Source organism: Schistocerca cancellata, chromosome 4, assembly GCF_023864275.1.
Source record: "Schistocerca cancellata isolate TAMUIC-IGC-003103 chromosome 4, iqSchCanc2.1, whole genome shotgun sequence".
Lineage (NCBI taxonomy): Eukaryota > Metazoa > Arthropoda > Insecta > Orthoptera > Acrididae > Schistocerca > Schistocerca cancellata.
In genome coordinates this window covers 770,185,174-770,257,262 of record NC_064629.1, presented here as the reverse complement: position 1 = coordinate 770,257,262, position 72,089 = coordinate 770,185,174, and the positions used below count along the sequence as shown (strand labels likewise).

General features: G+C 39.4%; 1 protein-coding gene across 1 annotated transcript; it reads right to left on the bottom strand.

Moving 5' to 3' along the window:
• Window positions 1–16,959: 16,959 nt before the first annotated feature.
• LOC126184574 (uncharacterized) lies at window positions 16,960–71,350 on the bottom strand. The gene is made up of 4 exons (XM_049927004.1): window positions 71,241–71,350; window positions 41,151–41,343; window positions 19,079–19,221; window positions 16,960–18,885 (listed from the first exon to the last, which is right to left on the bottom strand). Exons 1-4 carry the CDS (start codon window positions 71,305–71,307, stop codon window positions 18,779–18,781), a joined length of 510 nt encoding a protein of 169 aa, XP_049782961.1. The 5' UTR covers window positions 71,308–71,350; the 3' UTR covers window positions 16,960–18,778.
• Between the last annotated feature and the right edge of the window lie 739 nt (window positions 71,351–72,089).

Here is a 72,089-nt window from a genome sequence, read left to right as displayed (position 1 = left end):
TTCTCTTCATTGGCAGTTACATTAAATTCCCCAAGTGTGATTGCATTGAAAATTTAACTACACAGAATTCACATTTTGGCACACAGTGTAGTGATAACTGCACTCAAGGTAAGGTCAGGTCAGGTCAGTTTCACGGGTTGGAGAAGTGCAGCTGGCTTTCCAAGGTAGCATTACTGGAAGGTAGGGCAGAGTCTATGCAGTGCCTCACACCACTGTAAACTGTCTCGTGCTGTAACAGTGCTTTATTGCCAACAGTATGTTGTCGGTTAAGGTTTGTCATTCCATATCCTCTGAAAGTCAGTTGATGTATTTTTGTTGTGTTTGGCACCAACACAATTGTCAGATTTATAGTAAAAATTAATCTGACTATGAGAGGATACTGGCAATGTTATAAGCAGAACATCACAAAGTCATCCACAAAGAACTTTTAACTGGGCTTCTGACTGCAAAGGAGACACCGTTGATAGTGACCGCAGTAAGGCCTGAGTACTGTGCCTTGGGGGACCATATTCTCCTGAACAAATTAGTAAGACAAGCAATCAACAACACAATAACAAAAGTGTCTGTCATCAAAGGAGCACTGAATAAGAAACAGCAGACCCCCATGTAGCCCCATTCATGAAGTTGGTGAGGGATTTTCAGTGTCCACATCTACATACATACTCTGCAAGCCACCATATGATGTGTGGTGGACCACTGCTAGTCAATTTCTTTCCTGTTCCACTCTCAAATAGAGTAAGGGAAAAACAACTGTCTATGTGCCTTTGTATGAGCTCAAATTTTTTTAAATTTGTCTTTGTGGTCCTTATGGAAAGTATGCATTGGCAACAATAGAATCGTTCTGCAATCCACATCAAATACTAGTTCTCAAAATTTCCTCAACAGTGTTCCTTGGAAAGAACATTGCTTTCCTTCCAGGGATTGCTATTTGAGTTCCTGAAGCATCTTTATAATACTTGTGTGTTGTTCGAACCTACCAGTAACAGATCTAGCAACCAGGTTCTGAATTGCTTTGACATTTTCCTTTAATCTGACCTGGTGTGGATCCCAAACACTTGAGCAGTATTCAAGAATGAGTTGCACTAGTGTCCTCTATGTAGTCTCCTTTATAGATAACCACACTTTCTTCCAATAACACAAAGTTGACTATTCACCTTCCCTACTACAATCCTTACATGGTTGTTACATTTCATATCATGTTACAACATTACACCTAGATACAGACCTAAAGGAACAAATTTTTCTGTAGGTGGATGGTGTTTGAATTGCAGCACAACTGCACAACTAGATCTGCTAATCAAGAAACATTCTTCATTCCACCAAGGGACAGGCCATTGTCTGAGATGGTTGCTAGACTGGGAACCATAATCGGTGGCAGCTTGTTGCATCACACAGGTGACTTGGTCCATGATCTTGTGGGCACATTCCTGTTGTTTGAAGAGGCCTGCTGACTGTATCACAACAATTTTGCCCTTTAAAACATCTATCTACGCCATCTCCTGTTGAACACCGTCTGATCCACACTAGAAAGGGGCCATTGGAATACAAATATGTGGTCATTTCCTGCCGAACTGAATCTGCAATAGCAGGGGAGTAAGAACAAAGGTCAATTTTTGAAGATGGCCATGTAGCTGCAGAAAAGTGTGCCATCTGACCAGAGTTCAAAAGGCATATACGAGGGTTGTTTCATAATTCTGGTAAAAAAGCGAGAAGATATGTTTGTTTCATAAACAATTCACTTTACTTCTTGAACAGTCTCCTTTGAGGGATATATACTTGGTCCAGCAATCCTTCAGCTGTTTCATCTCACTGGAAAAAATAGGTTCTGTATAACCACAAAATACTAATTCATTGCAACTGCCATTTCCTCATTTGATGAAGTACAGTGGATGAGGAATCAGCTCAAAGCTCAGTCCATGTACTTTCACCATTGTTATTGCTGATGTGAGGGATTGTGCATCATCCTGGTGAAAGAGCACGTTTTTGCATGCCAACCTTGGTCTTTTTTCATCCAATTCAAGTGTCAAATGATCCACCATTGAAGCATAATAGGGTCCAGTTATGGTTCAGCCTTTTTCCAAATAGTAAATGAGGATTATTCAGTGAGAATCCCCAAAACCAGTAGCTGTCATCTTACTAGCTGACAAAATTGTCTTTGGCTTCTTCATTGTACTTTCACCAGCCTTTGTCCATTGCTTGACTCTGGCATGTAATGATGGATCCAGAATTCATCAAGTCATAAATCAGCACAAAATGTCTTGTGGATTGCAATTAAACATCAGCCGAGATTGTGTTGAAATGTTGTGTCGCATGCGCTTTTCGTCAACTGTGAACAACTGCAGCACCCACCTCACACAAAGCTTCTTCATAGCCAATTCCCCGTGCAGGATATTATGCACACTCTCAGTTGAGATGCCTACAGTCTCAGCAATCTCACAAATTTTTATTTGTTGGTTGTGCATTACCATATCATGGATTTTGTCAATGGTTTCCTTTGTGATAACCAAATATTGGGTGGTCAGAGCGTGCTTAGTCTTTAGTGCTTGTCCGGCCACATTTAAATTCATTAATCCCTATCCTCAATGATGGTGTAGAGTCCACATGAACTTCATCCAGTTCTGTTTTGATTTGTGTGGCAGTCCAACCCTTTAAATGAAAATGTTTGATTACAGCACAAAGCTCAGTTTTATCCATATGCAATTGCAACTGACACACTGGCCAATTCAGACAGCTGTCAACAATGATCTGTATGCTATACATTGTTGAAATTCTTTATATACTCCTTGTAATAATCAAGCTTACTAACCATGAAGGCAGAACACAAATGTTCCCTCCTTTCATAAACATTTATCAGACTTATCAAACCACCCTAATATTCTCTAACTGAACAAGGTGTCCCATAATTCAACTCCTAGAGCATATGATAGCTGAGCTCCGCAGCACACAGTGTGCTTTCAAGTCACCTATAAGGAATGAGTGGTGGAGGAGTTCCCTGAAGACCTGTACATCTACACCCAGGGCATCATGAGGTGGAAGATACAGGGAACACACTGTGATCTTAACTGGAGTGACAACTTCTGCTGCAACTGCTTGTATGGGCACAGTAAGGGCCGGAGTGTCAGTGACTTTAAAAAGAGTTTATTGTACGCAGAGGCAGAACGATCTTTCCTGGGTCACAATCTGTAATTCTTCCCAATCCAATTGGTATCCGTTTAAGTTGCATGCAATACAGAAGTCCCTGTGAGAGCCACTAATTAGTGGTGGTTGTTCTTGTCCTTCTCCCTGTCCCTCGGTGGTTGTGGTTTACCCAAGAGGTCAGGGGGAACATTAGATAGTACCCAACTATCTGGTTTCTTCTTGTGGATATCTGTAGCATCGATCATAAAATTACCATCGGAGGGAGAGTGTGCTCATCAATCCAACGGTTTTGCTGCCACTTTCTTCGATTTTGAAGAGCTTATTATGTAACTTTTTCCTTACTAATAGGAGTATTTGGTAGCATGGACAGAGAGGATAGTTTAGTGGGTCTGTGATGGTGTGCATTGGTAAGTGGCAGAGGTTCCAGGTCTATTATTGGTGGTTTCTGAGTGGTTTGGGGGCAAGTGTAACTTTTCTGCTACAAGTACATTGACAAGTGCATGTACTTTTATTTGAATTTGTGGTCTGGACTTCTCTGGAGACATCACACTTGGTGGTTGGCTTCTTAAGAGCCAATGAAAAAAAAGAGGTACCAAACACCAAAGGTTGCACAGCTTGGAAAGCTTTTTTAACTTCACCATAGGGTATGCCTCTCGCATCTTTTACCTACTGAAATTTCCTTTCCTTGCTATAAATTCTGCACTCCTTGCTCCTTACTGGGTTATCTCTGGTTCAGTTTATACATTTTGGAGGGGGTGTACAAACACTATCCGATTTGTGAGCTGAACCTCTTCAATTTACACATGTAGTCCTCCTATTACATGCCATAGTGGTATGATGAAATCTTTGACATTTGAAGCATATTATTTGGCTGGGAACAAATGGTCAAACTATAAGATGGATATAGCCTGCAAGAATACGTTCATGTAATTCCGGAGTGCAGTTAGAAAAAATGTTGCAATTTTTTCCAATGTGCCATTTATTCTCCTCCAATAGTTCTGCACTTATGTGACACCCATGTTTTTTCATTCTTCATGTAGCTCCTTAGGGTCCATCTATGCTACATCTTAGCAGGACACCAAGCCTTTACAGAAACTACGGGTCTTATGCAACTCAGTACTCACATAAAGCCTAGTCTCCCAGAAGCTTAGGTACTAGGTGTGACATGGCAGTTTCAACTCGAATTCTTCCATTACAAAGCCATTTAACACTTTTTAACAAGCTAGCACAACACTCAAATGCCTGGTAAATATAAGAAAGGCAGACCTTTTCAAAGGTTCCCTCTGCTCTCTTGATCAAAGTATTATGACAACCAGTGCCCTGCTACTATAATTCTAAGACTACTATTTGGGCAAACTGACCAGACAAGCTGTCTTTGTTATGTGGGTGTAGGAACTACCGGACAGTACAGTTGTCCCATCACGAGTAGGTGTGAAGAATTGAGGTTGCTCCATAGGAAACCCACAAGCTGCTGGTGAAACAGATGTTGACCCAGCAAGAGCCCTGCATCTATGAACGAACCTTATACAACTGGGGGAAGGCAGGGCCCAGAGGTTGTATGGTGGACACTGTCGACAGCCATTCTCCCCATCAGCACGTACAGGTGTCTACCTTCCTTGTGGTCTAGATGGTAAAACAAAGCCCCCATTCTTAGAGAGACACAACTTTCCACCACTGCACCAAGCGGTGGTCTGTGAAGAATTCCCAGAAGAGATATGGAGCCACTGGCTAGTCCTAGTTGGGAAACCCAGAATTGCCATACCCATATCCAACCATTGCAGGTGAAGATCCTGGGAAAAACACAGCTCTCTTTTCCCTAGGTTGCGGGGCACTCTTTACCAGGCCTCTCTGCTGAGACCTGCCTGGTTTAGGTGACCCTGCTTAACCCTCAGCATCACTGAGGCATGTAAACCCTAACCATGTGGCACTGAAGTTACCTGTGATAATGCAGTGTCCCCTGGGATGGTTGTATTTATAATTCATCATTATGATTACCCATTTTGTGAGATGAATCAAATAGACATGCTTGCTTATTCCTGAACTTTTCAATGTAAATGTTAAGACTTTGAAAAGTTTTTTGTCCCTCCCAATAAGCATTATAGGTAATTTAGGTGGTCATCAGCTTGCCATTAGAGGGAATGGTTATGCTGCCCCCTCATTGGTGCACATCGTCCGTACAACTGACTGACTGATAAGCAAACCCAGTACCCCCTGGCAAGCCACACAGGAACATTTAATCTTTAGCTGCAGCTTGATCACTGGAGTAGCATGCATGTTTCTCTCTAGATGTGAATGGAATCACTTATGCACATGTGTTGATAAAGAGGCATGTACCTTGACGCATGCCTCTACTTGTGTGGGGGGCAAGCATAGGCATATGGTAACTAGCTGTATAGGTGTAAGGTAGGTTAAGAGGCACACTGACAATTTCAAACTATTTCCATACAAGATTAAGAAACAGGAGTGGCCCAAATCGTGAGTGCATAGCTAGAATAAATATTTTATGGAAACCTGATATTTGACAAATGGATAGTTCTTATATACAAAGACTGGAATTGTCCTTGCATCATATCCTTCCATCCAATGATCTTCCTGGCTTTAATTTTTACTAGCCACTGCCCCATATCATTTTCCACCCCTACCCATTATACTAACTTACTTCATCCAGCACTCACACCACCTCTTAATGGTCTATCTCATCTTCTGTCTCCCCTTCCCAATCAAATCTCCTGTGCCACTTTGTGCTGAGTGCAGCTAAAACTGTCTGTGACCAGAACAAGCTCTCCAGAGCCACATTCTTATCTTATGTACCTGGTGTGCGTTTTTTGATAAAAGAAATGGGAAAAATGCTTGACATATTATGCAAAAATGCAAGTACAGTAGGATGTGTGTTTCCCATCAACCCAAATAAACAATCATATAACATAGAAACTGTGCAGCATCCATAACCGACCAACGCATCTTGCTGAATTACCTGTATTGTCAATCACTATAAATTACTAGAAGGAACACGATATCCATAAATATGGCTTTTGTTAGTAAGTTGGATGCAAGTGCCAGTTTTAACATCTTATATAATAGCACTAAGCATTATTATTATTATTTCTCTTTCCTGTCTCAGACGTTATGTCTGAATCTGCTTAGTGTATTCATCTCTTGGTCTCCCACTACGATTTTTACCCTCCACACTGCCCTCAAATACTAAATTGTTGATCCCTTGATGCTTCAGGACATATTATTATTATTATTATTATTATTATTACTATTATTATTATTTTCGTATTGACCAGCTAGGATACGTAACAACTTCAATTCTTCTTCTATCTTTTTGTTGTTTCCTATTTATCTGCTACTCCCTCATTTTCTCCCAATGTTGACTTTTCCTTTCTTCTGTCCAGATTGTTTCCAATCCCGTCTGCTTTGAAAGCCATCTACATTAAGTATTTAATTCTTAAAAATGTTTCTATTTTTTTTTTTTTCGAATCTTTGATGATGTTTCTAGTTCTTTCCTTATATCTGTAAGTCATGTTACTGTCAATTTCTTCAGCCAGATATATAGGAATATTTGTTATGTTAGTCTGTTCTCATTCATTTGGTAGAGGTGTCCACAAAATATGAATCTTCTACATGCTTGTAGATATCCTCAATACTTTTCATTATCCAACCATCTATAGTTCGTATTGCACTCATTATATTTCTAATAATTCTTCGTTCAAGTACTTCAGCCCAGATTATACTTTATTGTTAGGCAGCCAAATCCATATACAGATTCTGGACATACCAATGTGTTACAGTTTTGTTTTTACACATATGCTTTTGTTATTGTAAATATACTTTCTGAAACTGTATGCTCTTCCGCTTTTCTTAGCTCTTACCTATATTGCAAATTTTTCTAGTTATGTTGTATTGTTTCTCCAAGTAACTTAGATTTACTTACTCTCTCTATTTTATCCATTTGTGTTTCCATGAACTTTGCTGCACTGTTTATGTTGTTGTTGTTGTCTTCAGTCCTGAGAATGGTTTGGTGCAGCTCTCCATGCTACTCTATCCTGTGCAAGCTGCTTCATCTCCCAGTACCTACTGCAACCTACATCCTTCTGAATCTGCTTAGTGTATTCATCTCTTGGTCTCCCTCTACGATTTTTACTCTCCACGCTGCCCACCAGTACTAAATTGGTGATTCCTTGATGCCTCAGAACATGTCCTACCAACCGATCCCTTCTTCTAGTCAAGTTGTGCCACAAACTCCTCTTCTCCCCAATCCTATTCAATACCTCCTCATTAGTTATGTGATCTACCCATCTAATCTTCAGCATTCTTCTGTAGCACCACATTTCGAAAGCTTCTATTCTCTTCTTGTCCAAACTATTTATCGTCCATGTTTCACTTCCATACATGGCTACACTCCATACAAATACTTTCAGAAATGACCTCCTGACACTTAAATCAATACTCGATGTTAACAAATTTCTCTTCTTCAGAAACGATTTCCTTGCCATTGCCAATCTACATTTTATATCCTCTCCTCTTTGACGATCATCAGTGATTTTGCTCCCCAAATAGCAAAACTCATTTACTACTTTAGGCATCTTATTTCCTAATCTAATTCCCTCAGCATTACTTGTTTTAATTCGACTACATTCCATTATCGTCATTTTGCTTTTGTTGATGTTCATCTTTCAAGACACTGTCCATTCTGTTCAACTGCTCTTCCAGGTCCTTTGCTGCTTGACAGAATTACAATGTCATCGAGGAACCTCAAAGTTTTCATTTCTTCGCCATGGATTTTAATTCCTACTCAAAATTTTTCTTTTGTTTCCTTTACTGCTTGCTCAATATACAGATTGAATAACATCGGGGATAGGCTACAACCCTGTCTCACTCCCTTCCCAACCACTGCTTCCCTTTCAAGCCGCTAAACTCTTATAACTGCCATCTGGTTTCTGTACAAATTGTAAATAGCCTTTAACTCCCTGTATTTTACCCGTGCCACCTTCAGAATTTGAAAGAGAGTATTCCAGTCAACATTGTCAAAAGCTTTCTCTACATCTACAAATGCTAGAAACGTAGGTTTGCCTTACTTAATCTATCTTCTAAGATGAGTCGTAGGGTCAGTATTGCCTCACGTGCTTCAACATTTCTATGGAATCCAAACTGATCTTAACCTGAGGTCGGCTTCTACCAGGTTTTCCATTCATCTGTAAAGAATTCTTGTTAGTATTTTGCAGCCGTGACTTATTAAACTGATAGTTCGGTAATTTTCACATCTGTCAACACCTGCTTTCTTTGGGATTGGAATTATTATATTCTTCTTGAAGCCTGAGGGTATTTCGCCTGTACATCTTGCTCGGCAGATGGTAGAGTTTTGTCAGGGCTGGCTTTCCCAAGGCTATCAGTAGTTCTAATGGATTGTTGTCTACTCCCCATGTGTCATTGTTTTTAGCTGACATTGTGAAACCAGTTCTATTTGCTATTTTTTGCAGAAGGAATAACTTCTCGTCATATTTTCTGAAAGTCTTGCAAAAACCTCTGCAAAATCCAGGCAGTTAACCTAAATTCCTGATTCTTATAATACTTTTCTGGAGCACAGTGAAATACACTCCTGGAAATTGAAATAAGAACACCGTGAATTCATTGTCCCAGGAAGGGGAAACTTTATTGACACACTCCTGGGGTCAGATACATCACATGATCACACTGACAGAACCACAGGCACATAGACACAGGCAACAGAGCATGCACAATGTCGGCACTAGTACAGTGTATATCCACCTTTCGCAGCAATGCAGGCTGCTATTCTCCCATGGAGACGATCGTAGAGATGCTGGATGTAGTCCTGTGGAACGGCTTGCCATGCCATTTCCACCTGGCGCCTCAGTTGGACCAGCGTTCGTGCTGGACGTGCAGACCGCGTGAGACGACGCTTCATCCAGTCCCAAACATGCTCAATGGGGGACAGATCCGGAGATCTTGCTGGCCAGGGTAGTTAACTTACACCTTCTAGAGCACGTTGGGTGGCACGGGATACATGTGGACGTGCATTGTCCTGTTGGAACATCAAGTTCCCTTGCCAGTCTAGGAATGGTAGAACGATGGGTTCAATGACGGTTTGGATGTACCGTGCACTATTCAGTGTCCCCTCAACGATCACCAGTGGTGTACGGCCAGTGTAGGAGATCGCTCCCCACACCATGATGCCGGGAGTTGGCCCTGTGTGCCTCGGTCGTATGCAGTCCTGATTGTGGCGCTCACCTGCACGGCGCCAAACACGCATACGACCATCATTGGCACCAAGGCAGAAGCGACTCTCATCGCTGAAGACGACACGTCTCCATTCGTCCCTCCATTCACGCCTGTCGCGACACCACTGGAGGCGGGCTGCATGATGTTGGGGCGTGAGCGGAAGACGGCCTAACGGTGTGCGGGACCGTAGCCCAGCTTCATGGAGACGGTTGCGAATGGTCCTCGCCAATACCCCAGGAGCAACAGTGTCCCTAATTTGCTGGGAAGTGGCGGTGCGGTCCCCTACGGCACTGCGTAGGATCCTACGGTCTTGGCGTGCATCCGTGCGTCGCTGCGGTCCGGTCCCAGGTCGACGGGCACGTGCACCTTCCGCCGACCACTGGCGACAACATCGATGTACTGTGGAGACCTCACGCCCCACGTGTTGAGCAATTCGGCGGTACGTCCACCCGGCCTCCCGCATGCCCACTATACGCCCTCGCTCAAAGTCCGTCAACTGCACATACGGTTCACGTCCGCTCTGTCGCGGCATGCTACCAGTGTTAAAGACTGCGATGGAGCTCCGTATGCCACGGCAAACTGGCTGACACTGACGGCGGCGGTGCACAAATGCTGTGCAGCTAGCACCATTCGACGGCCAACACCGCGGTTCCTGGTGTGTCCGCTGTGCCGTGCGTGTGATCATTGCTTGTACAGCCCTCTCGCAGTGTCCGGAGCAAGTATGGTGGGTCTGACACACCGGTGTCAATGTGTTCTTTTTTCCATTTCCAGGAGTGTAGTAACAAACAACAGAGGTACTTCAACTAAGAGTTTAATGTTAGATATCATGCTTGTTGGAGTTTTACAAATTATCTTTGCTAATTTCGCTTTAACACCAAATTTGCTAATGATTTTATCTATCTCTGTCCATTGAATCAAATACTTTCTTGAAATCCATTAATGGTACTGCTACAGGTCTGCTGGTTAACAGTCTGTGGCAAATTATTGATTTTTAAATTATACTCCATTCTGTGCAGCATTTTCCACATTCGAAAACCACACTGATATTCGACCAGCTATTTGTCTAAAGCTTCTTCAACTCTGAGCAGGATAATTTGAGATAATATTTTGTATGCCACTGGCAGAAGTGACACTCCTCTAATTGCTGCATAGTGGTTGGATTAATGTTATTTTCCACTCAAATAGAATCTTTTCAGTTTTTGAAATTTTCTCAAAAAGTAATTGCAATGGAGTCTTTGCCACTTGATTAGTTGGTTTTAGTGGCTTCATAAGTTTCTGTTGGTGGGAAATCATCCAGATTTTGTGGTATTGCTGCAAATTCCAATTTGACTTTTTGAACTGGACTTAAAGAGCCTGTCAAAAATGTTGCTAATATTTCACAATTTTCATTATTATTACTTTGCATCTTTGAAACAAGTATGTAGTGCCTGATACCGTTTAAGTACATGTTTAAAAGTTTGATAAAGTTCTAATATTTTTTGGTGAAATTTTCTTGTATGTTCTAAAGCTATGATTTTTCAAAGGTTCTTTTGATTTTCATGATTATTTTTGATGTATTTCTTTGTTGTCTCTATAATAGGTTTTTTTTAACATATCCATTTTCTCTGTTTCAAAAGTCGCTCAATCAACTATCTTACAATTCAATAGAATCTTTAGCATTATTTTACAATTAATTAAAGTGAGTTAAAAATAACATTCACTGTGAGTAATGAGAAACAAAAATTTAAGCAATTACATAAATGTATTTTAAAGTATCATTTTGTGACAGGTAAAAACAAAAACATAACTAAATTTTACTTTTCTTATTGGAGTTTAATAATTCCTTCCAATCATGTACACACACCTACAGAAATACAGATTATAAAATCACTGAGTATCATTTTTCACAGCATTCTTTAGAAACTCCATGACACATAATACAAATATAAGAAAATATATGAGAAATGGTGGAAATTTTGCAGCAGTATGGTAAAACAAAGAAACAAATATGGACGGTACAAGACTCCTTAAACATAACTCATCTCAATACCTAGCAAAGTACTATAGAAATATGAGCTACATACATTCAGTCAGTCCAAACTTCAGAAATCTTTTTGCCTTCTGCCTAAGCTGCAGTCCTATCAGTTACTTAATTTGCTACAGTACTTCACATATATTTTTTAAAAAACATATATGAATTTGGAATATCAATATGAATCAAATAAGCTGTTAACATCCTTTCTTACACAGTTTAAAAAGTGGCACTTAGAAGCATATGACAAGTAATGAGAGAGACCGCTTTCAACATCAAATATATGCAAAATATTGTGTACAAGAAACTAAGATTATTGCTATGCAAAATTTGAGTAAAGGTATAGTTAATGACAGCCCCTTGTCAGATGAATTTTTAGATTAATTCTTGTCTGATCACGAGCATGAACTTTGTGAGTATGTATGTATAATAGAGAAACCATTAACATTCAAAAAATAAAAAATATGTAACTTGATGCCCTTCAAACTCTTGGTATAGAGCATGTGATATGCTTCCAACATGGCACAGGAAACAATGAGGAGAACACACTGGGAATAATTATTGCAGCAAATATCAAAAAATTTTGGATTACAGTCATATAGTCTATTATGCAACTTGTGCCTCTGCCCCATCTTATTTCTAAGTTTTCAAATCAAATTTCAAAACTTGCATTCAAAATGCAAAGTTTACTCCATTTATTGATTTCAAGCTGATATGCAAAACCCACTGTTTATACCATTAGCAGAGATTCTATCCTAATTTTTATTATTCTCGTATGGATGAACTTCAGCATGCTGAGTTTAAAAGTCGCTCTATCAACTATCTTACAATTCAATAGAATCTTTAGCATTATTTTACAATTAATTAAAGTGAGTTAAAAATAACATTCATTTTACATGCAAAAACACTTCTGTGTTATCAGCTTCCTCAATCATACAAAGCCATAACTGGTTCACAGCCTACAAGCAAAGCATTGTTGTGCCAATTGTTGCGAACAATACTGCACAGTAATACCAGTAAGTCTTAAAGAACAAAAAAATACTTCGAAAACTCAGACTATATAAACACAGTAACTCCCATTACTATCACAAATAACTGGCAAAATTAAAAATGATAAAAAAATTAAAGTTTATAAAATTACAACTTTGGTATTACACAATATGAAGGTTTATGAAATAATACTGCTACTACCAGTTTTGGTAACATTCATATCACATTGTGCTCAACAGTATAATTGACTAGACACTACATTATATACTATATGGAAGAACTGCATTTTGTATTTAAAAACAGGAAAAACTAGTTGAATATGCATAGTTATAATCCACAAAGCCTACTAGATAACTAACAGAACACATTTCTTTAAGTTGCAAACAGGTACAATTAAAAGACAATTACACTACATCTTTCAAAAGGAAAAGAAAGAGAAAGAAAAATGCGCGCACATGCACACGCATGCAAGCGCCATCTCCGGCAGCTAAAACTAGAATGTACTGGTCCAAGCAGCTGGAGCTGGCGGTCATGTGTGCAGGAGGTGTGCTCACTTGTGTGAATGAAAATGTATGTCTTTCTCTTTCTTTTTCTGACAAACACTGTGGCCAAAAGATTGTGTGTAAGTCTTTTAACTGTGCCTGTCTGCAACTTGACGTGTCATCTAAAGATGACATTGTTTGATTTAGTATGCAGCAATCTATCTTTTCTTTACATTGTTGATATTCCAACCTGGAGTTTGCATTGTTTGGTTTTGTAAACATTTCTTTAGTATTCAAACATTCAACATTAGCAGAACCTCAAAGTTCTTAACTGCTGTGATAAACAGTGCAACAGTTACTTTCAAAGTAGAATTTGCAGAACTCATGTGAAAAACTTCGTATTTCACCTAATAAAACAGCTTGAGAAGTTACTTTTACATTTAAAAATTGAATCATAATAATTTCACAAGAACTTACACATGAAATTATACACAACACTAGAAACAACAATAAGTCTTGGTGATTCTTAACTACTTCCAAAAAGGCTTATAATCATCAAAAGTCTGTGAGAATGTGAAAAATTTTAGTTCCTAACAGACCCTAAATCTATATTATCAAAATAATTCTAATATCTGCTACATATTGCAGTTGCACTTTCACTGCAATATTTCACACTTCATCATAAAAATCCACAGTACAATTCATACAACTTGTACGGAATGGATTCATGATGAAGAAAATTATGTCTCACTGATGCCCTTTTGCAATTTAATATGCCAGATTACAGGAAACTGGCACCTAATTTTATATGGCAACTACGGATCAGCTCTATTTCTTACAGCAATTCACAAAGCACTACAGTTGCCTAAAAGCTCTCCAAGGTCATTACTTGGAATATAAAAACATACATCTTGAAGCATATAAAAATGTTTGCCTGTTGAATATATATATATATATAAAGGCAAATCATATTATTATTATTATTATTATTATTATTATTATTTCTCCACTGAATTATTTGAGCCACATGCCATGAAAAATCATTCCTTAAATAAATGAGTAAGAATATAATGTTAAGAAATAAAAATTGCACAAGTAGTGACCTCCCATACGATACAGGATATGAGCAAAATGTGTAGTTCTGAGCTAGTTGTTAGAGATAAGGTATTAGTATTCAACAGTAAAGATTGCTTCAATTACTGGCAATTAATATGTACACTGACTAAGAAATTCACTTGAGTATTACTGACATACAAAATTTGAAGCATGGATATATCACAGTATAATTTTGTTTGTTTGTTTCAATTTACTGTAGCTGACAAAAAGGAAATTCATTAACATGATATTGGAAAATCCTAGTGGAATACAAACAATGGGATGAGTAAAGACATCTACTCATTTAATAGTGTAGCATTAGATATGCACATAACTAAAATCTGTCAAGATTTGGAACCACATAGCTCAAATCATAAACTTGGATTTTTCTTCCAAGCACACACATGTACTACACAACTACACTATCCCAGCACTGTGCCAGCACCAGAAAAATGCAACTGTGTGCATATTTGTGTGACATGAAGACTGCAATTTCATCGCCTGAGCTGCTACATTCCAGATCTTGGATGTACTGGTAATTAAAGCTCAATACGTTCATTATATCATGAGTAGTTATCTTTACTCATATTTTGTTTAAAAAGGAAATTCAATTACGTAATTAATACTGCACTGGAAACACTTTTTTGAGCAATATATGTGTAACAAAAATGATACAAAATTCATTCTCTGAAAAAGGCAAAGAGCTCTGTTTCTTATACTCTGCTTAATTTAACTAGTCCTGTCAACTAACTCACATCTCTACATAGAATACTGTTTACAAATGAGGAAATCAATACAAATCTTAATACACAATACTGAATGAGGCAACATCCTAATGTTTATTCCCCCCCCCCCCACACACACACACAAAAAAGACTCAGAAACCATAGAATTAGCAATGAAAATTTTCATTATTAACATTTACCACATGTTTATAAGACATACAAGGCAGCAAAGTTTTTTACACAAAACTAGTAGAGTTCCTGAAAAAATCAAAAGAAGACTCATACAGAAACAAAAAGAGTAACATCCAACTGTCTTACAGCTTTAGGAAAATCTTACACAAAATTTATTTTACACCACTGATGTATGCAGAAAAGGAAGCATTGAGAAAAATAGGGAATGAGAAAATCTTTCATTTTGCATTGAAATGTCAGAATACACTGAAATTATCACACACACACACACACACACACACACACACACACACACACACACACACAGGGCTGTTTCTCCTACAAGCTACCAGGTGACTTCTTCCTGTTATATCAGAAGATATTTCATATTCTGTTTTCTATATAGGTACCATCAGACCAAATAAATGTTGCACATTAAGTTTAAGATGAAAGACCAAGTACTAACAAAAAATGTCAGTTCTCACAATAATGAATAAAAATAAATGTAATTTTTTGTGTCCAGCTAATAGGATGGCTTCAACTCATTTTGTGCAGCACTCAGTTGAACAAATTTATTGACAGTGACAGCAAAATATTGATACTTATTTATTTTTATTCATTATTGTGAGAACTGACATTTTTTGTTAGTACTTGGTCTTTCATCTTAAACTTAATATGCAACATTTATTTGGTCTGATGGTACCTATATAGAAAATAGAATATGAAATATCTTCTGATATAACAGAAAGAAGTCACCTGGCAGCTTGTAGGAGAAATAGCTAGTGGCAGCCGAGTGTGTTGCATGATAGTAGTTTCACACTATACCCACACAGCAAATTTATTCATCACTGCTCAACATACTGCTTATTCTCTCATTTCTCCTCAGCGTCAACAAAATCCATTAACAGAAAATCTAAATGTACTAATCTGGGGATGCTCTGTCAATGAAGCATATAAAATTATGAGTAATGTTTTACATGTAACAAAAATCGGAATGATAGTTTCCATTGAGGTAATGCACAGGCACATTGTGCTTTATTATTCTTTTTCCCCACAGCAACTCCACCCACACAAAAGCAATGATATTGAAAATAATTTTAGAATCAGCAGGGGAAAAAAAACATCTGATGACATTTAAGATGGAAATACAGTACAAAAGTTTGGAAATTGGGGGGGGGGGGGAGGGGGGGCAGGTGAATTTCATTAACAGTACCCCATTACATCATACCTACTTTCTCACTGTCCTGTTTTAACAATACACATATACGTAAATAATTAAAAATTCTACTAAATCCTCTAATTATACAGGGATGAGGCTGCTTTCTCCCGTGTGTGTAGAGTTAATTCAAATAAATGCATCTAACTATAATGGAAATCAACCAGACCATAATATGGAAAAATTATTGAACTGAAGACACCTAAATAATAAGTGGATAGTACAACTATCTTTACAATAGTTGAACTTATCAGTATGATCTAAATAGATACATGTTAATAATTTCTTAAACTATTTGGCCAAGAGGGTACTGCATGAGACATTTTGGCTGGATGGCAAATCACAACACACACAGAAAGCCCTCAAATTTAATTAACAAATGTCTTCCGGGATATCGTGTATGCAAACTTATGAGTTTGAGTTAACATAAAATTATTTTTCTTTCTGCTATTTGGAGGCTGTATCACTGTATTGAATTAACAGGAATATCAAGCTGGTGTATACCTAGTATTTCTAAGCTCCTTCCAGATAAAAATTGAAACTGAAACTGTCAGAAGCAAAGTTGTAAGCTATTCTTTTAATTTTTTTATGTTTTAGCTATTCGTCTCATATTTGTTACATCACACACAATTATTGTGGTATTGTGACTAACCATGAACACTACCTCGTCCTAACTTATCAAAGATATTCTGAGAGTCAATGAGTCTATTTTCATAGTAGAGAACTAGAATATAACTATGAAAAGATTTAACTTCAACATGATCCAACACACGCTCCACTGTTCCTATCTGTAGATATTTATTCGTGGTCCAGATATGGCCGAGGATGATGATGATGGGAGGGAGGGAGGGGAGTTGAAATTAATTACTTTCCTCTCAGCAAGTCTTCAATTAATCAATTGAACTGATAACAGTTTGTTTCCTTGCAAAATCTTTCTTTATGGATAGTTGTTGCCGCACATGATTACCCTGAAATAATAAGTTCCAGATGTCTAGCTCTGTTCTGATATGGGAGTATCAAACACAAATGGAGATACACACATAAAGAAATAATAAATCAAAGTAGGTCAGTTGCTCTTGGAGAATTTACATCTATACTTCCATCAACGACAAAGATAACTGACGCTCGTGAAGATAAAAACTGTGATGCAACTACATCCTTTTATCACTTTTTAAAATATAATATATGGCACAGAGGTTCTTCTTGTCAGTACTCATGCATTATTTTGTTCGGTCTACTTTCTGTCAACTTCACCAATAGAATTAATTATCATAAAGCTTCAAAATGGTAACCGTTATGTACAAGAGGAAGTAACAAAACATATAGCATGGCTAGAAGTAAGATTGTGGTGATGATGCTAAATTATTATTATTATACTATCTGTTGTTATAGCCCACAGCATAAAAGCTTGCAGCAAGAGAGAATATAGTTATTCCAGAAACTAACAACTTCTTCCATCAAACAAACTAATCCTGTGAATGTGCATATCTGACAGAAAGTTTCCTAGAAAGCAAATTTTAACTAAATGTACAAAAGTGGTCTGTTATAATTGTGGACTGGACTTTTTATGGCTGAGCAGAGAAATTACAGTCTTAGCATTCTGATAGATTTGAAGACACTTCAGTTAAGAAGCTCTTAGTGATGGCATAAAATATAAGGCACTAGACACCAAAGGCTGTGTCAGAGCAGCCTTATCCAAAATACTACTTAGCAATATACATTCACTAAAAACAGTGCTAATTCCAGTATCTAGTACAACCACATGAGAACAACTGTCAAGTTAATTTCATACATTTAACAAACAACCCAAGTGAAAATTTTCATACCACATAGACTCACAATGAAGTTTATAGACATACGTAGAAGCTAATTGCAATAGCTTATTTACAAAATGTAGTTTTGACTTTTCAGTACATCATCAGTTAAAGAAATTATGCTACCCTAATTACTAATTCACAAGACTGAAAACATCTGTTTCTGTACAACATTTCCCATTCTTTCGTCATCCCATTCTCTTCACCCACTGCTTCTCTTCCAGTTTCATGTGGTTGCTGAAAATTTACACACTTCCCTTACACAACAATGTGAAATCTTTCTGTTCAAGTTGAACAATAAGATCTATAGGACAGAGGTCAAAACTGCTACATTAACATAATTTTGCTGATAGAAGAAATGGCACACAATGAGCATGGCACACAAACCGAGAGCTACCAAGCTTCAAACTGTCTGTGCGGTCCTACTATAAGCAATCAGACTACCACTCACAGAAACAGAATTCACATATACATGTCACTGACATTTGTGGACATTATCCAGTGTGTGTTCAGCATGCCACACCCATCTAATGCTCGAGCATAATTATACCATTACAGTATTTCTTGTAAGGTGTCTAGAATAGAATTGCTTCCTAAAATTATACCACTTTAAAACACACAAAAATAATGCCACTGCTGCCAAAGTTGTACATAGTTATAAATTAGTTATAAATGCTATTATACAGACTATGGAGTGTTTTTTGATTTTTCTTTGGTTCAGAAGTGAATCTCTCTCATGCATTCAAATTACTATAATATCATTGTGGTCATTTGCAAGTTCCTGTAAGTATCTTACAGGCTACTTCTGTGCAACACCAAGACAAAAAAAGAATAAAAATAAAAAAAATCTCCATATTACCAACTAGGAACTTTAAAACATTAATCACTGAGATCTAGACATTTTCAAATTGTTTGATGTTTACAGCATTTGGTGTATAGTGATGCTGATTGCTTTTTTCTTCTGGAGGCATTATTCCATTTGCTACATCATCATCTTTGGCTGCGAAGAGAGAGGGAGAAAGGTTAATTATAGCAAGGAAACCAAATTGGAAATAACTGTGATTTTATAAACACCACAATATGTCACTCTGGATTAAAACTTAATACAGAAGAAACAATATTGCCAAATCCAAATATGAATTAATCACAACATAGAGTAAATGATAATTTTGAAGCAGTAACCCAAAACACACCATATGCTATACTGGTGCCATGTGTGTAGTTGATGCGACAGGCATTGTAGAGAGGGCACCGGCTCCAGAAGCAGCAGACAATAGTACCCACAGTCAGGAGTAGGCAGGAGGATATGACAGCAACACCAACAACCTTCACAAGCCTGTGGCACCAGCAACAGTACAATCAGACAATTAAATTGACAATAAATACCAACTAACAATGAGTGTCGATGCAGAAAAGTACAGGGGGAGACGGAAAGAAAGTGGTAGAAGCAAAGTCAGTGGCAGAAGAAATAGGAAATGTGAGAGGTGCATTATGAGAAAAAGTGGGATGGGGAAGGTGCACTGGGCAGGGAGAGGTAGGTGTGGAGGACGGGGGGGGGGGGGGGGGGGGGGGGCGCAACACGAGGAGACGGGGGAGGGGGGAGTGACGAGGAGACGGGGGAGGGGGGAGTGACGAGGAGACGGGGGTGCGATGAGGAGGGGTGTGACGAGGAGACGGGGAGGGGTGCGACGAGGAGACGGGGGGGGGGGTGCGACGAGGAGACGGGGGGGGGGGTGCGACGAGGAGACGGGGGGGGGAGAGCGACGAGGAGACGGGGGGGGGGAGAGCGACGAGGAGACGGGGGGGGAGAGCGACGAGGAGACGGGGGGGGGGAGAGCGACGAGGAGACGGGGGGGGGGAGAGCGACGATGAGACGGGGGGGGAGAGCGACGAGGAGACGGGGGGAGAGAGCGACGAGGAGACGGCGGGGGGGAGCGACGAGGAGAGGGGGGGAGCGACGAGGAGAGGGGGGGAGCGATGAGGAGAGGGGGGGCGACGAGGAGACCTGGGGGGGGGGAGCGACGAGGAGAGGGGGGAGAGCGATAAGGAGAGGGGGGGCGACGAGGAGACCTGGGGGGGGGGAGCGATAAGGAGAGGGGGGGCGACGAGGGGACCTGGGGGGGGGGAGCGACGAGGAGGGAGCAAACTGTGAAAATGGTGACTTGGTGTGGGAGGCCTCAAGGCTGGCTGAGAGAGAGGCACAGGGAGAACTGGGAGGGAAGGGTATGGTGGCCTAACTAGAGGAGGGACCATTGTTGATTGGGTTTGGCAGTAAGGAAGTGTTGAAGTCACAAAACATGTATGGCAGTAGGTGGGGCTGAAGCAGTGAGGGGTGTCCAGCAGTGTACCCCTAGGGAACCTTGGAGTAGTTTCACAAGAGTGGAGGGTGAGACAGGTTTGTGCAAGTGGGCATTAGGTGTGAAGCAGGTTTTTGCGAGGGGAGGGTTGAGAGTGGGCTGGTGCAAGTGGTGGTGGGGGGGGGGGGGCAGGCTAGTTCAAGTGGTGGGGGCGAAGAAGAAGGCTTGTGAGAGTAGTGGGATGGGAGAGTTATGGTGGCGGGTGTGGGGGGAGAGTTAGTAGGGTGGCGGGTGTGGGGGAGAGTTAGTAGGGTGGCGGGTGTGGGGGAGAGTTAGTAGGGTGGCAGGTATGGGGGAGAGTTAGTAGGGTGGCGGGTGCGGGGGAGAGTTAGTAGGGTGGCGGGTGCGGGGGAGAGTTAGTAGGGTGGCGGGTGCGGGGGAGAGTTAGTAGGGTGGCGGGTGCGGGGGAGAGTTAGTAGGGTGGCGGGAGTTAGGGAGAGTTAGTAGGTTGGCGGGAGTGAGGGAGAGTTAGGGTGGTCGGAGAGATGGATAGAAGTGGTTAGGGACAAGTGGATTGGTTGAAGGTTGGATTGGTTGAAGGTGGCAGGGGCATATTGGTTGGAAATGGGATACACAGTTAGTTGGAAGTGTACAGGTTGGACTACATGTGGCGAGTGCATGTGGCGAGTGCATGTTGGTTGAAAGTGGGGTTAGCTGGTTGGAGGTGGGAGTAGGTGGATATGAGGAGTGACACGAAAGTGGAGGGATAGTGCATTAGTGTGGAGGAAGGGTTAAAGGAAGTGGGTGACTGGAGTAAGTGGGGTAGGGTAGGTAATGCTCTGGAGAAACGAGGAAAGAGACATGGCTGTGGCAAGTTTGAAGAAACAGAAAGAAACTACAAGGTATATATGCAGACTGAAAAGACAATGGGAGGGGAATTGCCTTGAATGGACGGAGAGAAAAGGGGAGGCTGGGTGGGTGACTTGGGTACAGCAGGGAATGTGTAGACAAATATGAAAGATACAATGTATGGTAATGTTAGCAAAGGTATCCCTGCTAGAAGGCAGTACTAAACCACTTGAAACATGAAAGCTAATTTCAGTGTTTATCCAGGTGTCATTCAATTATGGCATGCACTAGTTAAGAGTGTTAAAAATTGCTTTCAGGACCGCACTATGGTTCAAGTGTACAGAGGAGGCAAGAAAATATGGCGAATTTTACTCAAAGTAAATACTACAAGTTGTTGTGAGTAAGGAATAGATGAACACCAAGTTAGTTGCTCACTCTTGGCTCCATTTCGTGCCTCTCTTCCCCAGGTGACCTACACTCCAGTACAGGTACTTTCCTCTGTCCTGCAACAACTGGTGGAAACGAAAATTTGTTTTGAAAGGCTAGGAGCAACATTGGAGAATACCTGGTGTTGTTATGAGCTTGAGCATGCATATGTTTCTGTACTTAATAAGAAGCTGCTTTTTATATATTAAAAAGTAATATTTATTCATGTCTGTCTTATGTCAAAGGTAAATTTTACATAAAATTGGCATTACATTGCAAATCTCTCGAACATCAGGTGCCTTTCCGCTGGTGCTTTTAACTATACTTCAAATTTTGTCTTTTTGGCGAGTGTGTGGAATCACCCCAAGTAAAAATTTCTCTTGAGGTAGTCACACGGTGTTTGGTGTGATATGAAATAACCCTTTGATTTTCATTGCTAACAAAATGTTATTTAATATGTAAATAAGTGTCCAACTAATAGAGCAGCCTCTTGCTGAACTGATGGGATATTCAATTGAAGAATATTTATTGACACTGTTGGAAATACTGACATTCTTCATGTTTTGCTGTTACTGTCAATAAATATCTTTTACATGACCACCACATCAGACCAGTTGGACAAAAATTACACTTAAGCATCATTTTGTTTTTCATGAGAACTGAAATAGGTTTCACTGACACTTGGTGCTCCACGAAATATTCCTTGGGTAACCTGTTTTTACGCTGGCTCTAACTAAACACTACTACAAAAATTAACTGAAGATATCTTCCAAAATATTTGAAAAATACCTACTGCATAAGCAATTTCAGTGTAATTTCTTTGAAAGTCAGAGTGTTTTAGGGGACAAAAGTTTATTAGTATTAACAAACAATTTAAATGGCAAGAAAGAAGTGAACTCAGGAAGTGTCCGAAGGAGCCATCATAAGCCTTAGTGTTGCAGTTTGTATCTTACTGATGGGTGAGAAAATAATTAAGACTGGAATAAAGCAATACAGGCATGCAGAACACAAAAACAAATTTCACAGGACATATGAACAGAAGGTAAGGATCCCAGTGATATATAGATTAGTCATTTCCAGTAGTCAACACACACAATTTCTCATGTAAATATTACACAAAGTTTAGCTGATATAGTTAATAAACAGATTTGGCTTACTGTGTTTAACATAAATACATTAATACAATATAACAACACTGAAATAAGTGAAGCAGCTGAATGTTCCCCAAGAATGAGAGAGAGAGAGAGAGAGAACTTACAATTACACTCAACTGTGGCTTCTAATTGCTGACAAGTTTTACCTACTAACTTCTTGAAGGTTTTTTCACATCACTAATTGAATGACATTTTTCTTATGCAAATTAATTTACCCCTGGGAATCAGATACATAAATACCAAAAGCGGAACTATTATATTGCTGATTACATTATACACCAATAATCTTTTAAAATGTTGTCTGGATTGTATGCTCTTGGATTTGCAGGGCCAAGAAGTATTATTCAAGTCAGATTTCCACATCAGGCCTTTGTAATTTTAATATGTATGTTGCTATAGCAGTGTCCCATTATATCAGTATGTCTTAGATTCTTGAGCAAAATAAATCATTGACACACAGTTGTTAGTTCATTCCTTCAGATGTTAATCATTTCCTTGTTGGTTTCAGTAACAGTTGCTTTTGTACCATCAGCAGTGTCACAAATGCTTTTGCCAGTAACAATAATAGTGTGAACATGTCCAGTATCTTTGATGACGTACAGGTTATGATTCAATTTAGCTCTACTGATTTCGGTGTACTAACTGTGTGGCTTCCCATGACACAGAGCTAATAAGACCAAGATTTCATTTAATACTCCGAAAGTAAGTTATTAACTTTGGTTCACTGTTGAAATGATAGCAGGCTGACTTCCAGTACCAATGAAAATACAAGGGAATGAAAAAAATAATGAGAATTTTCCTTTGAGAACAATTAAATTACGTATTTCATATTTCACATAAACTTTACAGAACTGCACCACCACCATCAAAACAGCATCCAGTGAACCTAAAGCACTTGTCTGAATATTTCACCCAATGAGAGAGGAAGTTTCTATAGTTATGCAAAGATATGCCACATAGTGCCCAATGTCATTTTCATTTCATCTCTTTTTTTCAATATTCTCAAAATAATTCCTTTTTAAGCCTCTTTTCAGTCTGGGAATCAGGATAACATCTAAGGATGTTGTGTTTTTAATGAAGTAGTTATGTTTTGTGATGGGAGTAAATAACAATTTACAGCAATGCATTGCAGTATCATCTGTTAAAATGTTAGATAGACTGAAAAAGTAGGAACTGTGGGCTTTGTTGGATAACCTATAAACTATTTTAATATTTCTGTGATTTTGTGCCTTTGGGTATGTGAAATAACAGTATCAAAAATGGTAGACGGATGTGTTAATTTGTTGAACAGAGCAAAAGTAGTCAAGAAATTACAGCAGATAATGGGCATGCAGTACATGAAATAGGTAACAATAATTAAACGTCAAATTCAATTACAATGGAGAACATAAATCCAAATTTCAGTGTTCTGACTCCAGATGCTATAATGAATACTTCTTTAAACATTTATAGTAATTATCTAATTCTTTAGTACTTATAACAAGTGAACAATAAATTAGGTAACACCACCAGCGGATTGAACAGTAACCTAGAAGCAAACACCTGCAAATTAAAGGAAATGAAGAATGCATTATGGAGTGGAGCCAACAGTCTGCTAGTTTAAAAGTGAGTTTCAAGAACCAGTGGATGTAAAGCATTCTCATTTTACCCTAGAGATTAAGGGACAATGTACGCAGATAAAATCTGCATTAATTGAGGTTCAATCCTAACTAAACTTGCAGCAACAAGAAGTTTATTAAACACAGAGCAACAAGGGGTTATCAGATTCCTGAAATAAATTAAAAATTACGGGATACCTTTCGTAACAGACAAAAGTCATGTGAATAAAATGAAAATGCCGTTGCTAAATTAGTTTCTGATTTATGACAACATTGTTCTGATCTGGAAAGTACAGTTAAAGTGCTGGATATAATCATAAGGGCCAGACAAAATTGTAAAACTGATACTGACTGAAGTCTGATAGGTGAAGAGATTAATTCAGTTTTGTGAGGGAGCTATACCAGAAATCACTATTCAAATATCATAATCGACAATGTTACCAGCAATGGGCAACTTGATCTGAATGAACATCTTCATTCAGTCTCATTTTGTTAATCAATTTAAAGTTGCTTATTCGTGTCTTCCCCCTGAGGCAGATAAGATTGATATTTGTCTGTGACATGTGTGCTTGTGCCCACACATGGTGAAAACTGTGTTGCTGAAAGATACTACTTTTTGTCGACTTTGAAACAGCATTGGTCTAGGGGAAAACAATGGAGTATTAAGGAGAAGCTATTTGTGCTCAGCAATGACAATTTAAGTGAAGGTTCCATGGAACATTTTCTTTAAAAATATTGGGAGAATAATATGTACTTGGATGACCCTATTAATGTTGTGGATTTAACTGTAATCTTAACAAAGCGTCTTCCTTGGAATGTCTGGGAAAGTCTAGCATCACGGATATTTAACAACTTTGATGAATTATTACAAGCTATTACCCATTTGGAAGCATTAGACAGTGAGAGAAGAGGTTGTGGTACTTTACACAATGTATATGCTAATCGGAACCCTCATTATCCACATCCAGAGGCCACAAGACCAAGTAATACCAACCAGCTAAAGTGGCATCATGAAATTAACTGCCGCTGACATGAAGACATAATGTTTATACAAGAGGTTATTGGCAAATGCATGCTGATAGGAGGGAAACTGAAGTGCCATTTGGTAGCCATTCAAATGAAGATCACAGCATCTTGGACAGACTTGCATTAAACAAAATAGGTTTTGGAACCAATTCAAAAATAGGGAACAAAATAACAGGCCATGTTATGCTATTCAAACAATGAAATATGAACGTAGAGATGACATTAGAGAAGATATGCTGTGTGAAAATACAGCAGTCAGTGATGAAATACATCTACCAAATGTTGAAGTTAATGTCTGTGGCAAGAAGGTTTCAATTTTAATGACATTGGGAATGAAACAACAGCTACATTGAGATTTAATGTCTGTGGCAAGAAGGTTTCAATTTTAATGACATTGGGAATGAAACAACAGCTACATTGAGAACTCTTTTCAGACAACTTAGAGACATAACCAAAATACCAGTTTTCCTTGTGAACAGTGTACTTATTGTAACTACTACCCACTATACTGGAACAAACACACTGCCAATTCCAAATGCTTGCTGAATTTTTTGAGGTGAGTGCTTAAAACTTTGGAGATCGCCCACTCAGAAGAATGTCAGGCCTAAAAAACTGGCAATTTATGTCATTATTTAAAGTGTTACTGGCACATATGTAATTATGTATAAAGATAGTTAATCCATACCTGGAACGAGAATTTCATAAATTTTTGCCAGTTATCACTATCAATGCCGGCAAGATACCAAATGTGACATAAATGGCCTTTTATTTTGATTGCACTGAGGTAGAAGCTTAAATGTTTTACACCAGCAAGTGATCGCACATTAGTATAGGACATAAATTTCAAGTTGATACATCGACCTGTTCCTACGAAAAAGGGAGCTTAACGGTCAGACAGACAAACAACAAAGTGATCATACGAGGATTTTGTTTTCACTGTCTGAGGTATGAAACCCTAAAGAGACCAAGCTACAAGATTTAGTTTTCATATTTACTTTAGTTCTTTAATAGATTACAAATTTCAAAATAATGATGACCGAAAGTACAGTTATCCTTCAAAAAAGCATAGTGTGAGGTGATTTATTGAGCAATTTCTTCCTCTTGAGTTTACAAAATTCCTATATCACTCTACAAAGGTGACATATTTGTAACAGAATTATGGCAAACTGTGAAACCTAATGAACACATGCACCAATTACACCAACTTGATCACATATTGACTCAACTCAGCCATTCATCACAGCAGTTATTTTAGCTACGATTTCTTTCAAAATAATTCAGAAATTTGAAAACAGAAAGCAGCAGCTGCCAAGGAACATGTTGCAATATGTCCATTCATTGTTCCCATATGAAGAAAGTCCAGTCTTCAAGTGACAGGCTGTTTGCACACCTAGAAAATTGTGACCTGAGCAATATACTCAGGCACCATCTTTTTAATACAGTACTGTGGCCAGAGCTATGCTTGGGCTTGGTCTCCAATGTGTTGCTTAGAGATTATTTGAATGTAGATTATTATGAGCAATCAATGGTTGAGAAACTGTGTAAAATAGATTTTGGAGTTTAATAGCACCTAGTATAGCACATTGGTGCATTAGTTGTGTTAGATTTATTAGTAAGTGGTGCTATAGAAGAATGCTGAAGATTACAGGGGTAGATCGCATAACTAATAAGGAGGTATTGAATAGAATTGGGGAGAAGAAGAGTTTGTGGCACAACTTGACTAGAAGGAGGTATCGGTTGGTAGGACATGTTCTGAGGCATCAGGGATCACCAATTTAGTATTGGAGGGCAGCGTGGAGGGTAAAAATCGTAGCGGGAGAGCAAGAAATGAATACACTAAGCACATTCAGAAGGTTGTAGGTTGCAGTAGGTACTGGGAGATGAAGCAGCTTTCACAGGATAGAGTAGCATGGGGAGCTGCATCAAACCAGTCTTAGGACTGAAGACGACGACAACGACGACGACGACGACGACGACGACGACGACGACGACAACAACAACAACAGATTTATTAGTAACTAGCAAGCCTGGGAATGCTTTGCAACTGCTAAATACAGGGTGAGTAAAGACGGACTTTTACAACTTTGCAATGATATAGAAATTTATTGAGATAACTTACAGAATTGGTAGATGTGTCATTTTGTAGCAAATAACCTCAACTTTCACATAAAAGTGTTAAGTTGGTTTAATGTGAATACCATTTGTGATGTGGCAAACATCCCACTAGTAATCAATTTCTTTGCTCAGTCATTGCAGAAAATCGGGCATAACTTGTGCAATGGTAGAATAGATTTTATTTTTCAGGACAGCTAAACTGTTTGGTAGGGGAGGAACATACACATGGTCTTTAATGAAACCCCAGAGAAAGAATTCCATTGTTGTCATGTCTGGGAAGTGAGGTGGTCAAGCGATTGGCCCTTCACGATCAATCCACCGACCTGGGAAGCAATTATCAAGGAAACCTTGAACTTCCGTGAGGAAATGAGGTGGTGCACCAACTTGCTGGTAGTAAACCATCCCATCTCTGTTATCATCATTGTTCCGTGAAATAAAAAGAATTTCAAGCATATACAGATACACAATACCAATGACAGTTTTCAACATGAAGAAATGAGGGCCATACACTTTCAGTTTGCTAACGGCACAAAACACATTAATTTTGGGGCTGTCATGAATGTGTTCCAGGGTTGCACGTGGATTTTCATTGCCCCACATTCTGCAGCTATGGTTGTTCACCATGCCCTTATCGACCTCTATCCAATGAAACATTTCCGCACAGAATTCCCCATGAGCAAAATTATCTGCATCACTAATGTGTTGTGCCATTGTGAATCTGTATGGTTACAAGTGTAAACATCTACGAGTACTCACCAAACAGTCTTTTGTGGAATGCAAGTCTCGTGAGATGCACATTGCACTGATTTTTGTGGACTGAAGGTGATTTATCATGTGGCAATGAACAACCCATCTCAACAAAGTTCTTGTACTAAGAGGAAATTGTAGGCCTGCTTGGATGTTGTTTAGCATATTGAGTGCAAAATTTATGCCAAACAGTTGTTGCAGAGTTCATTTCATGAAACCAAAACAAGAAGTGAGCATGCTCTGCACCAGTGAAAGTAGCCATTTTAACTGTGCACTACGCTGGCACTCCTGGTGGTGGAATGGGGTACTGATGCAGTACGTGAATCAAACTTGAGGGTGTTAGCAACAAAATGACATCTACTGATTCTGTAAGTTATCTCAATAAATTTGTATTATCATCCCAAAGTTTAAAAGTCCTTTTTGACTCATCCTATATATGGAGGAATTGGATATACATTCCAAACTCTTCCTCCCCCCCCCCCCCCCTCTACTCCATCTCCTCCTCCCCCTCCAATCTGTGCTCATATTCTCCTTCCCCCTTCTGTCTGTCCATCTTCTGATCCTAATAGGAGCTAGTGGTACTTACCCTTACAGTATTTCTTTACGGGTTGTAACTAATATGTGTACCAAATTTCGTTGAAATCATTCCAGGGTTTAGGATGATGTTTTCACATCCATGGCTTTGTCTGCATGCGCACATGCCAAATATATTTCACATATATTTAACATATTTCACACTCATTTATACACATATCTAGCGAATTTTGCCCAGCAGTTTCATTTTGATGCAGCTCAATGTTTATGACAATGTACTACTGAACTGTGTGTTGTACAATGATATAATTTTGCTGGTACATCCAGTGCTATACATGAATACTGTCCGAAAAATGTATCACAAATACAGTTAGCAGTAAAGAAGTAATAAATTAATATTTCACGCTTCACGCACAAGTAAATTGGTCGAAACTTTTGAGATCTTTGGTAACAACATTAAACAACTACTTGGCTTTATATAGTAGTAGTAGTAGTAGTAGTAGGAGGAGGAGGAGGAGGAGGAGTAGGAGTAGTTGGGTCTTCAGTCCAAAGACTTGTCTGATGCAGCTCTTCATGCTGCTCTAGCCTGTGCAAGTTGCTTCATCTCTGAATAACTAGTGCAATCTACAGCCTTCTCCATCTGCTTACAGTAGTCATCTCTTAGTCTACTCTACGATTTTTACCTCCCACACTTCCCTTCAATACTAGATTAGTGATCCCTTGATGTCTCAGAATGACGCATTCCATATGGAAAGACCTTAACTTTTCCCGGCGAATTCAATGTTCAAATAACTTACGGGTTTGCTGCCGGGTGATGTCGTCGACCTCCGATGATATTTCGACAGGTGCACACACTGCCATTCTCAAGGCACAACTGCAAGGAGGGAGCAATGTGCAAGGGAATTTAATACCTCCATTCACAGAGGAGAAACAAGGAAGATACCAAACACTGAACAAGTAACCGCAGAGTCAACACACAATCAAATATAACCAACATCAGAAATATCGATAATGACTATTAATCAACAGGTGAGGTAGCACTAATTCTGTCCCTCTGTTTTTTGATGAGAGACAGATCCGGATTCCAAGCAGCATTTAAACAAAATCCACCATCTCTGTTTATAAGGTTGCTTGACAGTTTGATTTCAACAGCTTCCTTAATAACACTATCCCAATAGCTGGGCATGCAAGCCAGAATCTCCGTGTTGTATTCCATAGGATGACCGGTGTCAAGGCAATGTTCTGCAATAGCGGATTTGCTCGAATGTTGTAAGCGTGTGTGACGCTTATATTCAATACACCGGTCTTCCACAGTCCTGATTGTCTGACCAATATATGACATGCCACAACTGCAAGGGAATACGATAGACACCAGCCTTACACAAACCAAGATCATCTTTTATGGACGCCAACAGGGCCATAATCTTATAAGGTGGTCAAACAACACATTTCACATCATATTTTGGCAAAATACGGCCAATCCTATTGGAAATGCTTCCTGTGTAAGACAAAAGGGCCATGTCGTTGCTATTGTCACTCACCTGTTGCACAGAAGGCCGATAGCACAACGCACGTTTGATCTGGCTCTCAATATAACCATTCTGACGAAAGGTGTCTTCGAGATGTGAACTCTACAGGTTTCTTACGTTGATTGGAGGGATTGCGTTTGAATGACTCTGATATTTTAGTCAGTTTTGATGTGGTTTCTCTTTTCACTCGCATTCCTCTCTGATTCGTTGCAACTAATTGAGGTTAAGTTTGGTGTCGAGTTAACAAATTCGTTTCAACATGTGCTGACTTCCCCTTACTTTTTATTCAATGGTCAGTACTATGGACAGACTGATGAAGTTGCAATGGGAAACCCGTTGTCACCTATTGTGGCCAATTTGTTTATGGATGACTTTGAGGAACGTGCATTGGAGTCAGCGACCTAGAAACCTGCATGTTTTTTTCAGATATGTAGACGATACTTTTGTTGTTTGGCCTCATGGTAGTGAGAATTTAAACCGGTTTTTGGAACACCTGAATTCAATCCACCCGAATATTCACGTCACTATGGGGATGGAAAACAATGGATGCCTTCCCTCCCTCGATGTGTTGGTCAGAAGGAAGACATGGTACATAGGGACATTCTGTTAATGGAAGCCTACTCACACTGACTTGTATCTGTGAACTGATAGTTGTCACCATCCAGCTCAGTGTGAAGGAGTACTTTGTACCTTGGTTCACAGGGCCCACATTATGTCAGACCCTGAAAGTTTGGCAGCTGAGCTATCACATCTCAAAGTCACCTTTCATCAGAATGGTTATAGTGAGAGGCAGATCAATCGTGCATTGCGCAATCAGCCTACTGTGCAACATGTGAGTGATGATAGCGACGAAGTGGCACCCAAGTCTACAGCCCTTTTGCCTTACGCAGGAAGCATTTCCAATAGGATTGGCCATGTTGTGGTTTTCGACCACCTTATAAGATTATGGCCCTGTTTGCGTCCATAAAAGATGATCTCGGTTTGCGTAAGGCTGGTGTCTGTCGTATTCCTTGCCGTTGCGGCATGTTATATATTGGTCCGGCAATCAGGACTGTGGAAGACCAGTGTATTGAAAATAAGCGTTGCACACACTTACAACAGCCGAGCAAATCCGCTATTGCAGAACATTGCCTTGACACCGGTCATCCTATGGAATACAACAACACGGAGATTCTGGCTTGCACGCCCAGCTATTGGGATAGTGTTATTAAGGAAGCTGTTGAAATCAAACTATCAAGCAACCTGATAAACAGAGATGGTGGATTTTGTTTAAATGCTATTGGAATCCGGATCTGTCTCTCATCAAAAAACAGAGGGACAGAATTAGTGCTACCTCACCTGTTGAGATTAATAGTCATTATCGATATCTCTGATGTTGGTTATCTTTGGTTGTGTGTTGACTTTGTGGTTACTTGTTCTGTGTTTGGTATCTTCCTTGTTTCTCCTCTGTGAATGGAGGTATTAAATTCCCTTGCACATTGCTTCCTCCTTGCAGTTGTGCCTTGAGAATGGCAGGGTGTGCTCCTGTCGAAATATCGGCGGTGGTCGATGACGTCACCCAGCAGCAAACTCGTAAGTTATCTGAACATATGGAAAAGTTTTGTCATAACTGGCGCTCCCAAGACAGAATGTCATCTATTCCTGGGGGCTTGTTTTGACTTGGGTCTTTCAGTGTTTTGTCAAATTCTTCTTGCAGTATCATATCACCCATCCCATCTTCATCTGTGTCTTCCATTTCTATAATATTCCCTTCAAGTTCATCTGCCTCGTATAGACTGTCTATATACTCCTTTCACCTTTCAGCTTTCCGTGCTTTTCTTAGTACTGCTTCTCCATCTCAGCTCTTGATATTCATACTGCTGCTTCTCTTTTCTCCAAAAACTAATTTTTCTGTAGACAGTATCTATCTTTCCTCCGGTGAAATATGCTTCTAAATCATTACATGTGTCCTCTGGCCATATCTGTTTATCCATTTTGCATTTCCTGTCAATCTCATTTTTTAGATGTTTGTATTTCCTTTCACCAACTTCACTTGCTGCATTTTTGTGTTTGCTTCTTTTCTCAATTAAATTCAATATGTCCTGTGTTATCCAAGGATTTCTGCCTGGTCTTGCCTTTTTTTATATATTTGATTCTCTGCTGTTTTCACTATTTTATCTCTAAAAGTTACCTATCCATCTTTTACTGTATTCCTTTCCCCTGTTCTAGTCAACCCTTGCCCAATGCTCCCTCAAACCCTCAACAAGCTCTGGTTCTTTCAAATTATCCAGGTCCCATCTCATTAATTTTCTATCTTTTTGCAATTTCTTCAGCTTTAATCTACAGTTCATAAGCAATAAATTGTGGTCAGACTCTACATCTACCCCTGGAAAAGTCTTAAAATTTAATATCTGGTTCTGAAATCACTGTCTTACTATTATGTAACCAGTATGAAACCTGGTGTCTCCAAGGTCTCTTCCACGTATATGTCACAATTCTTAAAGTGTCAGCGATGATTAAATTATGCCCTGTGCAAAATTCTACTAATTGGCTTCCTCTTTCATTCCTTTCCCCCAGTCAATATTCACCTACTATTTTTGCTTCTTTTCGTTTTCCTACTATTGAATTCCAGTCTCCTATCACAAATTTTTGTCTCCCTTAACTATCTGCATAATTTTTTTATCTCTTCATCCATTTCTTCAATCTCTTCATCATCCATGGAGCTGTTGTTGTTGTTGTGGTCTTCAGTCCTGAGACTGGTTTGATGCAGCTCTCCATGCTACTCTATCCTGTGCAAGCTGCTTCATCTCCCAGTACCTACTGCAACCTACATCCTTCTGAATCTGCTTAGTGTATTGATCTCTTGGTCTCCCTCTACGATTTTTACCCTCCACGCTGCCCTCCAATGCTAAATTTGTGATCCCTCGATGCCTCAGAACATGTCCTACCAACCGATCCCTTCTTCTAGTCAAGTTGTGCCACAAACTTGTCTTCTCCCCAATCCTATTCAATACCTCCTCATTAGTTACGTGATCTACCCACCTTATCTTCAGCATTCTTCTGTAGCACCACATTTCGAAAGCTTCTATTCTCTTCTTGTCCAAACTAGTTATCGTCCATGTCTCACTTCCATACATGGCTACACCCCATACAAATACTTTCAGAAACGACTTCCTGACACCTAAATCTATATTCGATGTTAACAAATTTCTCTTCTTGAGAAACGCTTTCCTTGCCATTGCCAGTCTACATTTTATATCCTCTCTACTTCGACCATCATCGGTTATTTTACTCCCTAAATAGCAAAACTCCTTTACTACTTTAAGTGTCTCATTTCCTAATCTAATTCCCTCAGCATCACCCGACTTAATTTGACTACATTCCATTATCCTCGTTTTGCTTTTGTTGATGTTCATCTTATATCCTCCTTTCAAGACACTGTCCATTCCGTTCAACTGCTCTTCCAAGTCCTTTGCTGTCTCTGACAGAATTACAATGTCATCGGCGAACCTCAAAGTTTTTACTTCTTCATCCATGGAGCTAGCTGGCATATAAACTAGTACTACTGTGGTAGGTGTGGGCTTAGTGTATCTTGGCTGTGATGAGTTCACTATGCAGTTCATAGTAGCTTATCCACATTCCCATTTTCCTATTCACTATTAAACCTACTTCTGAATTACCTCTATTTGACTTTATAATCATGTATTCGCCTCACCAGGTGTCCTGTTTCTCCTGCATCCAAACTTCACTAATTCCCACTGTAACTTGAACCTATCCATTTCCCTTTTTAAATTTTCTGACCTGCCTGCCTGATTAAGGGATCTGACATTCCATGCTCCAATCCACAGAATGCCAGATTTGCTTCTCCTGATATCATCTTCCCGAGTAGTCCCCCCTGGAGGTTCAAGTGAGGGGACTATTTTACCTGCGGAATATTTTACTCAGGAAGATGCCATCATCAGTTAACCATATAGTACAGCTGCATGCCCTCAGGAAGAATTACGGAGTAGTTTTCCCCTTCCTTTCAGCCGTTCTCAGTACCAGCATGGTAATGTCATTTTGGATGGTGTTACAATGCCAGATCAGTCAATCATCCAGACTGTTGCCCCTGCAACAATTGAAAAGGCTGCTGCCCCTCTTCAGGAACCATATATTTGTCTGGCCCCTCAATAGATACTCCTCTGTTGTGGTTGCATGTATGGTGTGGCTATCTTTATCACTGAGACACGAAAGCCACCCCACCGATGGCAAGGTCCATGCTTTTGGGGGAGAGAGTACAGTCAATAATGACGCTGCTGCTACCACCATATGTCTCATTAAGGAGGAAGTTGACATCTTGAAGCGTCGGTCATTCTACCGAATATCAGTGTCATCCACACACAATATTTTGACGTGACTCGTTACCTTCATCAGGCTCTACCCGAGATGGCTCATCACGTGGAACAGGTTGAATATTTAAACCAGGTGGTTATATTTAAACTTATGGTATTCCAAGTGCTGCAGGACACTGAAACATCATAGGTATGTTCATTAATTGGTGCTCTTGTGCAGCATCCTGAAAAAAATAATAGTTCCACTTCCTACCACCAGGTGAAAATATGGCACTCTTAAGTGGTCGTAGTGTGGTGCGGGTGCAGGGAAAGGTGAGGAATGATCAAACATGTGATGATGGTCATTGTGGCTCATTTATTAGGATACAGTCACAAGTTACATGTATTCAGTATGGCCTCCCAACTCAGCAACATGCTGCATCCATAACACGCCATGGTCGACAGTTGTTCACAGCATAGTAATCAGAATGATATGTCATTGTATGCTCTCCTTCAGATCAGGAAGAGTCTGGATACATCCCTGACAGACACAATCTTTCAGAAACCGCCACAACCAGAAGTCACATGGGTTTAGAACATGCAGTCATTACCGAAGGCTGCTCGAAGTAAATCTTTCACCTGGCAATTGACATGTGGTGTCATCCAATCTTGTGTGAAAATAGTGGTGTGGACACAGTTGCATTCTTGCAAGCTGGAATAAGTGTTACAGAAGTATGTCCTTATAACATGCAGATGTCACTGTACATCCAACAGGCCTGTGAGCTGTCAGCCGCTAGAAGAAAAACTGACAAAGGATGAAGGAGTTTGCGAATCCACACCAAACAGTCACATACGTTGAGTGCAGTGGATGCTCCTAAACAACATATGGTGGGAGAACACCACGTGATTGTTCTGTGCATCCACGACACTACGCAGAGTAAAAAATACTTTGCCCGTCCAAAGAAAATTCCCTTGTCACATGTCATACATTTCCATGAGTGCCAAAAACCAAAGGGCATAATCACAGCATTGCAGCCTATCTTGGGCCTTTATCTGCTGACTATTCTTTATCTTGTAGGAATACCAGCATGTGCTGCAAAATCATTCGAAAAGTTGACAAGGGAAGAAACAATTCATGTGACACAGATTGAGCACTGGCTGCAAAATCTGAAGCATGTGTGGCATGGCTGGATATAGCTACGGCAACTTCATCAACAACTGTCATGGGAATGGGCTAAGACATGTCTCCCTGCTGCACTGCCTGTTCCTCTAAATTTCTGTCATATTATTTAGCCCATTTATTGACTTCGGGCCTCTTTGCCACTTTTTCTGTCAGCAATACTCTTGCAGTGCAGCGCTGCTATTGCTGCTGTTCTGATAAAATAACTTTACCAACACTGTACAGTCTTTCTTCTCCATAGCCACTGAATTTCACACAGAAAACTTCAATCTTTTTAACCCTTTACACCAACAGTCACTTCCAAAAAGAAATCAACACCTTTCACCAAGTGACAAACAGCATACTGAGGTCAAAACAAGAAACATTCCACATTCTGACTGCTTACAGTGTCATATTTTTCACCTGGTGATAGAAAGTGAACTTTTTTTTTCAGCATACTCCATGAATGCACTTATTAATGAACATACCTCCAGTGTTTCAGTGCCCTGCGATGTACACATTCCTCACTGTAGCAGCAAGAACACTGTCCATTTAATTATAAGCACCTGATTCCTACTGCATTTGAGACTGAAAACCTTGAAATGTGTGTGAATGTAACACGTTAAAATTTCTGCTCCCTTGATGATATATAGGAATGAGTAAATGTGTTGTTTTACGATGTTGCTCTGGCATTCATTCATGTAATTTGATGTTATTCTGTGAACTCATCTTTCATTTACATATTTTAGATGTCTGTCTCCATTTAGTTTTGTGCAAATTTTGTTTGAGGTGTTTCTTGGGCTATGGGTGGCATCGGGGCACGTGCAGAGAGACCTCGGCACCAACCACAGCTCCCAGGAGTACGCCGGACAGAAGATACCACGAATCCTAACGAACAATGCAGAAGGCTGATGAGAACATCGGGCTTTGATGTATATTTTAGGCAGTCTCTTAGCTGACGTCTCTGGATGGACCTATTATGATAGCATTGCAGGAGAAATCATACACCGTGTGACAGTTTGAAAATAAAATAATTTGTTAATGAGAACTCCGTTCTAATGGGTTAAGTACAATGGGTAAATAACTGTTTTGTATGGTGTACTACAGTCCAAGAACTGTACGAGAGTACTGCACAATTGTCACAATCACTGTCGCTGTTTAACACAGTATCACTAACAAATTTGTGTGGCAGCCCTGCAGCCTGATACAGCTATCCTCCCTTGTAGTGGTCATACGTGGTTGACCAGAACCTTGATGATGAGTATGCCAGCACTCACGTTCCCATACAGTCCAACTGTCGCACTTCAATGCATCAAAAATCTGTATATTGCACGATTTGACTAGCTGGCCAAATTCACAATGAGGCACCTTTCAAATGCTGCCAGGTGTCAATAATGTTGTCTCACAAGTGGCATCTCCATGTCCTTCACAGTGATCACTCAGTATCTAACACTTTTCACATCTCTTATATACCCTACTAGGCCTGGTAACAACACTAAACATGGACAACAATGAAGAATTACAATTCTAATCATTTACACACCCACCAACGGTGTACACATGTGCGAAGTTACACTGACATCTGGCCATTCCTTTCACTTTTGTTGTCAGCACTGTGTGTGTGTGTGGGGGGGGGGGGGGGGTTTCTTGAATGAGTGAGTGCTGTATTTGTTTTCAATTACTTCATTTTATGAACTACAAATCATATGATGCAGTTTATAATCACCAGGATGCCACTTTTAAAATTCTCTGATGTGGCCTACATAATGTCTATAAACTGACAACACAAATAGTTCTGAAAGCCCTTGTTTGGGCTAAGAACATCTTCCAGAAATGCGCTACTACCCCAATTAGATCATATAAGAAAACAGAGTAAAAGTAAGCAATAACAACAACCTTTTACACTGGAAAGTAATTATGGAGGGTATTCCAATGTCAAAGCAGAATTCAGTTTCTGTATAAAATTCTCAATGTGAAGCTTTCAAGATAGATTTTCATTTATAATGAGTACCATGAACTTAAAACATTAAGAAATTATCTCCCCCCCCCCCCCTCTCTCTCTCTCCCCCTCCATTTGTGAGCTACCAATGGCGGGGTGTAGAAAGACTACACTGACCACCACAGTTTGTTTCTGACCACTTGTCTGGACCTGAAACTTCCTAGCATATTAGAAGTGTGTGGTGAACTGGGGTTCAAACATGGGGGCCCTTTGCCTATTGGGGGCAAGTGCTCTACCATATGAGCTATCCAAAGAAGACTCACAAACCTGTATGAACAGCTTTATTTCCACCTGAAGTACTTGTACCTTCCAAACTTCACCAAAGTTCTCCTACCTACCTCGTGGGATTAATGCTTCTGAAAGAAATGTTCTGCACAGAAATGGTTTAGCTACAGCTTAGAGGATTGTTTCCAGAATGAATTTTCACTCTGCAATGGAGTGTGTGCCGATTTGAAATTTCCTAGTGACTGACTGCTTTTCTCTATTTTTGTTTCTTCTCACAACTTCCATTAGGAACCATCAGTTTTTTAAATAGAGGCTCTACTACATAAGCACTTGGACATGCAGATAATATTTCGTCTCACAGGCCATCTGTTTAGATGTTTGCCTTTGGGACAGACAGTTATTAGTGTCAACAAAAATTATGTAAAGAACATCAGTGGCTGCAGGACTTCATCCAACTTTTTGGCTTCAGAGTATGGGAGATATATATGTCATCTTTAACGTCTACATTTTCTCTTCCTTAGTGAACATTGGAAAATGTCTGTGCCAAAGATGTCTCAGAATAATTGAAGCACAACTCTGGGAATGAGCACATGGCTGCAGTTTGTGAATGAGTTGCCCTTTTAACCACAATTAAATAGCCATCACAAACTATAGCAGTATGATGAAATCTCTGACAAACTATGGTGGACTTGGGATGTAAGGGTGGGCTTTGCATAAACCACCAGGATAGCTGTGCACATTATCATACCACTTCTGAGATTTGGGAAGGTGTGCTGGCTCCAGATCAAATCTGCCCAGTGGATTAGCTATGAGGAATAGTGTGCCAGCCAGCTTGGATGCGATTTTTAGGCAGTTCCCCATATCCGACTCGGTGAATATTGGGCTGGTACCAACATCCTGCCTGAGTTACAGGATTTGCACATATTCTGAAAACTGTTTCATACTTTCACATGGGTTAACACTACACGAAGACAGATGAGACACACAAATACCGTCCCCGGGAGGAGTGACAACAGGAAAGTCATCTGGCCACTATCTACCACTATCATTGCCAAATCCAGATTAACAAGTTGACCCCATATACTGGGAACTAATAGCATGTAGCATCCCCCAAGATTCCATCTTAGTGCCCTTACTTTTCTGTTTGCAGATGATACAAATGTTGCAATAAATAGTCAATCATGTATAGCCTAAGAAAGGTCGGATAATGAAATTTTGATGGACATTAATAAATGGTTCTAGCCAATTATCTGTCATTAAACCTTGAAAAAACATACTATATGCAGTTCAGAACTTGTAAAAGGTTTACTGCCAATATGTGCTTAAAATATAATGACAAGCAGAGATAAGAAGTTGACAGTGTTAAATTCTTGGGATTACCTCTTGATAATAAATTTAACTGGGAGGAGCATACCACAGAACTACAGAACTACCTAAACAAATCTCTAATTGCTATGCAAATGTTATCAGATGTAAATGATACAAAAATAAAGAGGCTGGTGTATTATGCTTACTTTCATTTCATAATGTCATATGAGATTATTTTATGGGGTACATTATTAAGCTAAGCTAAAGTACTCCTCACCAAAAACATGCAACATGAATTATTTATGGTGTGAACTCAAGAATGACCAGCAGAGGGTTGTTTAAAGAACTGTGGCGCTAACTACTGCTTCCCAATACATTTATTTCTTAATGAAATTTGTCATTAAAATATATCATTTTTCAAACCAACAGCTCAGCTCATGTAATCAATCCTAGAAATAAGAATAACTTTCACAAAGATTTAAAGTCAGTCACTTTGGTTCAGCAGAGTGTCCACTACTCAGAAGAAGTGCATATTTTCCATAATATGCCAGCAGCCATAAAAAGTTTAACTAATAATTAAGTTCAGTTTGAGAAGAGCCTAAAGGATTTATTGGTGGCCAACTCCTCCTACTCCTTTGATGAATTTCTGAGCAGAACCAACTGATACATGTGTGTTAATAACAACATCACATGCTGTGAATATTGGATACAATCTGTCTTCTTTACAAATTTACACAGTAATGTGATCATTGTAAGTAAGTACTGTAAAATGTTTTTATTTTATTTATTTATTTTTTGTTTTAAATAGATGATATGGGTCTACAAGAGTAAGAATTATCATATGCACCTAAGTGTAATGAATATTTATTATTTGGTGACAAGTTTTATATCCTTTTACATGGAAATATGCCCCTCTCTCTCTCTCTCTCTCTCTCTCTCTCTCTCTCTCTCTCTCTCTCTTTTTTACCAATTCCACATCGACAAGAGAAATTTCATTTTGGGATCTGTGGAAAGTACAATAGCATATCTGTTCTTACTTTGTAAATATTTTTGGTGTATTCTTGTTTTCTTCCATGTCACACATCCCAGAGGATCTCCTCATTATGGATCAATTGGATCGAAAAGTACATCTCATGTAATTTACTGGTAAGGCCAGGAAAAAGAAGAAGATATCCACCTTTTGTGTATAATGGTAAAACCAGGCTATTACTTGTTAAAATGAAAATGATAATTTGCTCAAATATGCCACTCACTCTTTTCATAGTACTGTATACTTCAGAATCTCCCAGTACACAAATCTGAAAGAACATTTAAATAACTTGCAGACATCTTTTTCCTGACTAGACAACACATCCAAAATTGTAACCTTAACAAATTACGTTTTTCTACTAAAAATTAAAAAAATAAAAAAAACAAAAAAAAAACACAAGGACACTATCCAATGGTTTTGCTATAATTTCTGAGCCTGTCTGTCACTCAACACTTCAACTATATGGGGGATGGTTACTTCTCACCATTACTCTTTTCACTGTTTATTAACATTAAATCAAGTGTGGTTTTTTTTTCCCCGAACCTTATGAGTTTCACTCTATACTTTTAATAATATTCTTGTTCCCAACCAGCTTTCAGAAGATCACAATATTATGAGGGAAAAAAATCATTGTACTATATTTTCAATTTCATGAATCGGCTCTCAGCTACTCTTTGCAAAATGTTGATACAGATAGCAATGAATACACCATCAATTTTGAAAAGCACAGATATAAAAAATAATGCACACAAAGCATGTTTTAGTCAGAGCCTTGAATCTGAAAATGAAGATGACCAGTGCCGTACTATGTCAATTTACACACACACACACACACACACACACACACACACACACACACACACTCTCTCTCTCTCTCTCTCTCTCTCTCTCTCTCCCTCCCTCCCTCCCTCCCTCCTACTACTACTACTACTACTACTACTACTACTACTACATAGAAATATTAGCATATCATCACTCACTGATCATCCATTGAGGCTGCTGACTGGACAGGGCAGCACTGATAACGTGAATCCCAACAGCACTCTGTATAATGACTAGGGTCACCTGGACCAGGGCACGTCAGAAGCCCTTCTTTCCGTCTCAGGGAAGCACTTGTTCCATTTGTGTTTTCCAGGCTCAGTTCGTCCCCATTTAGCCAACACTGAGCACTGGCTGAAAGTAAACATACATATCAACATTACGGCACAACTCAAATCAACATGACTGCAAACATATAAAGCCACACTCCAACATCAAATTCATAGCAAACATTTCAACAGGGCTGAACTCTGTAATATTCTTACTATTCCTAGAGCACATTCAATTACTTGTTACTGAATAATCAAATATACTGTAAAACATATACAACTTATGTTTTCATATGGCTGTAGTGTCTTCCAGTATTACTGATTTAAAAAAGACAATTCAGATACCAAACCTTAAGTGTGTATTAATAAATCAATCTTTCAAACAAAGTTTTATCCCAGATGTATAAAATTATGCAGAAATGAAGCCACTCTTTAAAAAAAATAGTCTTATCAATAGTGTCTGAGAGAGCAGCTGCTACCCAGATACAAAATTTTACTGTCACACATGAGATTATTTGGAACTATCAGTTTGATTTAGAGCAAAGAAAAAATACTATCTATATGTCATAAATTAGTTTACTGATAAGTACCTCACTAAACAATAACAACAACTTCTGTCACTCCACAATGACCTTTAATTCAATAAACCACACTTGCTAATTCACTAACTAGAGAAACATGCAACTGAGGGCAGTGCCCTATAGTGGCTTATGTCATACCTACATTATGGAAGGCAGAGGTTAATTATATCCTCCAACATACCAAAATATCCTTCAGAATGAAGAATAACAACACCAGGAGTGCCTGAATACTCTATTTTCAGTCTGTGTTTATTGATTTACCCACAAAATGAACTCGCACAACCAAAGCATAAACACTAAACAAATGAAGCCTTGTGCATCAGAGCTCTCCAGACAAACAAGGTGAAGATAACAGTTTGTTACATATTGTAAGTGATTTCCCTAAACATTTAATTGATCGCCAACAACAAAATTCTGCAGAAGATTGTGGTTCAAGGGTAAGTAGGAAACAATGGTACAAAATTGAAATAAATCGGTGCAGTGACTTAATATGTATGAATAACTTCTCAAGTATATAAACTGTTACAGTGACATATGCACCAGATGCAAATAGCAAACAATCATATGAAATGAACAGATCAGTGTCACAATCTAAATAGCTCTAACAATGTTGAAAAGTCCTCAGACAAAAACTCTGCAAAAAATGCAGAGGCACCTTTTCAAGAAGTACACAGGAAATGGAGAAGAAATGTATATTTTGGCAATGAAGCAAAACCCTTTGTGAGTACTAAGGGAAAAATGTATTGAGACTTTGGCTGACGACCATAAGCATTCATACAAAAGTCACTACTACACACCAAAAAGGATGCAGGCTCACTACCCTATAATTCTGTTGTATCTGCAAGTGACAAATCAAAAAGTAGCACCACAACAATAGTTGGTATAGCAGACAAACAAGGAATGCTGTATGTGGAAAAAGGACATGGCTACATGTGAGCACAGTCAAAAGTGGCACATTCTGGAGACTGGGCAATATTCCTGTGAAATAAGCTCTTTTGTGACAGACACCAAGAGTACCTGACTTTAAAGAGATCACATAATGCTCAGAATCTCTCTTGCATTGTTATACGCAGTGCCAATGTACAATATCTTACAAAAAAACTGTGTGTCATCATTCTGTATAGAAGAAATGAAGCCAGAAGTACTGTGTGTATGTGAACTTCAATTTTCAGTGCAAGAACCTGAGTACTACAACTGTATTGAATACTCAGATTTGGTAACTGCATGGTACAGAACAACTGCTTTCTTTGATAGTGTACCTATATATATATATATATATATATATATATATATATATATATATATATATATATATATATATATATATATATATATATATATATATATATATATATATACAGAAAATTCAGTGTTAAAGAAACTGACTTAAAAAGCTTCTGTGTGGACCTTCGATTAGAAGAGCTGGCTGCTTTGACGTTATTAGATCTTAATATAATTACTGTCTCAGTACATCATTCTCCAAATGGCAACTATGAAAATTTTCTCATCCAAATGGAATCTTGCCTGAGCTACTTAATCAAAAACTGAAATAAAAAAAACTGCATTGTGTGGTGATTTCAATATACATTTTGGTAAAGAGTACTAAGGAGAGAGACTTTATGAACATAATATCCAGTTATGAAATATCTGTAGCAACACAAAATTGTTGAGGCTTTCGTGGCCACTTGTTGACAAACTGCCTATTGGCTTCTGTCTCGGGTTCTTCGGCCGACGTTCATCTAATGATTTTTCTGACATTTCGTCAGCACGAGTGGCTGGCATTGTCAAAGCTTCACCCTCCATTGCCGGTGGTGAACTGGAGCCGAGCTCGCGGGCGCAGCAGTACGGGAAGCCAGGATCTGTTTACCTTAAGGCTTGAACAAGAAAGAGGAAAGCCTTAAGGTAAATGGATCCGTTTACCTTAAGGCTTGAACAAGAAAGAGGAAAGCCTTAAGGTAAATGGATCCTGGCTTCCCGTACTGCAGCGAACGACCGTCGCGGATAGCAAGAGGAGAACCGCATCAGAAATGACCGCGGAGAAGCCCTCTGACGTTGGTGCGCCAGGTACATATAGTCTGCGTCCGCGAGCTCGGCTCCAGTTCACCACCGGCAATGGAGGGTGAAGCTTTGACTATGCCAGCCACTCGTGCTGGCGAAACGTCAGAAAAATCAATAGATGAACATCGGCCGAAGAACCCGAGACTATCTGTAGCAAAACAATTTACCAACCACAGGTGCTGTTTGCCTTGAAACTGTGATTACAAACCTAAATACTTGGGATTATGAGATGACTGCAGTTGACCCAATGATCTCTGACCACAGAGCACTGGTCCAGGAAATTTATATAAAAAGACCTAGTAATCAACCAAATGTCTCCTGGCATTATAATTATTTACTCACAAAAAGGTTCATAAATATGGAAACATTAACTGCTTTTCAGACAGCACTATCTGCAGTAGTGTGGTAGCCTGGATTACAGGAGATGAAAGCAACTGATGCATTTGAAGCGTTCTTCCAGACCATTAAAACCAAATTTGATTTTATAAAGCCACAGAAGACCAAAAAATTTCTTGTGAACATGTCCACAACACAGATAAAATGTGGAGGAAGAAAAAACATGGTATACCAGTGAACTGAACGAATTAAAATGCATTGTACTGCTTTACACTGAGGTGACAAAAGTTATGGGACAGTGATCTGCATGTATACATATAGTGGTAGCATTGCATACAGCGAGTATAAAAGGGCAGAGCATTGGCGGAGCTGTCATTTGTACTCAAGTAATTCAAGATTATGGCCACACTACAGGAATTAAGAGAATCTGAACGTGGAATGGTAGTTGGAGCTAGACACATCAGACATCCCATTTCAGAAATCGCTAGGGAATTCAGTATTCTGAGATTCACAGTGTCAAGAGTGTACCGAAAATGCCAAATTTCAGGCATTAACTCTCACCACAGACAATGCAGTGGCCAACGGCCTTCACTTGATGACCGGGAACAGCAGGTTTTTCATAAAATTGCCAGTGCCAGACTGTGTGAAATACCACAGAAACCAATTTGGGACATATAACAGATGTATCCAGAAGGATAGTGCAACAAAATTTGGTGTTTATGGGCTATGGCACCAGATGATTAATGAGAGTGTCACTCCTATCAGCATGACATTGCCTGTAGTGCCTCTCCTGGGCTCATGACTATTGGTTGGACCCTACACAACAGGAAAACCATGGCCTCATCAGATGAGTCCCAATTTCAATTGGTAAGATGGTAAAGTTCAAATGTGGTGCACATCCTACAAAGCCATGGACCCAAGTTGTCAATGAGGCACTGTGCAAGCTGGTTGTGGCACCATAATGGTGTGGGATGTGTTTACATGGAATGGACTGGGTCTTCTGGTTCAATTGAACTGATCACTGACTGCAAATGGTTATGTTCAATTGCATGAAACCATTTGCAGCCATTCATGGATTTCATGTTCCCAAACATGTCACTGGGCCACAACTGTTTGCAATTGGTTTGAAGACCATTATGGACAATTCAAGTGAATTATTTGTGCACCAAGACTGCCCGACATGCAACCCACTGAACATTTATGAGACATAATTGAGGTCAGTTTGTGCACAAATTCCTGCACTGGCAGCACTTTCACAATTGTGGATGTTCTAGAGGCATCATGGCTCAACATTTCTGCAGGAGACTTCCAATGACTCGTAGAGTCCAAGTCACATCAAGTTGCTACACTGTGATGGGCAAAAGGAGGTATCCCATGACTTTTCACCTGAGTGTACATGATCCCTCCAAAACAGCAACAGATCCCAGTGCAAGGGAAATATTTTACAGCAAATATTTAAAAGTAAAAATACTTATAGAAAGGATGTAGAAGATGCCAAAAAGAAAAGCAATGATAGGTTCAGCACAGGAGCTTACAACTCATGCAAGGCAGCCTGGGACCTGATCAATGAAAACATGGGAAAAAACATCCACCACTCCCTTAAGCTTGTGTAGTCCAGATGATTTCAACAATTATTTTACTGACATCGTGAGAAACACTAAGTGCAATCCCTGGACTTCCTGTAAGGAATGACAAAAGGTGCACCATGATGAGCTAGAGGAAATTAGAATAAATTAAATAATAAATATTGTCGCAGAAGAGGCTGAGTAGCGCAGTCGCTGTGGTGTGGTGGTTGTGATGCTCGGCTGTTGCATGGAGGGTCATGAGTTCAAAACTCACCTGGACTGTAAAATTTTAATTTATATATTCGGTTTGAGTAAATTCTAGAAGTATCCACAAATGTCAAGAATCATTGCACTGGAATGTTCTGCAACTGTATATATACTGTATGTGTTCTGGCCGGAGGCAGTTCACTTCGTGCTCTTGTATGTGCAAGTACTGAATAAACCTTCATTAAGTGAAGTTAGTGTTCGTCATTCATCTAATTATACATTGACATTGTTGTAAAATCTTATAAGCATTCTGACATTTTGATGTCCACTAATGTTCTTAAGAAAATTATTTATTATATTACTGAATCTTTAATTGTGGTAATTATTAAGTGCATCTATGGCAGGTGTATTTCCAGACTTTCTGAAACTTGCATGGGCAGTACAGTTTATAAAAAGGGTGACCCAAGAATGGTAGCAAGCTTCAAACAATCTTAATTTCAACCTCTGCTGAAGTCATTGAGACTGCAATGAAAGAGCAAATCTCAAATTACTTAGAACTTAATTAACTGTTCTCAGTTGCACAGCATGGTTTCTGGAACTGTAAATCTACAACAGTAGCACTAGATCTGGTTACTTGGATAAGGCACAGTTTTGAAGAAAAAGGATCTTTAGAACTGACCCTTGTGACCTTAGTAAGGTGTTTGACTGCAGTCCTCGTAATGTCCTCCTAAATAAGCTTAATGAGTATGCAGTTGGAGGCAATGTTCTGGCAACCCTCAAATCTTATCTGTAATACAGAATATCATATAAGTCCAAGGAGCACTACCATGTGAACAGAAGTTGGAATACAGTGTGCCACAGGGAGCAGTAATGGGTCCCATCCTGTTCCTAGTTTTTGTAAATGATTTATGCTCTCCTGGTCAGTTATTACAATTCGCAAATGACAACTCTGTATTCAAAAAGCATCAAAGCCAGCAAGGCTCATGAAGAGGCAGATACCTTGTTTAATGTGACAAAAGGATGGTTTGTAATAAACAAAATGAAAACCAATGAAGGAAAAAATGCAAGAATTGATATGCAGCCTCACTGACAAAAAATACCTAAACTGCGTAGCGGTTGTGAAACTTCTGGGGTTCATGGTGGATAGCAAACTCTTGGTAAGAACACAATGCACATGGGAGTGACAAACTGTCACCAGGCATTTACGTCCTGAGAAAATTGAAACATGTGATAACTGATCAGTATTTCCTAATACTTTGTTATTAATCGTTTCACAGCTGTATCGGCTAGGACCTGTTACTATGGGACCACTCTACATACAGGCTGAAAAAAAAAAAAACGGAAGAAGACAATGATCACAACATCGAGTAGGAGACAGGAGAAACGAACACTGCAGGCCATTAACAAAATTGGGAATAATGATTGTTTATAATCATTATGTATTTTTGAGCTTCCTTCAAGTTAAGAAAAATCTAAACTCCTTCAGCCAGAGGCGTGAGTTACATAACCACAATTCCCACAACAAAGAGAGCATAAACGTACTATCCTGCTGACTGTACAAAACAAGAGACAGTTTTGCAAAATATCACCTCGGAAGTGCAGATTCTGCCACTGGAGAGGTTGAAGGGCAAAATTTCAAGAGTCTTAAACTATGTCTGCTCTACTTCATCCAGAAATTTTTTTCATTGTGAAGAAAGTGAATGACTTTACTGAACTTTCTCTAAAACTAATGAATATGTCAGAACTCAAATGTCAATAGTAGATTAAATGTATCTATACTAAAATGCTTAATGTTTTAAATTTTTTGTATTGTTACATGTCATTTGTACTGTAGTATATATGTTTTGTAATTTTTGACACAGTCTATCCAGCCATGGTTGGCAAACGACACAGACTTATAATAATCATGACACAGAAAAAAAACCCTGACAGCATCATTAATACACTTGATGGCTCAGAAACATGGTTTCAGCTAAGCAGCCCTACACAAACTCTGAACATCCTAAAAGCACACATGGTGGGATTCAGGGGCCAACAATCAAAATGCCAGGACATAAAAATAAGCCACAAAAATAGGGACACAGTGGATGTGGAATCTGTCAATTTTCTAGGACTACACGTATATACATATTTAAACCAGAATATACATACTGAGTACCTACGAAGTAATTTATGTAGCTTTACATTGCTATGCTAATATTGTTTGGTGCCACTGACATGTACACACACAAAACTGCATCCTGTAGCTATTTTAAATCAGCAATCCTGAATGACAGTTTTTGGGGGAAGTTCTGGTAATGAATCTTATATACTGATGTTAGGGAACCAAGTTATCAGAAACATGTACTGCACATGTCAGTGAACCATGTCATCCACTACTTGGAAATTTAACAATCTCCTCCATATACATGGTAACTCAAGTCATGTGCCATAGGACAAATAGGGTGAAACAGAACTCCACAAACAAACTTTCAGAGGTAGTAGTATGGCCTCAAAGCAAGTAAAAAAGGGCTCTGAAGTGCATGCCTTAAGAGTTATGAGCACTTCAGTAGATGAGATGTTTTTCACAGTAGCGAAGATAAACTAGTGCTCATAGCTTGTGAGGTATGCATTTTAGAGTCTATGTTAGACTTTTTGTTGTTGTTTTGGTCCACACTACCATCCCTGAAAGTTTTTAGGTGGAGTTCTGGTACACCTTATTTGTCTACTGGAACATAAGTTTTCAATCACCATGTATGTTTCATTGAGATGATAATCTTTTTATACAGCAAACCACAATTATTCATAGAAAATCAGATTCATCATTCATATAACATGGAATAAAGATAACTGTATGATTACATTCAACAATTAATATTATAAGCTCAGATTCTCCAATATATGCAGTGAAAATCTTCAACATGCTATAAGAGAAGAACACACTGAATATGAAGCTAGGTCTACTGAAGAAAAATCTACATGATACTCAAATACAGAAATGTTATTACTAGGTGAAAGAGTTCATGAAGGATGAGCAGATAAACTGAGCAGGATGTCACTGATCATTAGGATTATTTCATAAATACAACTTTATTCTGGGGAGAAACATTAACTTTACAATGCTGCTCCAGCTCACTAGCTATGTAAGTGACTTGTGTTACTAATTTTTGACATGTGCCTTGTAAATTAATCTGATGAATAATAAGCACATGTTATGAGATGAGTAAACCACAACTCAATAATTGGTTGAAGGTACATAGAAGATGTTGAGGATTCAACAATTTGTATCTCATAATCTAGAACAAACCACACAAAAGAGCTAAAACAGAGCCACGTCTCAGTTTGCTCATTTTCATAATGCATAGTTTTAAGGACTTCAGCTCATCTTGTGGAATGTGGATTACCGTATTTGTGGACAGTAAGCAACAAAGAATACCTTTTATTTTACAACTAGTTCTCCTCACCTGTGATGTGCATGTGGGGACTGTATTTCCAGTGCATTCTACATTTTCACAATTGGCTTAGGTCCTCATTTCAGCTATCATTTAAACTGATTTTTTCCCTCCAGTCCCTCATTTTGACAGTATTACATGTATTAATTCATTGTTTGACAATGCCACTGAGAGTAATCTGTCACCCCCCCCCCCCTCCCCTCTACTGTCTTCTGAAACTTTCCTACTCCTCCTCGCAGCAAACAGATTATCTGTGAAAGCTAGAATTAGCATTTTCTTCTTGAAGTGTGTATACTGGCAGTACTTGGAATTTTGCCTCCTGAAGGTAAATCCTGTAAACCTATTTGCTCTCCTTGTAATTTTAACACTTTTCTCAATTAAAGTTTCCATTTGATACATAGGATATATTTCATAACTATAATACTATGGCCGCTACATAACATCACATTAAATAATACCTTCTTATACACACATGTGAGAACAAACAACTTTATTTCTCTTTCTCGTAAAACGTAAAAGTGAATAATCAGCAATGGTACATTCTAACTCCATAGATAAAAGGCAAAGAATAAGTAGTATTCAAATAATTAATTTCTTTGCTGCCAGCTGCTGTACTGTGCATAACTGTTTATTTATTTTGTCAATCTTCCTCTCCCACATAGCCCCCTTCTGGTACAGTAGAGCTCCAGGTGCGTGTGGAAACTTATCAGACTTTCCGAGCCACCCTTGGACAAATCACTGGTTGTGTGTCTTGTTCCTCCGATGCAGTATCTTCCACCAGATTCAGTTTAATTGGTTTCCTGGAAGATGCTTGCGCCTGTTGTAGCACCGTATTCCACTGCAAGTCTTGTATGTCTTCCTGCTTTAAGTCTTTCGGCAGTAAGTGAGCACGCTTCACTCGATTGACTGACACAGTAACAGTACAGTTTATCATGAATCTGGAGCTCCACTGTGTGTGCATTATGTTGCAGTACTTTATAAGGTCCAGCATATGGTGCTGCAACAGGGCTCTTACTGAATCAGTTTGTAACATCACACGCAAACACTTGCTTAAGTTTCCGCACACAAATTACAGAATGTCGCAATGCTGCTGTAAGTGTTCTGTGCCCCTGTTCTAAGATTCTGTAACTTTCTGGATGATAACTTGTTGTACAATCATGTTGGAATCCACAAATGTTCACCAGTTCAAGAAATAATTAGGATTCAAACTGACGACCCTGGTCAGTTGTGACATGCACTGGTGTCCGAATCTTGCTACCCATGTCGCCAAGAAACTTTGAATGACTGTCTCTGCTGATATGTCTAGAATCAGTACAGTTTCTGCCCAGCTCTTAAATCTGTTAATTGCTGTTAGCATACAATAGCAACCTTCAGACATCGGCAGTGGGCCAATGATGTCGAAGTGCACATGTTCAGAACAACCAGATGGTTCATCATAGTGTCCCACTGGTTTCTTCACATGATGTCCCATCTTACACTGATGACATGCAGGGCATGCCTGTGTCTACCTTCGACAATCTAGCCTCACTCCAGGCCAAAAGAAGTGTTATATCAGCAACATGATACTTGCTCGTGTACCTGGATGAGCCAAATTATGTATACTTTCAAGTATCTCTGACTGTAAACAGTCAGGCACAAATGGTCTAGGTCTTCCTTGTGAGGTATCACACCACATTTTAATGGCCTCACCTTCCGGACATTTTTCCTGAGGTCTCAACCCTTTCGATGTACTCTGCTGAGAAACCTGAAGTTGTAAGTCTTCTCTTTGCCCTCTCACCAGTCTTGTGTAATCCACAGAATAGTCTACTATGATATTCTCCACTCCTTTTAAATCCTCAAGTTTCTGTGAGAAAAACTAACTGCTGCCAGTGTCCAGCAGACCCTTGCAACGCTGCTCCAATGGCTACCTGACTTGCATCGACTATTACAGTTAGTCTCGCATCTCTCTCAGGATGAGCCCGTAAAACAGATTGCTTCTGACTTGTCTATATCTGTTCAAAGGCTTGCTGCATACAGGGTGTCCAGTCTAGATTCTGATGTTTATTAGGTATTAGGACCTGTCAGCACCTCTGTGAGCTGTGCTTGCAAAGCAGCTGCTCTTGGTATACACTGATGCTAAAATTTTACAACACCTAAGAACTTAAGTAATTGTTGCAGATCCAATGGCTGAGATATTTGTTGTGTATGTTCCACTTTCTCTTCCAATGGGCGGATGCCGTCTGCTGAAACTGTGAGATCCAGGTACGTCATGTGGTTTTCTTGCAAGTTGCACTTACTTTTATTAATTATTATTCAGTACCAACATAGTCTATCAAAAACTGATAAGGTGCACCTCATGGAGACTTTGTGTCACTGAAAATACAAGTATATTGTGAAGATAGGCGAAGGTGTAGTGTAACCCTCGTAACACCTCATGAATGAAACGATGCCACGTTTGAGCCACATTTTTAAAGCCAAATGGTACATGTAAAAATTCGAAGAGGCCAAAAGGTATAATGACAGCAGTCTTCAGTATGTCAATGTCAGCAGTGGTATCTGATAGTATGCCTTTTGACAATCTATGACACTGAAATATTTTACTCTCACCCATACATTCATAAAATCACAAATATTAAGCACGGGATACCAAACAGGTATCATGCAGGCATTCAGTTCCTGCACAAGGCCTCAAACTTCTGATTTTTTTTTTTTTTTTTTTTAACACTAGATGTTAAGGTGAGGACCATGCACTATCAGATCTTTGTATTACTCCTTTTTCTAACATATATTCAAACTTGGCATTTGCGTCTGCTAACCTACCTGGTGCCAATCTTCTCGGTATAAAAGAGACTGGAGCGCCTGGCACTGTGTTTATGTGTTGAACCATATTATGTGCCACTGTGGTTGGTGTTTGTGCTGTCAGGTCCATATGCTGGTCTACCTCTATCGCTTGTGCCGAATCGCCTCCTCTTTCTCTGAATTTTCCTACAAGCCCAGGTACCATTTCTTCTCCTTTCTCATGTGAAGCCAACTGATTATCAAGGGTGATATTTATTGTATGCATACAGAAAATCTGTACCCTAATATTGGTTCCAGCATTTCAGCTATTACAAATGTCCAACGACAAGTATTAGGGAAACCTAAATTCACATCCTTGCTGCAATTGCCATGTGTTGTTATAGACTGTTTATTTGCTGCCACGAGGTGAACTAACAAACTGCCTTTGACTAACATATCTCTCTCTACTGGCAACATACAAATGTTAGACTCAGTGTTTACGAGATAACAACAAAGTCTTCACATCTCATACATAGAGTTGTCATGACAAAGACAAAAAGAAAGTGTCTGCCCTTACAGTCTCCATGCTACTGACACGGCACGTGCAATTGAATGGTAGAATACACTTAAAGGCTCATTCACCGAACTGTTTATGACACCCATTTAGTTGTTCAGGTTTTTTCAGTCCACTGTTTCCGAAGTGCACTGAAGGATATTATGAACCAGCGGTCTTCAAAGTGTCAATTTGTCTCTGAAGCCCATCTCATTGTTTCTTTAATTTCTGAAATTGTGCAGTTGTATCCACCTGTTAACCCTTGTGAATTGTCACTGCCTGATATGCTTCTGATTTCACTACTGCTTCTGCAAGGATCAGTGTACTTGCTGTCTCCATTATTGTACAAACTCTGTCAGCCAACTGGAGAATAGTGGTCATGTCGCACCCATTCTTCATGTCGACCACTGCTCTTACTGCCATGGGAAGCTGTGATGCCCAAACATACTGGACTGTAGCACCCGAAAATTCTGCCTCCATCACTATTCCCCATAACTGCCGCCTAAATTCTGTGAGGGATCTGTCACCTCGCCACTCGCCGCGTAATACACTGTATATCCGTTGATCTAACAGTTACTAAGCCTGTTTATCAAAATCTTCTTTAGACCTTTATGCTACCGTGTTGCTGGCAAATGCTTAATTTCATATTCTACTAATGCCTCTGCTCTAAGTGTCCAGACCGTTGACTGCTATCACAAACTTTTCTTGGTTGTTTGTTACTTTATTATGAATGAATGCCAACTCTAACATCGAAAATCAGAATTCCAATTTATCGGACAGGAACTGAGGCATGTGCACCTCCATATGCCCTTCTAGATGAATCAGCACTTCTTGTAGTTTCGTCAACTGTGGAGCCTGTCATGTGAAAATCATTAATTTGTCCAGGAGAAATGTTTCCATGCTCGCTATTTCATTCTGCATGTCTCCTATCTGAGTGAGCAACATACTCTGTAGCTGCACTAAATGTATCATAGGACTTCTGCCATCTGTTGTATGCATTGGCGAATTTGTGTCGCCCTGCTTGTTTGTTTCTTGCTGTGCAAGTTGTTCTGAGTCTTGGGTCACCATTTTATGGCTGCTACATATCATCATGTTAAATAATAACTTCTTATACACACATTTGAGAATATACAACATTATTTCTTTTTCTCGTAAAACATAAAAGCAAATAATCAACAATGGAATATTGTAACTCCATAGAAACAAAGGCAAATAATAAACAATACTCAAATTATTAATGCCAACTGCTGCACTGTGTGTAACTGTTTGTTTATTTTGTGGATCTTCCCACTCCCACAATACCTTGAATAACTGCATATTTAATAAATGAATACAAAATAAATAACATTAACAGTAGAAACTTCCAAGCAGATTAAAACTGTGCACTGGACCAGAACTCAAACCTGGGTCCTCTGCCTTTCAGGCAAGTGCTCTTCTGTCTGAGCTGTCCAAAATGACTCATGACCTGCTCCCACAGCTCTACTTGTGAATGTTAACAGCTGATTAATATTTGATAACATACCCATAAAATATTTTATAAACACTATAATGATGAATGGAAACACTAAGTGAGCATTCTAGAACCTGCAAAAATTTAGTAGAAGTACTCATACCAAAAATGCTGTGCAATTTAAATCTCACTGTGGCAAGGGAAGCAAGTCTGTGATATCTTATGTTCTAAGGTTTGCCATTTACAAATGCACCTGAGTACAAGTTGTTGAAACAGGAATACACTACGAAATTCAATGTTGTGTAAGAGTCTGACTAAAATGGTCTAACATATTAATGGGTATGTACTCACTGTTATCAGAAAATGGATGCAGTAACTAATACATAGTTAACTTTAAATATATGCTGTCCAGTCACATTAATGTGTGTCAATGTGAGCAGCTATCAAAAGCCTGAATAGTCACCTTTTGCAGTGTGGATTGCTGTGAAACGAGCAGGAAGAGTCAATTAGGATCTGAAAAGTACAGACAGAGATGTGGAACCACATCTACACTGGTACCGTGGCCAGCTGTGCTAGTTTCTTGGTTGAGGATCTATGGTGCATTCAGTCCATTCAAGATGATTCTACACATTTTCAATTGGGTTTAAACTCGAAGTTCGGTGGCCACAGGAGTAGGGTAATTTCATCATGTTGCTCTTCAAAGCATGCATGTACACTGCGAGCTGTGTAACACGTTGCATTGTCCTGCAGGTAGAGCCCACCGTGCTCAGGAAAAACAAACTGGATGTAGAGGTGGGCATGGTCCCCAAGGATAGATGCAGACTTGTGTTGATGCACTGTGCCTTCCAGAATGGCGAGATAACCAAGGGAATACCACAAAAATATTCCTCAAATCATAACATTCCCTCCTCTGGCGTGGACTCTTTCGACGACCGTTGCAGGGTGTTTGCTTTCAAGCATTTCACACTGTACATGCCAACAGCCGCCTGTCCGATGGAGCATAAAATGTGATTCATCCCATAAGGCCACCTGTCACCACTCAATGGACGTGCAGTTGCAGCCTTCATTGTCAAATAGCAGTCAGCTTGGGTGGCCCACATGTAGCAACGTTCGCTGAGGAGACACCTTGGTTCACCTGGGTGGTCAGCTGCTCAACAGTTGCATGTTTCTTTGCCTGTACACATCTACACATCCATCATTTACCCCTGTCATCTATGACCCATGGTACGACATACTTGCCTCAGTGCCTGTTTTGGATAGTTCCATTTTGCCATGCATGGTATACTTTAATCACATGGCATGCAAATGGTTGACAAACTTACCTATTTTGGAAATGTTTCCACCTTAGGCCTGAAAGCCATGTTCATGCTGTTTTGGATGCCAGATAAATCGCTCTGTTTCCACAGTATGGAAACAACTGCACTGCTTCCTGTGTCTCCCTTACACGTTTTATCTACCTTCCACTGCTAGTGCTGCCACCTGCCGCCTACAAGTGGTTATTGCACATTTATTTCGAACATAGGCAGTGGTCACATTAATGTGACTGGACTGTGTATAAGTAATTATAACAGTGTTATTAACATGCTTGTACCTTTTGTCATTTACTACTACAGAAAAACTGTGTAGATGTGGTTCAGACATTAAAAGTCATGAAAACTACCTCCAACAAACAACAAAGTTATGTCAACATCTTACATACATTTATCCAATTAAATCTATGTCGTATTGTCCTGCCTCTCATTTACAGAAGTACAGTATGTTATGTTAGATAATTTTCTATTTGTGGGTAAGCAAAGCTATAGAATAAAAATCTTAATAGTCATAATTTACTTGGTGCTTCCTGAGATAGATCATGGAAAGCTTAAATAAACAATTACTTGTAAGCTGTGATTCCTATGTAGCTAAAGTTCACACAGTTTGGTGCCACTGTTAACAGGTTAGTGAAAAAGGAGGCTGGGATATCAATCATGGGAGAAAATGATTTAGCTGTGGAAGAGAATGAGCGAGTAACATGCGATTTCAAAATTAACATTCTGATGATCACTACCACAACACAACTTAGAAAAATGGTAGAGTTAAAAAAAAAAAGAAAGAAAGAAAATTCATTGAAGTGTATACAAAATTGGTGTTGAACACTTAATATATGATTAATCCAACACAATCTCAAAAATAGAACCTTCCCGTAGATTGAACACATTCCGTGCAGAATTATAAACTTGTGTTTGTTCATAAACATAATGTGTACAAAAAATATTTCATATGGTGATGTAAAGAGACACCACGTCCCTTTCTAAAAATATGTGTTGAGTGGGAGATTCATAACTAATATCTTTCTTTATTGTGCTGAAGTTATGATTAATATTCTTTTTATGTCATTATCAAAGCTCATGAAAAGAAAGATGACAGGAAATATCTAAATATTACCATCCAATTTACTTTTTCTAAATATTTTAAGAGGGTAAGGTACACTTAACAACTCTCATATTAAATCACAATTTTGTTAAGTTGCAGACAGGCACAACTAAAAGACACTTACATACAGCTTCTGGCCACAGCCTTCATCAGCAAAAGAAAAACACACACCATTCAGACACGCAAACAAGCACATCTCATGCACATATGACTGCAAACTAGGGTAGCTTGGGCCAGAATGCAACTGTCATGTGGGATGCAAGCAGCAATCTGAAGGGTCACAGGGAAGGGATAGTAGTGTCTGGGTGGTGGGAGAGATGAACACTGTCTGGTGGAGTGAGAAGGGACTAGAATGCCAACACGTGCAGTGCCAAGAGGCTAGGAGCAGGGAGGAATGAAAAAGGAGAGGAGTGGGGAAAGATGGGTGGGTGCACTAGCAGAGGGTGGCATTCAAAGAGAGTGGGAGACGAGAATGGGGAGGAGTTGATAGGACAGAGGGGGTGGAAACTATTGGCTGGAGGGTTTGGGGACAGTGTTTTACTGTAGGTTGAGGTGGGGAAAACTACGAGAGCGGAAAATGTGTTGTCAGGATAACTTCCATCTGCACAGTTCAGAAAAGTTGGTGGTGTAGGGGAGGATTCATATGGCTTGGGTAGTGAAGAAGCCATTGAAATCAAGAATGTCATGTTCAGCTGCATGTCGTACCATTGGGTGGTCTACTTTGCTCTTGGCCACAGTTTCATGGTGGCCGTTCATCCTCGTGGACAGCTGCACACTCTGCCAGACAGCGTTAATCTTGGCCACCACCCATGCCCTCCCTGGCCCACCACATTGCTTCTTGCCTTCCACGTGATAGTTGCTTTCTGGCCCGAACTGCCAGAGTTGGTGGTTGTGTTAGAATTGTGTGTGTTTTCTTGTGTGTATGAAGGGTGTTTCTCTTTTGCTGAAGAAGGCTGTGGCCAAAAGCTTTATGTATGTGTCTTAATTGTGACTGTCCGCAACTTAACATGTCTTCTTGACAGTAAGTAGCGATCTATGTGTTCCTACACTGTTGATATTCCTACCTGAATTTTCCATTGTTTGATCTGAATAACATTTAATTTTAAAAAAATGCAAACTGTAGTGATGAAAATTTTTGTTGTTGTTGTTAGCGAAAAAAAAAAAAAAAAGTTGTGACAGTGGAGAAATCACAGAGGTATTCCCACAACACTCAATTTTGGGCCCTGTCCTATTTCCTGTATGTGTAAATGACCTTCCACTTATCACACATCAAAAAGAGCTCATGTTTACTGCACAGGGCACACATGTTAGAATTCATCAGAGAAATTGTTAGCCAACAAAATACATTATTGTTCATGTTTTCCAAGGAACTAATAAGTAAGTAGCGTATCTGCAAACGAACTCTCTCTTTAATTAAGAGAAATATAGTTCTGTACAACAAATCGAACAGTAATTTCATGGTAAAAAAGAAGTCAACAAACATGGTACAATGTTCCAAATTTTTGAACTGAATATGTGGTTGAGCTTCTACAATAGCAGAGTTCAGCAAATACAAAAACCACTAACCACCCTTAAAATTAAAAAGAAATCATTGGATTCTGTGATTCTGATTGACTGCAATGAATGCTGATGAACTGTCAACATTGACAATGTTTTCTTTGGTATAGCTCAAAAGCAAGAAAATAGACGTTTACCCAGTAACAAATGCTTTCTCTGATCAAGATACGACTGTGGTTGCCCGGGATACTGCCCGCATTGAGGCTGCTCCCTCACCTGTGGTAGAGTGGGAGGTCGTCTCAAGGTGTGGCAGGGGGCGAAAGACATTCCGGAGGGCTGAACGGAAGGCCTCTCCAGTTTGTCTGACGAACCGGTTTCGGGCTCTGTCTCAGGCTGATACTGATCTTCAGCCTGACATGGCTGCTTGTCCTGTTCCAGAGGTTGCCCCTCAGGCTGCAAGATCCGGGCAGTCGCAGAGGGTGGGCTTACTGGTAGTTGGGAGCTCCAACGTCAGGCGCGTAATGGGGCCCCTTAGGGATATGGCAGCAAGGGAGGGGAAGAAAACCAAAGTGCACTCCGTGTGCATACCGGGGGGAGTCATTCCAGATGTGGAAAGGGTCCTTCCGGATGCCATGAAGGGTACAGGGTGCACCCATCTGCAGGTGGTCGCTCATGTCGGCACCAATGATGTGTGTCGCTATGGATCGGAGGAAATCCTCTCTGGCTTCCGGCGGCTATCTGATTTGGTGAAGACTGCCAGTCTCGCTAGCGGGATGAAAGCAGAGCTCACCATCTGCAGCATCGTCGACAGGACTGACTGCGGACCTTTGGTACAGAGCCGAGTGGAGGGTCTGAATCAGAGGTTGAGACGGTTCTGCGACCATGTGGGCTGCAGATTCCTCGACTTGCGCCATAGGGTGGTGGGGTTTCGGGTTCCGCTGGATAGGTCAGGAGTCCACTACACGCAACAAGCGGCTACACGGGTAGCAGGGGTTGTGTGGCGTGGGCTGGGCGGTTTTTTAGGTTAGATGGCCTCGGGCAAGTGCAGAAAGGGCAACAGCCTCAACAGGTGCGGGGCAAAGTCAGGACATGCGGGGACCAAGCAGCAATCGGTATTGTAATTGTAAACTGTCGAAGCTGCGTTGGTAAAGTACCGGAACTTCAAGCGCTGATAGAAAGCACCGAAGCTGAAATCGTTATAGGTACAGAAAGCTGGCTGAAGCCAGAGATAAATTCTGCCGAAATTTTTACAAAGGCACAGACGGTGTTTAGGAAGGATAGATTGCATGCAACCGGTGGTGGAGTGTTCGTCGCTGTTAGTAGTAGTTTATCCTGTAGTGAAGTAGAAGTGGATAGTTCCTGTGAATTATTATGGGTGGAGGTTACACTCAACAACCGAGCTAGGTTAATAATTGGCTCCTTTTACCGACCCCCCGACTCAGCAGCATTAGTGGCAGAACAACTGAGAGAAAATTTGGAATACATTTCACATAAATTTTCTCAGCATGTTATGGTCTTAGGTGGAGATTTCAATTTACCAGATATAGACTGGGACACTCAGATGTTTAGGACGGGTGGTAGGGACAGAGCATCGAGTGACATTATACTGAGTGCACTATCCGAAAATTACCTCGAGCAATTAAACAGAGAACCGACTCGTGGAGATAACATCTTGGACCTACTGATAACAAACAGACCCGAACTTTTCGACTCTGTAAGTGCAGAACAGGGAATCAGTGATCATAAGGCCGTTGCAGCATCCCTGAATATGGAAGTTAATAGGAATATAAAAAAAGGGAGGAAGGTTTATCTGTTTAGCAAGAGTAATAGAAGGCAGATTTCAGACTACCTAACAGATCAAAACGAAAATTTCTGTTCCGACACTGACAATGTTGAGTGTTTATGGAAAAAGTTCAAGGCAATCGTAAAATGCGTTTTAGACAGGTACGTGCCGAGCAAAACTGTGAGGGACGGGAAAAACCCACCGTGGTACAACAACAAAGTTAGGAAACTACTGCGAAAGCAAAGAGAGCTTCACTCCAAGTTTAAACGCAGCCAAAACCTCTCAGACAAACAGAAGCTAAACGATGTCAAAGTTAGTGTAAGGAGGGCTATGCGTGAAGCGTTCAGTGAATTCGAAAGTAAAATTCTATGTGCCGACTTGACAGAAAATCCTAGGAAGTTCTGGTCTTACGTTAAATCAGTAAGTGGCTCGAAACATCATGTCCAGACACTCCGGGATGATGATGGCATTGAAACAGAGGAAGACAAGCGTAAAACTGAAATACTAAACACCTTTTTCCAAAGCTGTTTCACAGAGGAAGACCGCACTGCAGTTCCTTCTCTAAATCCTCGCACCAACGAAAAAATGGCTGACATTGAAATAAGTGTCCAAGGAATAGAAAAGCAACTGGAATCACTCAACAGACGAAAGTCCACTGGACCTGACGGGATACCAATTCCATTCTACACAGAGTACGCGAAAGAACTTGCCCCCCTTCTAACAGCCGTGTACCGCAAGTCTCTAGAGGAACAGAAGGTTCCAAATGATTGGAAAAGAGCACAGGTAGTCCCAGTCTTCAAGAAGGGTCGTCGAGCAGATGCGCAAAACTATAGACCTATCTCTCTGACGTCGATCTGTTGTAGAATTTTAGAACATGTCTTTTGCTCGAGTATCATGTCGTTTTTGGAAACTCAGAATCTACTATGTAGGAATCAACATGGATTCCGGAAACAGCGATCGTGTGAAACCCAACTCGCTTTATTTGTTCATGAGACCCAGAAAATATTAGATACAGGCTCCCAGGTAGATGCCATTTTCCTTGACTTCCGGAAGGCGTTCGATACAGTTCCGCACTGTCGCCTGATAAACAAAGTAAGAGCCTACGGAATATCAGACCAGCTGTGTGGCTGGATTGAAGAGTTTTTAGCAAACAGAACACAGCATGTTGTTCTCAATGGAGAGACATCTACAGACGTTAAAGTAACCTCTGGCGTGCCACAGGGGAGTGTTATGGGACCATTGCTTTTCACAATATATATAAATGACCTAGTAGATAGTGTCGGAAGTTCCATGCGGCTTTTCGCGGATGATGCTGTAGTATACAGAGAAGTTGCAGCATTAGAAAATTGTAGCGAAATGCAGGAAGATCTGCAGCGGATAGGCACTTGGTGCAGGGAGTGGCAACTGACCCTTAACATAGACAAATGTAATGTATTGCGAATACATAGAAAGAAGGATCCTTTATTGTATGATTATATGATAGCGGAACAAACACTGGTAGCAGTTACTTCTGTAAAATATCTGGGAGTATGCGTGCGGAATGATTTGAAGTGGAATGATCATATAAAATTAATTGTTGGTAAGGCGGGTACCAGGTTGAGATTCATTGGGAGAGTCCTTAGAAAATGTAGTCCATCAACAAAGGAGGTGGCTTAAAAAACACTCGTTCGACCTATACTTGAGTATTGCTCATCAGTGTGGGATCCGTACCAGATCGGGTTGACGGAGGAGATAGAGAAGATCCAAAGAAGAGCGGCGCGTTTCGTCACAGGGTTATTTGGTAACCGTGATAGCGTTACGGAGATGTTTAACAAACTCAAGTGGCAGACCCTGCAAGAGAGGCGCTCTGCATCGCGGTGTAGCTTGCTCGCCAGGTTTCGAGAGGGTGCGTTTCTGGATGAGGTATCGAATATATTGCTTCCCCCTACTTATACCTCCCGAGGAGATCACGAATGTAAAATTAGAGAGATTAGAGCGCGCACAGAGGCTTTCAGACAGTCGTTCTTCCCGCGAACCATACGCGACTGGAACAGGAAAGGGAGATAATGACAGTGGCACGTAAAGTGCCCTCCGCCACACACCGTTGGGTGGCTTGCGGAGTATAAATGTAGATGTAGAAGATGGACAGTTAGGATAAATAACAGTGCCTTACAGTTTGGATACTGGATAATGGAATGTAGTTGAATTAAGTCGGGTGATACTGAGGGAATCAGATTAGGAAATGAGACACTTAAAGTAGTAAAGGAGTTCTGCTATTTGGGGAACAAAATAACTGACGATTGTCGAAGTAGAGAGGCTGTAAAATGTAGACTGGCAATGGCAAGGAAAGCGTTTCTGAAGAACAGAAATTTGTTAACATCAAGTATAGGTTTAAATGTCAGGAAGTCGTTTCTGAAAGTATTTGTATGGAGTGTAGCCATATATGGAAGTGAAACATGGACAATAAATAGTTTGGACAAGAAGAGAATAGAAGCTTTCGAAATGTGGTGCTACAGAAAAATGCTGAAGATTAGATGGGTAGATCATATAACTAATGGGGAGGTATTGAATAGGATTGGGGAGAAGAGAAGTTTGTGGCACAACTTGACTAGAAGAAGGGATCAGTTGGTAGGACATGTTCTGAGGCATCAAGGGATCACCAGTTTAGTATTGGACGGCAACGTGGAGGGTAAAAATCGTAGAGGAAGACCAAGAGATGAATACACTAAGCAGATTCAGAAGGATGTAGGTTGCAGTAGGTACTGGGAGATGAAGAAGCTTGCATAGGATAGAGTAGCATGGAGAGCTGCATCAAACCAGTCTCAGGACTGAAGACAACAACAACAACAACAACAACAACAACAACTCCTCAGTGGAAATCTGAATAATTAATGATTCCATGACAAATGTTTTTAAGAATAGTTTACAAGAGATAACACAGGATGAATGAACCAAATGATAACATAAAACTTAATCCATTCCATGATAAATTCATATTATTTGAAAATAGCTCCGCGCATGAGCTAACCTGAAAGGGCATTAAATACCCATATAAAAAAAACATGGATCACTAGAGGGATTAAAATATCTTGTGTAAAGAAATGGGAAATGTAGCCGTTGAAAAAAACAAGTATGGGTCTGCAGTAGTTACACATTACAAAAACTACTCAAAATTGCTAAGAAAGATTACTGGAAAATCATAGAACACACACAATGTCAGAAATCAGTAATTCTGACAACAGTGTTAAGGCTATATTAAATGCATTGAAACGAGAGCCAGGACAACTAGCCATAGAACAAGATAATGTTACTATGAACTGAATGGAAGGGCTATAGATGACAAGTCAAAGGTAGGAAATGAATTTAATGATCATTTCTCAAACATAATAGAAAGCACAGGGACAAAAAGTTCATGAGAAAAATCACTGCAGTACACTGAAAAAGTAACTCTCATACAGTACAACCATATGAACATATCACTGATGTCTCTTCTTGAAATCAAGAAACTTAAACATTCTCTCAAAAATAAAAGCTCATCTTGTTTTGATGGTGTTTCCAATAGAGTATTAAAGATTTGTTCCCATATAATTAGCCTGGTCTTATCCAAAATAAGAAATGCATCACTAATTTTCCAGACAAACTGAAATATGCCATTGTTAAACCTATCTTTAAGACATGTGATGAGAGAGATGTCAACAACTAGCAACCTGTTTCACTGTTGTCATCATTTCTCAAAATTTTTTAGAGTGGTGATGTATTCTAGAATAATATCTTACATTAGCAAGAACGATATCCTCAGCAATCACCATTTGTGTTTCAGAAGGGCTGCTTTACTGAGAATGACACTGACACGTTCACTCACCAATTTTACAAGCATTCAATAATAAAATAGTGCCAACTGGTATTCTCTGTGACCTATCTAAGCCACTTGACAGTGTGAATCACAGTATTCTCCTAGATAAATTGAAGCTTTATGGGACTGGTGGTATACTCAGCCAATAGATGTTATATCTAAAGAAAAGAATGCACAAACTTATACTTAGTAATTCAGTCAATAAAGTTTGGGGACATAATTCTGACTGGGGAGAAATCATTCATCAAGTTCCCCAATGCTCAAGCTGAGGACCACTATTGCTCATCATATAGTGAAATGATCTTCCGTCTAATATTCAACAAGCAGACTTAGTTCTTTTTGCAGATGTTACTACAATTGTAATGTCACATATATAAAAAGAAGAAATGGTAAATAAAGTTCTTAAAAGTATCACTGACTGGTTCTCTGCGAATGGTCTCCCCCCCCCCCATTTTAAAAAGACACAACATATTCAATTCTGTACACCTGTACATCCAACGATAAGTGCAACACATGGTGAGGAAACAATAAATAGGGTTAAAACTTCAAAATCCTTAGGCGTCCATACTGATGAGAATTTAAATTGGAGAAAGCACATTTTGAAACTCTTACAACAATTTACTTCAGCAACATTTGCACTTGCAAATCTTGGAGAGAGACAAATCAGTGGTTGACATATTTTGCATATTTCCATTCAATAATGTCCTATGGAATACTGTTCTGGGCAACTAATCTTTACAAAAGACCCACAAAAATGCGCTGCAGGAATAAAATGTCGCGCTCACACACGATCAGCTTTTAGACATCTGTCTAAGGAGTTGGGCATTCTGACTACTGCTTCAGAGTATATTTACTCCCTCCCTCACTAAGTTTGTTGTAAATAACCCACTACACTTTAAAAGCAACAATTATGGAGAGAATTATAATACCAGATGGAAAAATGACATTCATTACTCCACATTAAGATTGTCTTTAGCATAAGAAGGTGTGCACAATGCTGCAACAAAAATTTTTGACCACTTACTCAGTGATATAAAATGTCTGACATACAGCAAATTAAAATTTGAAAGCAAACTGAGAAAGTTTCTCCTTGACAACTCCTACTATTCTGTAGAAGGCTTTCTATTACTGTAATGTGCAGAAGGTAGGAATTACTACCTCAAATCTTAGAATTGTTCAGAATACAACCATATGTACAAATTAATTTGCAATGTGAATGTAAAATAACTCATTTCACATCATTATGATCTATCGTACAAAATGATCCATGGAACACGTAACTAACTAACATCAGCACACAAGACAAGACCTGACGACATGGTAAGGGCACTTCATCCCAGACTGTCTAACACTTTTTTTATGGCTTGTTAATCAAGTCCACATTGAATGGGATTAAAAATGCTCAAAATGAGCTTGCACGTATCTTGCTGCTACTCTCTGTGCACCCTCAAATTCTGAAATTGGATATGATTTGGCATGGGAGCCACACACAGTGACAAAATTAGAGGGAGACCCAACCAAGGAACAGTACTGCTCTTCCTTTTACTTTCATGAGCAGCTGTTTGGAAAATGGTACTGTTTACCTTAACACACATTTCATATGTATATCCCAATACAGTCTTACTATCATATGTCACACCCAGGTACTTAAACCTAGTTGAGTCTGCAAGCAGTTCTTGATTCTGATCAAAATCTCTCTCAAATTGTCTGAAGAAGAAGATTACTGGCTATTTCTTTTTAACATTGATACTCATCTCACCATCACCCTCCCAGTTCTGTTGTAGCAAGCACTTTCTGCACGTATTTTTCTATCTGCTGATTGCCGATTCCTACAATCAAACACTCTAATACTGAGTGGTTATAATTAAAGTGCAGCTACTCATGGAGGTTCAGTGTGAGCTGTACTTATTGTATGGCAGTGAAACTTGGTAGATACGGTAAAGTGTTAATACAGAAACGATTTACGATGGAAAACATTAGTTTCAATTTTGGCCATCAGCTGCAAATTTGGTGCTGTACACTGTTTTTATAATGATATGACATCCACACTATTGTTTGAGAAGCTATAACGTGAGTGAACAGAATTGCCACCAAGAAGAGAGACTGTGCGTTGTTAGTGAAACTGTTTTTGTGCACCAAGAGAGTATTGCCAACTGAAAAGTTTGTGAAGAGCCCCAAAGTCATTAAATGGTTTAAAGATGATGATGATAAAATTCAAAAAACTGGGCGAGCGTGGTGTGGCACCTGGACGACGCCCCATCCCAGTGGAAGTTACTAACAAATTTACTGTTGCTATAACTAAATATGCAATACGCGCACCAGGAATTGCTAACGCTCATGTTCATGAAGTGTCACGAGAACTGTCCATCCCACAGTAAACAGTATGGAATGTTTTGCAGTCTATTTTACACCAGTACCTGTACAAGATCCAGACCCTGGAGCATCTGAAACCTCATGACCCACAGCAACGTCCTGAACTTGCTCTTTGGTTTCTGGCAGGGATCGAAGTTGGTAACATGTGACCAAGTGATATTTCATGGAGTGGGGAGGCACATTTTACACTACAGAGTGCAATGAAAACACAGGCCTGCCGCATTTAGAGGTACTGTTAAAGCCCGTGTTGTGCACAAAGAGCTATTGTACTCGCTGTGTGTGACTGTATGAAGTCTCTCACATACAATGGGTGCAACAGCTCTCACAAGCATCTTTTTCTCAGTTAATTCTTCTTTGAAGAGAATACACCCAGAGGGTCTGTCAGGTGTACCGTGACTACTGCATGTTATTGAGACCTCTTTTAACAGCATGTGATTCATGTTTTGGAAGAGTGCAACTGTGTGGAAACCAATGTTTTCATGCAAGACGGGACAACACCTAATGTCACAAGCCTATGGGAAGATTTGCTTAATGAAACCTTCCATCTCCTGATCTGAATCCATGTGATTTTATGGACACAGCATTTTGTTGATGTCGCTGGTGCTCAACTGAACAAATTGTTTCGGCAGCTGTTAATAATAAAATCAACATTATGCGTTTCTCACTAGTTTGACCTTATCTGCCCATGTCCGGTTCCTAATTCATTACATATGGAACCATTTCTGTACATCTTTCTTGCATTCTCAGAGCCAAATTTGCACTCTGTGGCCAAAACTGGAACTAACTTTTTCCAGCATAAATCAGTTCCGCATTAATACATTAGAATACCTACAAGTTTTGCAGCCATATGATAATTACAGCCCACACTGGACCTCTGGGAGTAGCTGCACTGTAATTATAATCACTCCGTATTTGAGTAGGTAACTCAAACACACACACACACACACACACACACACACACACACACACACACACACCCTGTGCCAAAATGGCACTTTCCATATGGCAAAATAGTTGACCCAGTGCACATGCAGATAGCACCTCTAATGCTATATGAAGGCCTCTACCCTGTGCCAAAATGGCACTTTCCATATGGAAGACAAAATTCATAAAAAATTTCCCACAATCAAATACTAAGTTCAACACCTTGGAAAAGTCTTTTAAGTCACATTTACAGCATCACTTCTTTTACTCTAGTGAAGAATATTTAAATGCAATGCATGAAACATATCGTACAGATATTTAAATGTATGAAGTGAATTACTTGTAATTTTAAATACGTATTCCACCCATCTACTTTGATCCATGAAGTAAGGGTGGTGTTGTGTGTGACGTCATTACAGCGCGGAGTTTGAGTTGGTTCTGTCCGTAGATGTCGTCGAGTTGTGTTTGATGGCGCCCTCTCGACATTTGTTGCTGGTAAGTAACTTTAGAATGTGTTTTAATTTATGTAGGGGTGTTTGACTTTTTGAGGCGGTGGTGTTTTTTTTCATAGTTGTAGGCGGTGGTTTTTTCGTATCAATAGTTATGATTGACCTATATAGGTCAAGGGAAATGACAGATTCCAATTTTTGTAGTTTTATATGTAGGTATTGGTGTTTTGGTATCGTCAGCTGAGGTCAAGAGAAATGTCTGATTCCAATTTCCATAGCTTTTGCTGTAGGTGTTGGTGTTTTCGTATCAACAGCTGCAGTTGACCTATGTAGGTCAAGGGAAGTGTCCGATTCCTGTAGATTTTGTAATTTTTTTGTTCATCAGTTTATGTGTTTTGGGTTCATGGTGTGTGTTTTTTTACTGTTATATTTAGCTTTCCCCCTCCCTAAAACCCCCAATTTCCTGCGGCTGCCCTGTCAGTTTGATTGTATTTTTGGAGGGAGATGTTACTGTCTTATTTATACGTATTCTAGTGTTTGTTGCCATAGTGACATCATAGGCACCATATTGGAGATGCTTAGAATAACCATCTACGCCATATTGACGTCATGGGTCAAAGCAGACGGGTGGAATCCGACACTTCTGTAATACTAGAATCACTTTCATTTCTATACATCTAAAATTACTTGTCCAATATCTTATGCATAAGCTGCTTTTGAAGCTAACAGGGTACAAAACAGTAAAACAAAGTTCAATGTTTGGGAGTATTAACAACAAATTAGGTCAGAAAATATCGTTTAAGTAAAATAACAATAGTTCCAAACTCAAACTTCAATCAAATTTGTTTGGAGGATTTATTAAACTGCAGCGGTAAAGCATGCAAATGGGCATGAAAGAGTAGTGTTGGAACCAGAGTTTCCTTTGTGTGGCAAAGTGGACAGATGGTTTGAGGCACACTAGATTAAACAGGGATTCCCTGATAAGTCACCAAATACCCAGCTGATGGGAGATTTATAGGAAATCTGCATTACATGCTAGCAAACGATGAGATTTGAAAATGTGAGAAGTTAGATGATGATGTTTGGTTTGTGGGGCACTCAACTGCATGGTTATCAGCACTTGTACAAATTCCCAACTGTTGCTCAGTCCAATCTCACCACTTTCATGAATGATGTGAGAAGTTAGAAGTGACAAGACATGGTTCAAGGTTTTGAAGTGATGTGCAGTGCACATATCAGTTTAAAGTAAGTTTTCTTTCTTTCTTTGTGTGTGTGTGTGTGTGTGTGTGTGTGTGTGTGTGTGTGTGTGTGTGTGTGTGTGTGTGTAAATTCTTTTATTAAGTAGAAGCAGTTGTTATTCAGAAATTCTTTTAATTTGTTTTTAAATACTGGTTGGCTATCAGACTTTTAATACTATTTGGTGACTAAAGATTTTTTTGTGGCAGCATAATTCACCCCTTTTGGTGAACCCAGAATAATGGAGATCATTCTTTCTTCTAGTGTTGTAGCTAAGCAATTTGCTATTATTTTTGAATTAGGGTGGGTTATTACCCGGTTACATGCTTTTGTGCAATAAATGCCTTTCCTCTTAATGACGAATTACCCCAAAATATGACATCATATGAAAGCAGTGAATAGGCACAGTAGGCTAATTTACCGATACATCTATCACCAAAATTTGCATTAACAATAATAGCATAAGTAGCTGAACCCAAATGCTTCAACAGATCATCAATGTGTTTTCTCAAATTCAATTTCTTATGAATGTAGTCACTCCGAAATTTCGAATATTCTGCCTTAGCATCAAACTTCTCTTCAACACCTATATTTATCAACAGTGTTACGCTGTTTACTGTGCAGGACTGTATATACTGTTTTTTCTCAAAATTTAGTGAGTCCATTTGCAAACAACCACTTAATTTTCTGAAAGACATTATTAGAATTTCCTCAGCTAATTCTTGGTTGTTTGATGTGATTACTATACTTGTATCACCGGCAAAAAGAACTGGCTTTGCATCTTCATGAATATAGAGCAGCAAGTCAGTAATATACATTAAGAACAATAAAGGGCCCATGACTAAACCCTGTGGGATACAACTACATCTACACCTACAGACATACTCCGCAATCCACCATACGGTGCGTGGTGGAGGGTACCTCGTACCACAACTAGCATCTTCTCTCCCTGTTCAACTCTTGATACCATCCCAGTTAGAGAACTCTGCTGGTTTTTGCAGACTATCTGTACTGTTAATTTCAACCCTCTGCATTCTTCCACTTAAATGTGGCTTAAACCATTTGTGCACTGTCCCACTCATAATAAAATACTTATGCTTATCAAGGATTTGATGATTCACACAGTCAAAAGCCTCCAGAGATCACAAAAGTGGTAAAACAGAGGCATTTTCCATCAAACAGGAATAGGCAGAGTGAAGTCTGTGGTTTCAAAACAAACCTTTGAGTTGATGACTTAAGCACAAACCAATAAAGCAAACAACATATGTTTTTGAAATTACACTCTGATGTTATTGATGAAATTAAACTGCATAGCAAGTAGTTTCAGCAATAAAAGTAACTGGCATCTTTGGGAACACACAATTAATTAAATATATTGTGCACATTTTAATTCACTTATGGTTTTAGGCAATTCATCTCCTCAGTAAAAGTAGTTAGAACCACGTTTGAGTTGAACCATAGGTGCTCATTAAAAGAATCATTAACAACTGGTTCACAGCGTTTTTGTGCCCTATCAGCACTATAAGACTACACACAAGTGAGGATTACAGTGACATTACTTTATGCAAAATTATCCACTGTGGAAAGTCTATATTGTATTCAACACAATCGATTTTTATCCAGGTTGCAGTGAGATACTCTCACTCAATCACTCCAATAAAACTACATATCTACTGAAAAGAAATAGTTCGCAAACTACGAAAATATGTTCCTAACAAGTTACTCTGTTCATTAAGAGCACACAAGACAATCCTATTGATTATGTTACCTGGCTGATGATTTAGTTTATGATTATCGAATGGTACGTCATAAAACAATTCCATACTGGATCTCTAAATAATTCAGCAGCACCAATAAAACCACTTTATATTCCCTGCCTGACATCACCTTACTTTAACTTAGCGCCCTTAACCAGTGCTTAGCCAGACATCAGATACTTCAGCAATCATCAAAGTAACTGTACGTAGGAAATTTACAAGGTTGCCAAAATAATGGAAAACACCACCTTTGAATAGTTGTACTGATGCTGTAACACTACGTCCGACGGTTTACTCATGAAACAACGATGAATCTTTGTAGTAACACTGTTTAACAGTATTCCACTACTGAGATAGTACTAAATCCCGACGATAATTAAAGACTAACTCGGAAACTGCCCAAATCACATGAAACAACTTATTGACTTATCAGTGACGAGTCTTTCCAACCAGGTTTGCGCTGAGTAAATGTATTAAAAATCGATTACTTCGTTGTGTAACCCACCGGTTACATATTTTTAAGCATACAATATTAATAGCAGCCAAATATAAAACCACGCGGAGAATTTCTGGAGATGTAAACACACTTTCCGCTGTAGTTAACAGTTCTGTATGTACGCAGGAGGAAAGAAAAACAGTTAAGTTCAGATGTTCGTTGTTGGTACTTAATTTCTGCCACCTAACTTGAGAACCTATAATACTAAACAAGCCTTTAAATGGATTGTAAAATGAGCACTTACACCTAAAATAAACTTATCTTAGGACGTGAAATTCTACTTACAGGTTTCCCGTACAAACAAATATGTTATACATTGGAAAACAATAAACCAATGTCTATACGATTTCATTTTCTGCCACACCCGCCGTTGACAAGCAGCTCTCTGTCATAACAATAACTCAACCAAAGATATCTACAAAACATTTCGCTTCGTACACGAAGAAAATCTCTGGTTGGTGAAACAAGCCATAGACAATAAAGATGACTAAACGGGAAACTAAGAATTGTGAATTGTGATTTATTAATCTCATAACGTACATAATACAAATTATTTGATTCAGGTACAGGAGGCATGTCAAAATTCCAGTAAAAGTTCACCATAAATACAGAAGAGCTGATGTTAACGAACAGCACCCTAACAATATTAATACAATTTTGTTATATACGCATACAATAAAATTTAACGCTTAATTACCTGTTGCTCAAATTACCATTTCATCCTCTAGGAATTCTTCTATTGAATAGAAGCATTACTTCCACAGAATCTAATATAGCCTCGTTTTAAAATTTCTGGCTTCATATTAAATATGTTTTTGTCCCTTAACTTGTTATACATTATCATCACCTTATACTGTGGAGTCCGTGCATATAATTTCAACTAGTGGGTATCATAAAATTATTTCTAATTCTCGTGTTATATGTGTGGTTAAAATGATTCTCCTCAAATAGTTTTTGTCTGCTGTGTAGGAATATTATAATTTCATGAATGTATATGGAGGGAACAGTTAGAATTTGTAGTTTCCAAAATAATGGGTGACAAGACTCTGTTTCCTGAGCAGTAAACATGTACCTGACAATTTTATTTTGCAATGTTCAGTATTCGAGATACACTACTTGAAGTTCGCCAGAAAA

Excerpts from the sequence above, each read along its gene's own strand:
- LOC126184574 (XM_049927004.1), bottom strand. The coding sequence starts at position 71,307 with ATGAAATCGTATAGACATTGGTTTATTGTTTTCCAATGTATAACATAT. Across the intron at positions 41,344-71,240 it reads TTTGTTTGTACGGGAAACCT|CCAGTGCTCAGTGTTGGCTA; the intron begins GTAAGTAGAATT and ends GTTTACTTTCAG. Across the intron at positions 19,222-41,150 it reads GCAGCCTCAATGGATGATCA|GCTTGTGAAGGTTGTTGGTG; the intron begins GTGAGTGATGAT and ends CTGGTGCCACAG.